The sequence below is a fragment of the Dreissena polymorpha genome, chromosome 7, assembly GCF_020536995.1.
Source record: "Dreissena polymorpha isolate Duluth1 chromosome 7, UMN_Dpol_1.0, whole genome shotgun sequence".
NCBI lineage: Eukaryota > Metazoa > Mollusca > Bivalvia > Myida > Dreissenidae > Dreissena > Dreissena polymorpha.
The window spans coordinates 81,099,685-81,171,773 of NC_068361.1; the positions used below are offsets into that span (position 1 = coordinate 81,099,685).

Consider the following 72,089-nt stretch of genomic DNA (forward strand, 5'->3'; position numbering starts at 1 on the left):
AAGTTCCCAAAACCACACGCCATACAAACCAAACCGCATGCGTACAATAAAGAAGAAGGTATTCACAGTTTGCCGAATATCAGGGAAGCTTTGGAAGGAAGAGGAATACCTCAGCATGCACAAACAAAAACATTAAATATATGGCGGTTATCAACTAAACCAATATAGCAGTTGCATTAAACGGTGACTGCTATTTTGAGAGACTGACAGAGATCCCGTACTGCAAACTGTTAATATTTTTTTAATATTTTGAAACAATGATTAAACAAAAAACAGCAATATACAAGCAGCATAACCTGCTGTTAGTAATATTGTGCAGTTATAAAATGGGATAGACTTAAGTTTAAAAACTCCTGTTGATACAATTAAGGGAATGCGTATAATAAAATGATACTTAGCCAACTAAAATATTGACATGTTAGTTAAAAGCGCCAATGACATGAATACATGATGTTTTTTATTGAACGTCTCTACAATACAAATGTTAACATTATCTTTATGCACACAGCATTATGCATATCTGTATTGTTTCATGAATCATTTCATCGTGTAAAATGCATTTTCGAGTACATGGAAGAGAACTTTGTCCATACATTTATAGGTCACTTTAAAGAATGCAGCAAGTTCTAAGCCCCACACTATATTCAGTGTAAAATCCCTTTGATATACGATATATGAAACGTCTTAAATAACTAACAGTTTTTCGTTAATTAACCAAAACACTATTGTTCTATGTGGAAAACGGTACATTGCTAGTTGTTAATGTAACACCACTAGTAATGAGAAGACTATATGCAAATTTCGAATATTTACGCTTTATGTATTCCTTTAGTTGCGTATTCATAGTGAAAGTGAGTGAGTTACAACAAGTGCAGTTTAACCAAAAAAAATGAATATTGGAAATTTGAATAAAAGACCATATTTGTATTTGTTAAACAATTTTAAACCCATTTATTTGCTTCACTTTGCAAAACAGTAATCGTAAATATAATGACACAATTCGTGACTTTGCTAGCCTCGTTAGTGTCGAGTGGAGGCCCGAAATATCTGTCAACACCATAATAAAGCAACAGAACAATAGACAAATCAAATCTAAAAAGGCGCCGATTACATTCTTCATCTAGAAATGCATGGTGTCTAAGATTGCCTTATGATTCTCTTCACACTCGTGTGATATTTTCTACTTTGAAGTAGCCAAATCGGGGGCATTTGAAAACAAATCGATACATTTATCTTTACTATAAATCAACAATCACTAAAAAAGATTCGGGTACAAACGTTATCAAACAGCCGCGTCTATTAAAAACGTATTCAGAGCTTTTCTTCCTATTAACAAAGATTTAACATTTTAATTTCAATGATTTTTAAAATTATCGAAGGTTCAAAACAAAATTGACAAGAAAACTTCTAAAAAATATATTGTGTCGATAAAGTGTATTTTTATTTTACTGCGTATATAATGTAAGCATGAGTACTCATTGTGTGCTGTAATTTTGAAACACTGAGCGTTTTTCCACTTATTATAATGCAAGTGACGTCAATCCTGATCGGCAGACAAAGCTGCACTTATCTCCCGGAAATGTACTATTTAACAATGTTAATTAGAAAACATTTGTACAAGATACGACAAAAAAAGAAGTCAGTTAACATGTATTAAAGGGGCCTTGTCACAGATTTTGGCATGTTTTGAAGTGTGTCATAAAATGCTTTATATTGATAAATGTAAACATTTGATATAAAAAGCTCCATTAAAAATCAAAAATAAAATGAAAAAAAAGTAACCCTCAGCAGGACTCGAACCACTGACCCCTTAAGTCCCAAAAAGTCTACCACTTAGACCACTCAACCATCCTTCCAGACACAATACCAAACGTATTTTATACTTTATATAAGCAATCCTCGTTGTTTCCCAAAAAAATAACGGCAACAACAGAACTCTCCAAATTATTAATTCGTTTCGCGTTGCAACGCTATATAATTTTTTGGTTTTTAAATCGTCAAAAGATGCATATAATGGCTATTTTAGAGCATGGTAAATGTTCAGTATTACTGTTTCCTCACAAATATCATAACTAAAACGAAAATTTGCGAATCTGAAACAACTTTTTTCAATTTTGTCAATTTACCCAAACGTGAAAAGGCCCCTTTAAAATCCAGGGTGGTTCCAGTCTGCTCAAAAATGGCTGAAACATTCGAGATATTCAAATCTTCTAAATTTAAAGTTATAACAATTAACATTAAGTACAAATAAACATGCAACCGTATAGTCATGTTTCTACCTTCGTAATAGTGGATTTTCTGCAAAAGCATAATTATTTACTTAAGAATTATTTCACATGTTGTTAAATAATCTTAAATAAGAGCTTAGGTATTAGCACTCTAATGAACTTCGTGCAATATCGTCTTATTTCGTACATATCCGTCACTTCGAACATTATCCGGCTATGTGCGGAAAACTACGAATATTCGATAAAAACGCTATGAAATACTAAATGTAGGAGCCGCAGCCTAAATAAAATGAGAACAAATATGGCCGACATTGTACGTGACAGCTTTGGTCGTTTAAAGAAAAGGCAATTTGCTATCTTGAAAAAGAAAGATTTATAATTGTGTAAATGTTGTTCATATTAATGTGACTTGAGTTAATGATAAACGTCAACTATTGGATGGCAGTGATGATACTTGAAAAAAAAAACGATTCGTGGAAATACAGTCGAGTTACCATTACCGGATCACTAGCGTAGTAAAGTTGTACTGGTGAAAAACAATAAATGTTTTGATACTTCTTTTATACAAGCTTAAAGCATAAATTCTGATTTAAAATGTAAACAATATCTTTTGTGGAACCTTTTTTTCACATCGGAATTCATACATTAACGGATCACTTGTAGCCATAACGGATCACGTGATCAAAACCACTTAGGGGGCATCTCAAACACTATTTGAACTGTCAAAACATGAATCTAGTAATTGAATAATGTGATTAAAACATTGCATTCAGTCGATTTGCTAATAAACAGTGATTATGCTGTGTTTTATATAGTAGTGTACATATTGCAAGCCGTGGAAATAGACATAGCAAAGTATGCACTAAACCGGAAAAACACTAACCATTTCAACCTGGCCCATTTTATCCACACATGGTAGATAGGTGGTGTACGTGATATCAGCATTTTGTTTACGCGTTCATTGATTTAGAACTAGGACTGCAGAGAGATGCTGTGATGTTTAAGATTGGTAGTTTGCTTGTATGTGGTGCGCGTTAGATGTGTATAAGTTTAGTGTACGAGATATATAAACTGAAGTTAGTTCGTTGTTGCTAGCTGTAATATAACAGTACCTATTTAGTCTTTAAAGTAGAATGATGATAAATAATTACGGAATAATTAATATGTATACTGAAGAGTATTATATTAAACGTGAACAATACTTTATATTTCCAAATACTTCGCATTATAAAAAGGACTTAAACGGGGCTGCAAGTAAGTTTTGATTTTGTACCACTTTAGTGGCTGCCTGAAACAGACAAAAACATATACTTTTAATAATCAATATTAATAGCTTTGTTTTATTGTTTGAACAACAGTATATGTTTATCATAATAATGTCTCTATGTATCATACACAGTAATCCCTTATTTTTAAATTCATTAGACTGAACAATTCCGTTACAGCCATAACACAGGTGGAAGTAACGTACCCTGGATAGTGTATGGGCCTATGCGCCCAATATTATATTCAAATAAATATATATACTCGTGTTTTATGAGAGTAAAATTGACATTGAGTAAAAACGGGCTCGAAATGTTGCTTGGTTATCAGCCGAATGTTAGTAAATGCCTGGACAGATTTCTTTGAAGTAAATTGTTTTGAAAGGTTTCCAATTGACCATAAGAGGACCAAGGGATGCTTTTGATTAAAGCTATTTTGACATTTGTGCGGCCCGCAGAGACAGGTCTATGATAAATTCTAGTTAACGACCTTGTTATGATTCCAATATCAGAGGGTGGGATTGTTTTCATTGCTCTTTGTCAATTTTTCTCTCATAAAACCCGATTATATATATTTATTTGAAATATTGGGCTCCTGTGCCAATATACTATCCAGGGTACGTTACTTCCACCTGTGAGCCATAACACGTAATTTTAATGTCAGTAACAAAATTGGATTGCTTTTTGAGTCATTCCCTCTTACCCATGTAAACAGGATACGCTTGATCCGATATTGCCCTAATTCTTCATCCTCTTTACGGTGATGCAAAATCTTTAAAACGAAACAAAACTGAAATGGTGTTTTGCAGGCAGAAAGACTGCCTTTAATGGCCTTTAAATATATGCATATACTTCTTACTTACCAACATAGTTATAAAATGTTGCCGCGCAAAATGTCAAACCTCGTTCTCAAAACGAGACGGAAGTAAATAAAGTCGTATGTACATGTCGGCAAAACAAACTAAAGTTATTAACACAAAAATGCCCGATTTTGATAAAAAATATTGCGTTTTAATGAAAATTCCTTGAATATGCTGACTGCAAAGTATCATCTAAAAATATTAACTATTTATCGTGATACGCATTCTTGAACATCAAAGTGATTCGCTATTGATAATGATCCGTTAATGGTAACTCGCTTACCGGGTTCGGATTCAAAACGCTTGAAAATACTGCCCGCTGTCAGTGTCAAGAATGACGTTAAGAACCAGTGTCACTTCCAAAATTTAATATTGTTGATGAGCAGTAAAAGGGGATAAAGTGGACTTATGCTTCCCCGATGCCAGTATTTTGACTGTAGCCAAGTGAACCGGGTATCGTATCGCAAAACACATCACGTATAGAAAAGTCTTCAACTTTTCAAGAAAGGAATGCCTTGTTTTGCTATCAACACAAAGCTCGAAACAGGAAGGTACAAGGATTATGCAATATTTTTTTAAGTATAACAGTTTCATTATTCATAATGGGGGAAAAGTAGATCTTGAAGGAAAAGTGCACATTGTCAGTGAGTGATTTTTTCGCACATAATCAGGCTAATATTTGCTTTCATTTTGTAAATCAAAATATGCCATGTAAGGAAAAAGTTGTGTTGTAAATGCATGGTAATTAAGGACAGCATATTTGAATTTTATGACCAAGTAATGGTGTTTTCCTCAAACAACAAAAGTATATTATGTCACAAATACTAAAATTACTAGTCTGAAAATGAAATGCCAATGACTGCTACTTGTGTGATCTCATACATTATGTATTGGGGTTATCCAAATTAAAATGTTGCATATTTATCATCTTTTCAGCAATGACCAACAACATTGATGGTCCAGGAAGGGTTAATTACTTTTTGTCAACAAGGAATGTTCCAATGATCAGTACCTTGAACTTAAAGAAAATGGAAATAAGCACGGGTAGGACCATTTAACAAGTGTCAACTAACAAAATTACTGTCAACTATCTCCTAAGCCGGCGCTGCTAGACATGCTTATTAGATGAAAATAAAGAAGGTATTTCACTGACTTATGTGATTGTAAATGTAGAACCAATGTTTTAAGTAATAAATAAAATGTAACATTAATAGTCGGTTTAATATCCAGTAGGGATGATACATGTATTTGGTATTAACATTTGGATGAGGAATGTATCATGCATGTGGTGTTTACACTTACTTATTAATCCAGTTTGAAAGTGCGCATCATATAAAATACTAGTAATGACATGCTATATCATGAATGTCTGAATAAATAAAAAGGATGATACATATCATAATGGATTATGTCACACTTCCCACGAACCATGAAATCAGTTCTTACTCTTATACAAGTGCTTGTGTATTTGACGTCAGTGTTTATTTGTTTTGTTAAATAACATGACGAAAATGTTGTTAATTTATAGAAACAACTTTGAGAAGCCAAATAAATAAGAAAAGACCTAATATTGTTATGTTAATAAATAAAAAAGTTTAAAATTATTGATACACAATTTGTTATTATGCATAATTTTCTTTGACTGAAACTTATTAAGTTCTTATGAACCTACCTGAATATAACTACTAGGCAAACATCAACTTCAAAGGAACAATGGTGTTATATTTTCAATGAAATGCCTGTACAAGAGGAAAATGAAACCAAACAGAATTTGGACTCAAATTCAACCCAGAAAAAGCAAGACACTTGCAGTCACTGAGTATTCTTGTGTTCAATGCCGCAACAACATAAAATATAGCTGGCTCTGGACTAAAACTTATGCATCTTAGAATGATCTTTGAAAGTGATTGCTAGGATGGTCTCAAGAACATTTTCATAATGAATAACTCAGACAGTCAGCCCAGGGTCACAAATGCTAAGCGGTTTGGAGACACTTATTCCAACCTGCCGGAGTTCTTAAAAAAAAACAACCATGACAATCATGTATTTGTTTTGTATGTCAGAATTATAATAAGTTGAATGTTATCACAACTCATAGATAAATCAATTTTACTTTCAACTTGTATGATTGAATGATTTAATGTGCCTCTTTACTTAATTAAAAATGTTCTTATTTCACTGTAACATTTTCAAGTCTAATTTATAAAACAACGCATTTAACAAGCAATTTAGAACTTGGTTAGCAAATCTTACTGCATTGAGAAGGTTCCATGTCACACGTGATATGAGATGTATGTATGTAAATATGTTTATGAGTTTATTATAGGCTTTTCCTCTTTTTTTTTCTATTTATAAACTAAATGTTCCCCAGTTTTTTCTTTTTTTTTCATTCAAGCATACATTGTAGATGATTTCTATGTTCGAAGATTGTAATTTCCTTTTGCCATTTTTTTTGGACAATTTATCTAAAAAAAGACTTGTGACTAGAGATTGCAATTTTTCTCGTTTTCCGAAGGATGATGACATCACTTGATTGTTTATATTTTCTTTATTCCTTTTCTCACATGTTATAAACTATCATATTTGTATATATTATGCATTTATCTATTAATACATACTAAAAAAGTGTTCTTTGTCTAATATTTGGATTAATGAGAGTGAATTTTGTAAATACATAGTTCAGAAAAAAAGGAGAAATTTTTTTCGGGGTTCAAAAGCAAAAATGTAAAAAAAAAATTGTTCGGTGAATTGTATTTAAACTTGAATGATCAATGCAGAATACCACAACACTAAGAAATATGCGAAGAAAGAAGAGAAAATCCACATGTCCCACTAGAGTGCTAATATCTTTAACAAAAACATGAACAAAATAAACCAGGTGATTAGTACTTTAACGGGATTTTAAAATGTGTTAACTAACAGTGTTTTGTTTTAAAAAAGGTAAATACATAGCCGGTTAAAATGTTTTAGGAATCTAAAGCATAGTTCAATTAAACATTTGGACGTTAACCTGATTATAGTGGGTCATAGTGTTTATGTGAACTGACAAGCATGCTGGCTTTAGGTCAATTGTTAAAATTCTACATATCTGAAAACCTCCATTGAATCTCATTTTGAAATTCTTTAAACCTCGAATGAAATCAACCATTCTTTTTGATGTTGCTTACTAAAATACGGAATAAAAACTTAACAAAAGAACAATTCTTCGTGTTTTTCACTACACATGGCCCCTCATAAAAATATAACAATAAGTTCACTCAATGTAGATGTTAAAATAACTTATTGAACTGCTTTATTCTGAAATCGATTCTTATATTATTATATGTCAATATTTTCAGATTTGTTAAAAAACATACATTGTTTACTTTACCTATAATTATTGAATGTTAGAAAATTAATGCAAACATAACATTTTGTCCTTTATACCGGTACATGATTTTATTGATATACACATTTTCGTTCATTACAATCCAGAAAGTTATGTGCGGAAAAATAAATAATCGTAAACAACTCTACATGTACTACTTACATTGTCCAAAGACTGATATATGAACACAATAAGATACATACAAGGATACGTTTTACCGCATCTTCCCAGCACAACTAAAACCAAATGTCAAACCTTCGGACAGCGCAGGCTTATCTAGAAAAACACTTTAAGCACATGCATTAAGCCCAGTTTTTCCAGAGTGCTGCTCATATTATATCTGAAACAGACATTTCACAAATATCATGAAACGTTTATGAATGTTGTGAAATTCTTAGTATATAATATATACGACATCATTCATGAGCATGTGTTCGGTCCCAGAGCGTATTTTCAGCGCATAAGTAAAGAACTTTATGTTCATTGTAGCAGCCAGTAATTCATTTTCACCGAATCTGTTTAAACCTACAGTACAGCTCACACACAACCAACAAATTCTGCGATTCGCAGAGTTTGAAGACATCAATGGTTCGCGGAGTCGACTCGGCATCGACCATCTGGTCGCCGAGTCGCCGCGTCTGTTCGCCGAGACACGCCGCGGCACGCCTCGGCATGATGCCGAGGAAATTGGTGGTGATATGACGCCGAGTCACTCGGCGAACAATCTTACAAACTATAATTTACCTGGGATAGAAACTGATTACAAGTTCCGAATCATAATGTTTATAAAATGTAGATTAACTACGTTCGGACAGAAACAAGCAAAGCACACCCTACTTTCGAAAAATAAAATTAATTTATTTGTAGAACAATATGGGGTTGTTAGCATTTAAGCAGATATAAAGGAGTCTCCTTTTCAAATTTCAAAAAAGTTTTTCACACCCATGACAGTGTTTTCTGTCGTTTTAAACGCCACGTATAAAAGCAAACCGTGTTCGCACCTAGCTGTAATATACCTCACCTGGAGGAGTGATAATTGCGTGTTCGATTATGCAATTAACAGTTTGAAGCCATGGAGAACTCATAAGTGATTATAGTAATTGTATTTTTCCGAGTCTCTGGATTACCCGATACATACGTGTCAACTGTCTCAATCGCATATATGCAACTTCTCCCATCTTTAGCCATTACTCGATAATCCCATACATGCCCGATTTCCATTTGTAAAAGCAAATTATGGGTGGGTAATATATGATTCTATTTAAAGATTTAATGAAATAAGCGCCCAATCAGGACAGTTGTATTCCAACATGCGTAAATCACCTGACACGGTTTGCACGCGTCGTGTACATCTATTTTCGGTTACAACTTATAGATAACATAAAGGAATTTCTTTGTCCTGATAAAAAGCGCGCGACAATTGGCGTGGGTGTATTTATTTGTAAATAAAAATTTCGTAGCGGGTAAAACATTGAGATCATTTAATTTCCATTTAAAGTTTCGTTGTGAATTTCAACTAAAGCACCGGGGTATCTCGCGAAATATTTGGCATTGACATTTCCTCTAAATAAAATATAATTTAAACACACTGTATCGTTACCATTACGCTGTTTTAGTTCCTTCATTATTGAAACAGTTAGTGTATTGTATACTGACTGCACACAAGTGTCGTGTACAGTTCATATTCTTGTGCAACGACAAATAAAAATTTAATTTATATTTAGATTTCGTGCAACATGTACAATTCATTTTATGAAAATCTAGAAATGAGAAAGTTAATTTTGTGAAAATAAACCAATATATGTTTGTATTTAAAATGTCATACATATTTATATTTGGTGTCGTATGTGTACGGTATGTTGGTTTTGTTCCTCATGATGTTTAGCAATTCTTATGAAAATAAAAATCGTTATTTTAAATGTTTTTAGCAAGTCACGTTTCCGAAATCATATAAGAGATCATATATGGGAATTACCTATGTGAGCTACTTCAATATGTTTACTGAGCTATTCAATCATTGTTTTGACACACGACACGTGCTTATCTAAAGTTTGTGTCTGGTAATAAACAGGATATTGGATGGTCGGGGCTTGATTGGATAATAAAACAGAGACACAGTCAGCGGTTTTCAGTAGAACTTTTGTACTGACCAACATAATAATTATTAGTGCACGTGCTTATCTAACATTAAGGGATCATAAACACGGGTCGTAGCCACTTGTATGGGCCATAGTACACAGTCCCGATGGTTATTTTCAGTAGCACACGTGGTCAGAAACTAACAAGTTCGAGTAATAAAGCACAGAGATTATGATCTGAAAAATTGCATGGGGTCCGAAATGAAACAGAATGCCACCAAATCAAAAGATTCACCGCCTAATAATTAGTGTAAACAACTATGTTTGATAGATTTAAAATAACGATAATTCCGAATGATCACGGCTTCCATTTTCAAAAGCATATTCCGTTCAACATTGGTTAAAAAAGTGTAAAGACAAACGTTTGCCATTTTTCTATCAGACGAATTTTACACGCTACTATTTTATAAAATAGCAGCCCAATCGGGACGGCGGTATTTCCACTGAACAACTCGTGTATCATCAGAAGCAATATGTTAATGTTAATTTAGATGCAACATGTACACGTCATTTTCTGAAAATCCGGACGAAGTAAACGTAATCATTTAAAAATTAACCAACATTTGATTTTATTCAAATGGTCAACATTTTTATATTTGTATCGTCTGTGTATTTTAGCAAATTTAATGCAAATATATAGCGTTTCTTTTTTCGATGTTTAAAGCAAGTCACGTTTCCGAGATTAAACTGTGTTAAGTTTTTTCGATATGGTTACTGACCTACAAAATCATTGTTTTTACAGATGACATCCAATGGTAATTGTATGAAGTAAGCAGAGAAGCTGACGAAATGTAAAAACAATCGCGTAGAAATTACCATAACACTGAAGGCACTGAAATTGTTCGCTATTGCATAATCTTAGACGCAACTCCGTTTTCAAAGTTATGTTATAGCTTTTTATATCGCAAGTTTGAAATGAACACAACCCATTCAAATTTATAAACAGTGTGTCTCAAAGCACAGGTTGAGATGTGGGTGCACTGTTTATCCTCATATTTATGTTATAAAGATAACTTAGACAAAATAACAACAAAATGTCTCTTTTTATTCGCAATTGGTTGCTGCACTGGCAACCATCTTTAGAATTTTGGTTGCCTTGCTAAAGAATAACAAGCCTAAAATCATGTACATGTTGTGTTTTGTGTATCTAATACTTTATTTATTTTCTTTAAATAATCGAGCAACAATTTTGCCGACATTACAGACTTTTAATGCATTATGTCTTGTTGTGAGCCGGAATAGAATCATTTCCTATGCCTAATTGATCCACAGTCGCCAATTTGTATTCTATGTTTAATTGGATTGAGTTGTTTCAAGCTTTGAAAAAGCTAGTTGCCCTGCTTTTTAGCCCAACTGTAACCAACTTTTGAAATTGAATTTGCTAGGCTTAATCTACTGGCGCCAGGCTATTAGGCAACCAATCAACCTGTAAGTTATTCATGATGTAAGATCTGACAGGGTATTGAACTCATTCAATTTGCAAGTCTGAAGACATTAAAGGGACCTTTTCACGTTTTGGTAAATTGACAAAATTAAGTTATTTAATAATTTGGAGAGTTCTGTTGCTGTCGTTATATTTTTTCATACTACGAGGATTGCTCATTTAAAGTATCAAATGCATCTCTCATTGTATGAGCACGGATGGTCGAGTGGTCTGAACGATAGACTTTTATTTCTGGGGTCAGTGGTTCGAGCCCAATTGAAGGTAACTTTTTTTTGTTTCTTTAATTTTATTCTTGTATTTTTAATGGTTATTTTTAGATCCAATGTTTATATTAATTAATATTAAGCATTTAATGACAAACTGTGAAAAGGTCTCTTTTAGATGTTTACTAAAAAAGCCACAAATTAAACATATAGACTCATTTTCTGTTTGATTTAAAGTGAATTTGTTTCAATTTGCCTTGTCAGCGAAGTTACTTTGAAGTTATTATCACTTTTATCCTTTTTTTCAAATCATTAATAGAACATATAATTTAAGCTTCATTTTGGGAAAACAGTGCTTAATGCATATGCATAAATTGTCAACCCAGTACCAGAGACTGTCTTTAAACGAAAAACACCACAACATCAGAAAGTGTCGTCCTTGATTACCTTGTGCGTACTGCACAGGCAAATCAGTGTGCACAGGACACCACTTATTGGACATGCATAAAGCCCCGTTTTCCCTGAACGCAGTCAATATGTGCAGATTGCAATGACAAACTGGCCATGTCGTCTCACAAGCTGTTAAACACTATTGTTTACATACACACACTCACTGTCTGCATTGTACCAGTGGTGAAGCATAAACAGGCTAATCAGTGTGCACAAGCAGATGCGGTGGTCATCGTTCTTAGCGTAGTTAAGAGCAGACCGACTTGCAAAACTTGCTCTTAGCCTTAGCTGTTCGTAAGCGAACAACTAACAAGAGATGTGTTTGTCAGTAACACAATGCTCCCTTCTGTGCCGCTTTGAAGCCATATTTTTGACCTTGAAGGATGACCTTGACCTTTGACCACTCCAAATGTGCAGCTTCATGAGATACACATGCATGCCAAATATCAAGTTTCTATCTTCAATATTGCAAAAGTTATGACCAATGTTAAAGTGTTCGGACGGACGGACAGACTGACTGACGGACAGACAGACAGACATACAGACAGACGGACGGCTTGACGGACAGTTAAAAAAGTACATGCCACCCTTGGGGGGCATCAAAAAAGAGGTACGTATGCCAAATACTGCTATTCACAGAACATTTTTGTATTTCAGCTAATGGAACCACATATATCTCAGACACGTGAAGTATCATATGAAAATGATGATTATGATGATGATAATGATGAAAATGACGACGACGACGACCACGACGACGCCGCCGCCCCCGCCACCGCCGCCGATGACGATGCTGTTGCTGCTGATGCTGATGCTGCTGCTGCTGCTGCTAATGATGATGATGATGCTGATTATGTTCAATATCACGAAAGCATTTGAACATAGATGGAGAAGTGGACCGCTAAACATTAGAACTGACGTGTATACATGTACATCGAACAAGCATAATAGACCTCAATTTAAACGAGTGTTCTGGTTAAAAATAAGTAGCTTTTCTTCACATGGACTGGGTATTAAAGATAAAGACCGCAGGAGCACATCGGCACTTGAAATAGGGCTAATTCTGTACCCCGCAAATACATGTTTTGAACATTACGTTAAGAAAATAAGAACACAGTCATTACGTTATTCTTACAAAATTTCTTGCGTGTTATGAATTACCAAAAGGTTGAAATCGTAATACCATTATACGTTGGCCTTACATATACGTATCGAAGGCAATGATACGTGAAGTTTTCAGTGGTAAACCTTTATCAGGATTTTGGGCAAAATACGAATTGAAAAAATTGGCATTTATACCTGCTCTAACTGCCACACTTAAAATGATCGCATTACCAAAAAGCTTTAAAATGACGACGAAAATGATCACCTAAACACTATTATAGACTTAAATAATCAATTGACATAATCGCGCATGTAACTTAAGAAGCCTCTCCAAGCAAACATTCAGCAATCAATACAACCATGACCTACTTGAATACAATGGTTGTTTATACAAGTTAACATGTATATAATGTGATTCACGTAGCTACTGAAAAACACACTATGACGCATAGGCGTTTGCAAGTTACAGGATACAAGATCTTAACTACAATGTAAAGCCTGTTGTTCATGAATGTTCCTTATTCTTGATCATACAAACAGTTGTCCGAAAAGGCTTGATGTATAATACAATGCATATTGCAAAACATTTACAATGGACGGAAAATAATATGATCGGAAGAAACACGTATTAAATATCCTTGCATAATGACACATCAGACCACCATGGCATGCAACTGTTTGTCTTTAACTGTTAATACTCTCTTAGTTAGTCGTTGGAAATTCTACACATTCGATAATTATCTTCCTGTTGTCATGGACAATTAAGAAACTATATTCAGCCTGCTGGTATGCAAAATATATTAATGTAGAGCAGGCTTGGCTGGGATATTGACTTTATCAGACCGCCATTCCCGGGCGTTGTATCAGATTGCAAAGATACAGTACGTATTCAACTGTTTGTTTGAAAACTAAGGGCGCACTGTCATGTTTTCAGCGCTTACATGCACGTAGGCCATGCTTAAGTACGGTATACTTTTCAACAATAAAAATGAGGCATTGTCATAAACTATTGCATTTTTAAGAGGGTTTTAACATGCGATTTAGTTGCAGTTTCATAACATGTAACCGCTGCGTGCTGTAAACAATAAGCTTGTAATATGATCCGCGGGAAAAAAACTAGGCCTGTTAAAGGGAGCTTACACATTCGAATGAAATAACAAAACGAATGAGGTTTATTGCCAATATATGAAGGTGTGTTCCACCATTTACATGTGGTACTATATTTTTGTGCTTTATTATTCACATATCCATAATACTTATAATGATTATATGGAAAGGACGATCATATAAAGTACAACATGTAGATAAAATGACGAGACTTTTAAAATGTCATTTGCAGTACATAGGATAGACACGTTTTTATATAAAAAAACAAACATAACAAGAGATTGCCAAGCAATATGGTCCCCTACCGGTGAAACTCCACCATTTTCTTTTTACATTTGTTGCAATAGCAACCACAATTTTTGACGTAGGAACAAAATGAATTGACGTGCATAATCTCAATATTGCCATCTGTCCATGTTTGAAGTTTCATGAAAAAATATGAAGAACTTTTTAAGTTATCGCAGGATCCAGAAGAGTGATGGACAGACAGACAGACAGACAGACAGACAGACAGACAGACAGACAGACAGACAGACAGACAGACAGACAGACAGACAGACAGACAGACAGACAGACATACAGACAGACAGACAGACAGACAGGCTGACTGACTGACTGACTGACTGACTGACTGACTGACTGACATACTGACAGACTGACAGACTAACACACAGAGCGAAAACCATAAGTCCCCTCCGGTTTCACCGGTAGGGGACAATAAAATGCAACATGAATTCAAAACCATCAATAATTATAATAAAAATACATGTATGTTATGTGTTTCTATTATACAATTATTTGATTTAATTATGATTGTTTCAAACAGAAAATGATAACTGATCGCACTTAATAAAAGAACTCATCCTATTACGCGTATATACCAGTAAACCATGTAGGAAAAAAATATAAATACACATCTAAAAAACTTTAAGTATATTATCAGTAACGTAAATAATGACCAGCTTGTAGGGGAATTTATTTTATATTCTTTATTTTAGAGTGTGCAAATCTAGTATCAGTTTAACGATCGGTATGTCCAGTTCGGAAAATTGAAATAACAAATATATACCAAGCATTTGTGTTACACACGGAAGTTTTATACATAAAAGTAGTTAATAAGATATCAGCTAAGTCTGCCCGACATAAGTTATTCATTGAAAATAATTGGCATTGCAAATATGTTCTTCCAATTGCACAAAATCTAAAAACAGCAAGCCCAAAAATCAAAGGACGTATTTGCAAACCTATTGTATCATATACAAAAACAAGCTTTGCAGGGGTATCGATTGCAACGGGATTTTCCAAAGCCGTATCAGATTTCACAAGTACAATTCAAACTTATGAGGTGTTCGCCATGGTTCTTATAAATATTGGGTGTATTAACATAAACGAAATATCAAGCGCACAAGCCCTCCCGTTCATCATGTTTAATGTACACGATCTTCAACAATATACAAATACATACTAGTAATACATGCCATTGCCAAAGCGTCCCAACAATATATACCAGAGTGCAAGCTTCATTTTTATATTATAACGGGTATTTGAACATTATATACATACTTTGGAATTTTTACAAGTTTAAGATTTATAAATATATGTTATGTTAAAGGTTTAATAATCGCACGGCCAAATAAAACATTATAACAAATCACTGAAGGCACTGAAGTTGTTCGCTATTGCATAATCTTAGGGGCAACTCAGTTTCAAAATTATCTTATAGCTTTTTATACCGTAAGTTTGAAATGAACACAACCCATTCAAATTTATAAAGATAGTGTCGTAAAGCACAGGTCGAGATGTATGTGCACTGTTTAACCTCATATTTATGTTATAGAGATAATTTAGACAAAACAACGACAATATGTCTCTCTTTTTTCGCAGATGGTTGCTGTACTGGCAACCATCTTTAGAATTTTGGTTGCCTTGCTAAAGAATAACAAGCCTAGAATCATGTTTATGTTGTGAAATGTGTATCTAATATTTCATTTATTTTCTTTAAATTATTGAGCAACAATTTTGCCGACATGAAAGGCTTTTAATGCATCATGTCTTGTTGTGAGCCGGAATTGAATCATTTCCTATGCCTAATTGATCCACAGTCGCCAATTTGTATTATATGTTTAATTGGACTAAGTTGTTTCAAGCTTTGAAAAAGCTAGTTGCCCTGCTTTTTAGCCCAACTGTGACCAACTTTTGAAATTGAATTTGCTGGGCTGAAATCTACTGGCCGCAGGCTAACAGGCAACCACAAAACACGTAAGTTATTCATGATATAAGATCTGACAGTGTACTGAACTCATTCAATTTGCAAGTCTGAAGACATTAAAGGGACCTTTTCACATTTTGGTAAATTGACAAAATTAAACGATTTTATAATTTGGAGAGTTCTGATGCTGTCGTTATATGTTTTCATACTACGATGATTGCTTATATAGAGTATAAAATACATTTCTCATTGTATGAGCACGGATGGTCGACTGGTCTAAAAGATAGACTTTTATTCCAGGGGTCAGTGGTTCGAGACCAGTTGAGGGTTACTTGTTTGGTTCTTTATTTGTGTTCTTGTTTTTTAATGGAGCTTTTAAGATCCAATGTTTACATTAATCATTATTAAGCATTTAATTACAAACTGCAAAAAAGTCCCTTTTAGATGTTTGCTAAAAATGCCGCAAGGTAAACAATTAGAACTAATTGGTTGTGTATTTGATTTAAAAGTGATTTTGTTTATTTGCCTTGTCAGCAAAGTTTCTTTGAAGTTATTATCACTTTTATCCTTTTTTTCAAATCATTAATAGAAAAGATAATAAAAGCTTCATTTTGAGAAAACAGGGCTTAATGCATATGCATAAATTGTCATCCCAGTACTAGAGACTTTCTTTAAACGAAAAACACCATACAATCAGAAAGTGTCGTCCATGATTATTTTGTGCGCTTTGCACAGGCTAATCAGTGTGCAAAGGACTCCACTTATTTGACATGCATTAAGCCCCGTTTTCCCTGAACGCAGCAAATATGCACAGATTTCAATGACAAACTGGCCAATGTCGTCGCTCAAGCTGTTGAACACTTTCGATAACATACACACACTAATTCTTAATGTCTGCAGTGTACCAGTGGTGAAGTATAAACTGGCTAATCAGTGTGCACAGACAGATACGGTGGTCATCGTTCTTAGCGTAGTTAAGAGCAGACCGACTTGAACAACTTGCTCTTAACCTTAGTTCTTTGCAAGCGAACAACTTAATATATCAGGGTATTATTTGTATCTGTTTTTAATATTCGTTAATTTGAACATTATATAGCATTTGTTATAATATTCAATCACTATTTGTAAATATTTCGTTTCGACGAATCGCCGCGTTTTAAACGCGGCGTGATAAGGCGGATCGATACCGAGGCAGAAACAGACGCGGTGTCACTCCGCGAATTATCGCCGAGTGCTCCGGTGGCATGCCGAGTGAATGCTCGTTGTGGATGCGGAGAAACTTCGAAAACAAAATCATCTGTCCGCAGCATAGCCGCGGACTTTGTTGGTTTTGCGTGAGCTGTACTGTACCTTAGACGTATTAAACTGTTACTTTTCACGTGTTTTTCTGGTGTCTGTTTTACACGGAAAATTATAAGCAATTTGTGTCTAAGTATTGACAGTTCTCTCACTCTAACCGATTTTGTCATTAAAGTAATTGTTTTGTCTGATACATTCATTGTAGGACATACCATTTATAAGTCCTTTAACAAAAGTATTGTAATTTAAGAAAAGCATCAAAACAAGAGCTTACGGAGGACAGCACAGTCGGCCTCATCGACCTTCAATGTTGACCTGACCTAATGTGCCCTTTATGAAAAAAAAAAGTTGTCGTACAATTTATAGAAAAATGAAGTGGAATCCGTTTGGCTTGTTTTAGTTACAGCGACCTTGTCCTCACCCATGACATACGTACATCAAAGGTGGAAAAGGGTTAGGGTAACTAAATATGAACACTAGGGTAACTAAATATGAACACTAATGAATAAATATATTAGTTTGATAAGCTGTAACCTCTCATAAAATCCTAATACGTAGAATTTCAAAGTGTAAAAAGGTCATACATTACGAACCAATTAAAAGACATGTGATCAAACTTTGCTAATTGGACCATATAAATATTAGGAAACATATTGTGTTCGATGATACCTTGGTGTGTATTTCGACGTAAATGAGGTTCTTCTTAGCGGGAGGATGCGATATATGTCTAATAGCCCTGATACCTAATTCAATTATGAGACTCACGGAATTTAAGACAATTTTGTTTTAATTAAAGCTGCAATTTCCAGCTAGTTAGTTGTTACTGAACGATTTTCAAGTTTGGAGTGGTCTTGTGTTGTGGGGGATCGTGGAACCGCAGTATACCCCACCTGTCCGGTATGGTAACCACAAACCAAAATCACATGCTTCCGCAAACGGGAATCGAACCTGGTTCGCATAGACGAGAGGCGCGTGTATTAATCACACTGCTTACCAGAGAGCCTGAATGATACCCTCAAGACATTCCTAACAAATTAGCTCATCGAAGAACTTTTACCTGCGAGTATATATATATATATATATACAGTTCGAATAAAATCTCTCAAACCATTCCTGAGAAACTAGCCTACGGAAAAACTTTCACCCGCCTATCCATCGTTTATATAATGTTCTAAGATTAAAATGTCATCTTTTTTAGACACATACCAAACTTAACCTATGAGTTAATTTTAAGACTGAAAATATATGTTCTACGTTCGAATGGAATTTTAAGCCATACTTGAGAAACTAGCTTAACAAAAATCTGTATCCTGTCTATAAATTGAAAATGAAAAAAGTATGTCTCTTATTTAAAGAAAACACTTAAAACAGAGTAACCAAACTAGGCATATTGGGTCATTTGTATATGAGGACTATAAAGTATAAGTTTGAATGAAATCTCTCAAGTCATTCGTGAGAAACTAGCTTAGCAAAACATTTAAACTCAGACTTTTTACATGTCTGACCTGCATTTGACCTTAAACCGAAAGTAAAAGGCTTAAAAGTAGTCAGCTCTGTACATGAGGTAGCAGTGTAAAGGCTGGTAGGCATGTAAATCACAAGTTTACACGACGCTCAAAGTTTCTTTCTATAAAATCATTAGCTGTAAGATTTACCGACTTGTATTGATTGATCATCGTTTGTTAAGCATCTAACATGTGTTTGAGCATGAATATATTGCAATTTGACACCGCTGTAGACAACATAGACAATTGCAAACATCACTTTTTAATAGAAGAAGCCTGAGGGAAAACTAGGCTTGATGCAGTCGAGCTAAGAGGACCTAATAGATGATGGGTATGTTAAAAATTATATGCAATTACTATATGCAAGTGATATTATTCAGCCTTATGCCGTTTTAAAAGATTAGGACCCCGCGCGTTTTTTATCCAATATAAACCAAGGCGTATTAAATTTGGTTTTGAATTAGGAAATAAGAACACTAAATTAACAAAACGACGTTTTGAAACATACCGATTGAATTTTTCGTGAAAGTGTGCCATTGTTTTTTGTATTCGTAAATGATTACGCGCTGTCGACAAAAATAGGAATCTGCTGAAAACTATTGAATCACGCATTCGGCACGAACACCTCGGATTATGACGCTAATTGTCGCCATCGTACTATCGCATTGTCGCCATCGTACTATCGCATTGTCGCCCTCTGGATTGTATTGTGTAACCACGATTGCTCTAACGGTATTCCGTAGTAAACTTAAGAATTTTATTAGATCACATTGGTACCCATTACAGCAAGGGCAGACAAACAAGAAAGTCAGACAACATTAATTAAACAGTTGCAACATCACAGAAATGAGTTAAAATCGTTTAAGGGTGGTTTCGATTTGTTCAAGATAATTTTAACGTTTTAGGTTTTATTATAACTTTTATATATACACATAACTTAAAAATTAAGTCACGAACATATTAATATCGCTGTATTAAATAAAACGATGAAGTCTTAGAAAATTCTGTTCCAGCTGCAAGAGGTACACTTCACGTATTCTAAACGTGGATATGAGATGTGTTGCTTATTTTGTCCTAATTACCTTGCTGAGTATCATCGGTTTGTGCTATATGGAGCATGCGTTTTGATGTTCAGTGTATTCAGTGCATTAAACGCGCTAAAAGACTCAAAACACCTACGCCATTAAGTGGGTTCACTTGAGATGTATGGGGTGAAACTATAATAACAAAATTTGACATTGAGTGTCTGTCCCCATTACATAACTCGAGAATCATATGCAATAAATGTTCATAAAGTACTTAAAATTCAAGGGCGTGATTAAAAAAAATATATATCTTTCACTACCACACCAGCACATTGGAATTTGACAACCAACTTGTTGTGATCCTAGCAGCTAAACTATTTACTATTAGCAAGAAACTTAATATTTTAACAATAATCAGTTCTTCTTAAATAATTACAAAAATGTACAATTACAATATAGCGAACTATTGTTATCTCTTTTTATAAATTGCGTATGTACATATCGATATGATTGTATTTTCTAATTAGTAAGATTAGTATGTTTTTTGTTTTGGGGGGTGTATTATAACTATAATAAGAGAGGGAGGTAGGGAGGGAGGGAGGGAGGGAGATAGAGAAATAGGGAGATATGGAGGTAGAGAAGACTAATAACATCGTAAAAGACTTGTTGTCGATGTGGTAAAATCGAAGATATCCTCTACTATTTGTTAAAATGTCAAATTTATAAAAGTAAAAAAATATGTCTGCGTCTTCTGACATGTAAAACTGCAACTAAAGTTCTTTGGTCTAAAAGACGGATCATATCAAAATGATTACCGGTAAACAATTTCTAAACGCGTTTACAAACTCACTCTCGACATCCATAGATTTGAGATCATTATGCTTAAAAAACATGTCATACGTCTCTATCTTGTTCTGTCCACAAACTATGACCGTCTTCGCCTTTGTCCAGTGCTTTATTTACGATCTTCTCCCAACCATATAATTAAAAACATCAACTATAACTCTACAATTATGCTTGATTATTATAATGGTCTTCGTTATTTAATTATGCACATTTTGACACAACATTATATTCATGCGTAATTGCATGCATTTATCTAATTAATTTATAAAAATAAGTTAAGTCAAATACTGGCATTATATTCTATTTGACGGATTACTTCTAGAGCCTGTATTATAATAACTTATTAAATTGGCGTCTCATTTATTATTTACAGACGACTGACATAGTTCGTTTCTCACTTCTGCTTAAGTATACAATTCTATAGTATATTGGTTTATTTCAAATGTACTCCCTCAAAATCAACTTTCTATATATAATCATGTTTGTTAAAACGTTCGAATTTCTTCGGTATATCAGACTCTTTTGAATCCGGATATAAAAAAAGCTGAAGCGGTACAGTTCTTTATTCCAGTGTCCAAATTTAAATGTTAACTGAACAGTATTAATGCATATGCCAAATAACAGTTATCAACATTCTTCAGCTCGCAATTTAGACTTCGTGTACACTTATTTGATAAATGGGGCCAGAGTCCGACAACATATTACGACACAATATAAAAGATTTCAGTGTAGTGTATTTAACTCGGCAATTCATACTCAGTAATTGTAAATAACAACCCAAGTGATAAGTAAATTGTTTATTTGCTGGAAGTACGATTTATAACTTTATGCTGCATTAACATCGTAATTTTGATAAATTTTCTCTTTCCATGCTTATGTTAATCGGAGCTCATTGAACAACTATATCGACGTTATAAGTGACTGACATTTCAAAAGAAATACAAATTTTAACACAGGTCGCTATTGACAAATCTTTACAAACCAATGATCGATTTTAATGTGAGATCAAATCCATACGCGTTATTTGCAAGCTTGATATTTATACCCGAGGACAATATTGATCTCTTAACCGCGACTGCATGTCTACGTGAAATAGAAGAGTTTAAATCCAGGCTATAACTTGCGTGTCAGGTTTGTTGTAACAACCTTAAGACAAGCTTTATTTTCTAAAATTAAGATTAGACGGTGTAACGTTTTCACTTGGTAAAACGAACTATGTCATGGTAAAATCTCCGAACAGAACATAAAGGTTGTTTGAAAAAAGAGGACAATATTCTGAAAAATGTTTTGGAAGTTATTTGAAAGTATGTCATTCGTGATATTCAATGGTCATTATACAACGTTGTCGTGGACGAAAAAAGTGGGAGCGTCACTGGAAATTGTACGTGTAAACACGTAGTGTTGTCAAGTGTCATTAACATGGCATTAACAAGAGTATCTTGTTTTTCACTTCAATGGAGTAATTGGGCTGTTTTGACGTTGTTATTCTTTTCTTAAATTCAAAATATGACAACTATGACTGTTAACTAAGTTTGATAGATTGTAGGAGGTACCATTTGAAATATCCATCAACAATAAAATTCAAACTTGTTAACTACATACACCCAACAAATGGCTACAAACAAGGATATGGGATTTCATAACTGGGTAAAGGCCTGTTTGGCTATCAAATGTGTAAGGAATGTGATAATTCTATTAGTTGAAAAACACTGCAAGGAACATTATTCAAATAACACTGATCAGGTTCTGAAAGTATGCGGGCTACCCATATATTCATGTAACCAGTGTGACGTAACAGAGCTGGAGCCTTACCACAAACGTTCACGCACACAATGTGGATACAAAAAATGTGCTTGCAAGGGGAAGAACATGAAGCCTTGTACGGAAAACCTTGCATGTGGAGTGATATATGACCAAATCAAGGCTGCCCATACGAACAGTGATCCAAGTTGGTCAAACACAAATTGTGACAAGTGGTCAAGCAGTGCATGGGAACAGATGAAATGCTACATCTCTACCCCCGGCTATAAAGAGAAAGCGGATATATCTTGTTCTGATTTGACAGCTCTAATTCAAATTTGTCTAAACTACATACCTTTAAGGACATTGTTCAACCAGAATATATTCGACCTTGATGAGGTAAGTGTTAATTTTTCAATTTATCAAATGTATGTTGTAGTAATTTTTCTTCCTAGATTGCTTTCAATCATTCTACAGTTTGGTAAAAAAAATTCTAATCCATTTCAGGTGCGGAGGTACAGAAATGACATCTACCATTCAAGCACAATGGAACTGGCAAACGATCAGCTGAAATATTTCCTGTCAACCATGAACAATTTTTTGAGGTTAAGTTTCTTTCAAGACTTCAAAGCTGAAGTCGACTGCGAGTTGGATAAACTGTCCAAGGTATTCTTGATCAATACAATATATTCGTCTACTGCAACGTGATGAAATCATTAAAATCGTTGTAATATTGCAAGTATTATTCTATTACAATAGAAGTAGACCTATTTTTGTTATATGATTGAAATATGTTTTAGACATTACTGATACTAATTTATTTTTTCTTTCAAGCGCAAAGCTAACGTGATAACTTAAAAGCTTAATATTTATACCCGATTCAATAAGCATGCAAGCATATTTTAAACCGACCCCCACAAGTGGTTTAAGGGTTTAAAGGGATCTTTTCACACTTTGGCAAATTGACAAAATTGAAAAAAATTGTTTCAGATTCGCAATTTTTTGTTGTAGTAATGATATTTGTGATGAAACAGTATAACTGAACATTTACCATGCTCCAAAATACCCATTATATGCATGTTTCGACGATTTAAAAACCCCAAAATTATAAAGCGTTGCAACGCGAAACGATTTATTTATAGCCACGTATACATGAACGGAATCCCAGCTCGCATACAACAACAACCAAAACAACAACAACACATAAATAAATACTGAGCGAATTGTAAGTGAAGCTTGGCAAGTTTTTTCAAATTTAAACAGAAATTGTAAAGCTCCGATAGTTATTTATTTTCAGGTAGTTTCGACAAACTAATACTTTACTGTTATATAATTTGATTCACGTTATTGGTAAATTTCAATGTTCGTCTACATTATTGCAAGCAATAGAGATTTAAGTTTATCTTATGTACATGTAATATGAATATGTTTAACCAACAAGCAAGATACGCAAACTTTTATTTGAAACAACTATGTATTACAATTTTCTTAAATGCCCGAGGAAACGGGTACGCTTGGTGATTAATTCTGCGCAAGGTAATGTAAACCTAGTATTTTAAAAGTACTGTACCCTTATGAAGTGTAATATCAGGAAAGAGTCAAACGCATCATTTTTTTCAGCAGTTTTATAATTTCTTAATTACTACCCACGTGACAATTGCGATGTAAATTAGCAAAAAGTAAGTATAGTAGGTATTGACTACTGGGTGGTAGTGACACAAGAATACATGCACAAGAGGTGTTGACGAAATCCAGTAAAAGGTATTTTCTACGGACGGACAATAAAGGGAATGAACGTCTTTTTAAAACGCATGACCAATAACAATATCAAATAGCCTAGGAATAATGAGTCAATATTATTTCATTCAGACAACTTAAACAACGTTTGCTCCCCATCGCAATGATCTTGTTCTTTTGCCAAAGTTCCAATATCAAAGCTGCCACAGATTTGAAGAATAACAACAAATGAAAGTAAAATTTTATCCATGATGACAAGATATTACTTTATGAAGCAGTCTGCGATAACAATGTATGAACACTTTTTAAGGTGCACATCCTGTTTAAACCACATCTACGCATTCGTATAAGTCAATGCCAAAAGCCCTAATAAGTTGTGCAGCTTCTTTTAAGTCTTTGCATGTTTTTCTGGAATTGCCACACAGGCGAACACACATTTTACATATAAATAAACCCCTAAGTTAAGCAAGGCATTGGCAGTATTGCGCTTATACAGCCCCCTCCTCAAGTTCAGGTCACAAAACCCCTGTTCAATCAACAATTGTCCTTTATCTGTACATCTGTAATCTTCCATAACAAATCTATATCCATAAGGCACAGCTTTATTACGATTCGCCTTTATTTGGTGTTTAAAGGAGTATGAAAGGAGGGCATTAGTGATTGTCAAACTGATCATTTTACTTTAGCTAAAGAGATCATATTGTCCTTCCTCGTTGCGAAGATGTTTTTCATATTTATGACGTTAAGTGAATAAATGAAGTTGTTCTCCGGCATAAACGTGGAACTAACTGAAGTTACTCAAATATATATACATTGACAGATGTATGGTTTGACAACCTCGGACTGCTTTCAGGGATTTAAAGACAGAAGCATATTCTTCGCTGCTTTTCAATTTACCAGATTTACGGAAACAACGTGAAATATCTTAAACTGTCGCATGTGTTCATTCAAGTGTTTACGTTTGAGTATGTACAATGACTCTAAATTATTTTAAAGCAACACACTAGCTCCACCAAGGACGACCAAAAAACGGATGTATAAGGAGGAGGGTTGGGCGTAGGGCTTGCAAACGTATAATGTAAAAAAGCCGCTAGCTACAGGGATAAGAAATTGCATATCAACAGCAATTGTGGACTTGGTAGAAGATGGACCTCCAGCTGGAAGGTGTATCACGCCGGGCAGTTACAGCCATAATCAACTGGAAGCCGTCATAGCGAAGGCCATCATCTTCACCATGACCACCAACACCAGTAAATTTACAAGACCGGGAAGACAGCGAAAGTGGTCGTAGAGATGAGACAATTTAGCCTGACCATCCTAGGTATCTATTAATAATGATGGACTGTGTGAACAAGAGCAACAAAGACAAAGGTACTAGAAGAGTAAAGAGAAGTAAATATGAACGCCAAGCGAAGCATAATATCAAATAAGCAGGGCTACGTAGATACGCTTGTAACAGAAGCAGCAGAAGCAGCCTACCAGAACAGCACCATTAAGATAAAAGCAGGAAAGTACTAAGCCAGAGATGATATTAAGGACCAGAATGGAGAAATGATTGAAACTGACGACGGGCTGAAATATATGTGGATTGAGCAGTTCCAGGAGCTGCTAAACATGCCAGTTCCTACAGACAACCGACCGAAGATACCACAGGCTACAAGCGATCTGAAAATCATGTGCTACGCGCCCAGGATGGTCCACAGTGCCATCATGAAGAACGGCAAGTTTGCATGGCCAGACAGAATACCATCAGAAGCGCTGAAGACTGACGTCGATTCCAGTGTGGAGTTACTCTACCCTCATCATGAAATAATAGAAAGAAATACAAACATAGTGTAAGAAGGGTTAACTTATCAAGTTCCTAAAGAAAAGAGACCTTCATTTCTGTTCTTACTACCGAGTGATAACTGTGTTCTCCACCTTAGGAAAGGTGTTAAAACGCATCCTGCTGAACCGAATGAAAGACACTGTAGACCCGCTTCTCCCTGAAAAACAAGCCGGTTTCCGAAAGGCGAAATCGTGTACAAATCAGATAGCAACCCATGGGGAAGCTTTCTCAGACGGGATACCAGTCAAAAATGAAATAATATTATGAAGCAATTCACTTCTTTTACCAGCTATCTGGAAAACACAACTTTGAATGAGATCTTTAATGCCATTAATACCAGTGTCGATTATGAATCTAACCATATGTTTCTGGCTTTCAATTATTTCTGAGTCATATAGAAACACGGTTAAAAGAAGAGTTCCATTTTTATGTGTGAAAAATATGATTTTGTCGGCTGAAAGGTTCATAAATTTAGATTAGTACATCAGTACAAAAACATGTTATGCAAACTTCTTAATAAAATAAATTAGTTACGGCGGATAACATGACGATATTACATTTCAACATGACGATATTACATTTCAAGAAACCTTTAGGAATTTGTTACAGAAACAAATAGTGGTATTTTGCTTCAAGTAGTGATGTGTAGAAAAAACTGATTTGCTGGAGTTATGGGCCTATTTTATCATTTAAATTATACCTGGTTACTTCATTTTTCGACATTGTTATGAATATCGAATGTACACATTTGTTGATAATGCGTTTCGTATGAAAACTCTTCAGTTGCTTGATTTCCGTTTCATAATATGTTATCGCTTTTTACTATTTCCGCTCTGTGGAAAAGCACCGATGAACCAGATAATTATCATTTACTATTTAAGTCTGTAACAACAAAGGAATACAATTATTTGTTAATTCCGTGCCTATAACACATGAAATGGCCGAATTTACTGCCTGTTCATACAATTAAAAAGAGAATATCAGACTATAATTGATTACAAATCCGGCGCTTTTTATGCTATTATTTTTGCGTGTAACGTCCTTTGTCAGCTCTAGTTTGATTGCAATTAACACCTTTTCGTGGAATTAATAAGTGTGCCACAACCTGTTTGTATTTTAAGAAGAATAGTAAAACGACAGTATGCTTATTTCAGTTGGAAAACGACGAGTTTGATGTATCCATAGAAAATGAAATAGCTGCAAGAAAAGATGCTTTGGACGGAATTCAGGAATCGATGGCGGATATGCTAGGAAGTTTTTCACAAATGAAGGACCAACTGGAAGAAATAAATAAACGCACAGCAGACCAGTGTTCGGAAAATCGAGAAATAAAATGCCATTTGTCTGCGCAGACAAAAAATATAGAATCGATACAAGAGGTACGAGTTGTTGTGATTCATCCGTTCGTCATTAGAGTAGAAGTAGTATTACTTCTGATGTAATTAATATTTGTTTCTGTCGATGCATTTGGCGAATTTGCTAATGTCACTTACAATAATGATAATGAACATGATGATGATGAATAAGTTTAAGTCAAAATTACTTAATAACATTAATTATCGATTCAGACGCAAGAATCGATGAGTGAGTCGATGTCTCATTTGCAAACCAATCTTAGGGAATCCATCGAAAAGACGGATTCACGGTATGGTGAACTACTAGCAAGTAATGGATTAATACTAGCAAGTAAGTAAGGTGCATTTTACGCAATTTATGTTAAAAAATTAGTTTCAACGTATAATGTTAACATAATTCACTGCTTCAGATGTGTAGTCATGTTGTCAGTGTGTAGTTTTTAGAATGTGTCGAACGTACCCTGTCATGCCCTAAAAGCGATATGAATTCTCGGAAATGCATTTAATTCAGCGAATTCATTTAAAAAGTGTTGAATACTCGTTTAAGATTGTATTGCAACTGAGTAAATTTTTGTTACAGGAATAGATCAGTTATATGAATTATTTCAAAAGCAAAATCCTGACGTAAAAGAATCTCTGCAAACAGGTAATATAAAAGCTATCCAGAGATGTACACACAATTTCATGACAATACACAGAGAACATTTTCAAGGATTGGCACAACAGTACAATATGTAATTCATTTTTCAATTCGTTTATAACGTTACCTGATCTCTTAGCGTTAAGCGCAATCTACTTACAACAAAACATTCGCAATAATTCAGCAGCAGCATATAGTTTAGACGGAACATTAATAACACATATCGTTATTCACGGGTAGTATAACGTTGAAAGAACATTTTATTCGATATAATTAAAAAGTGCATTGAAAAAGTGGTAAATACGATTTCATTGAATAAAATAAGTTTTTAACCGCATGCTGTATTTATATTCATTTAGAGTGATCTATAGGTCATGCTTAGTTAACAAGTATCCAAAATAAACCTTCATTAATCACTTAATATGCAATGTATACTTAAATTTTATGTTAATGTATTCCAGATATCGTCACAAAGATAATTGTTAAGCCAACAAATGCAGAAGCAGGGAACACTGTTTCAGAAGAAATGTGCACAGCTGGTAATGAGATAATAAACAGTTTCGACGGAGATTCAACCGATGATCCCATGAAACAACGTTTAAAAGATGTCGTCGAACAGATTCAGGAAGGTAGTGATTGTTTATTTAAAATAGTACTGATACAATATGAACTTCATCGTTAGCGATTACATGTACATTTAATCCGGGATGTTAAAATATTTATGTGTTAAGCAAATGAGTACGCAACAGAAACATACGCGGTCAAGACAGCAACGATATTCGTTCGCGTACATTGAAATTGTGCAGTCCGTCATATTTGAAATTGAACTAAAATATAGCAAACATCAATGCAAAATTATGCGACAATAAACAACACCCTTTGAGATAAACATACGCTCAACTTGTTGGTGCCAGGATTCCACAATTATTTCACAAATCCATTTCGGTCAATGGCAAGATCAAAATAAGTTTGATTCATATTGCTCGATATTAAAATTCCATATTTAACAAAATATGACATACTATAGGTTTTGTAAATAGCAATTTTATGTTTTAAGAAAAAATGTTTAAATACAGTCACCTCGTAAATAAGAAATCACACATGGATGGAATCACGGACTTAATACCAGACGGACAAACTGGGCAATCTATGAGTTTATCTCGCGTCTAGATGTAGGGAAACTATTGCATTTTTGTCCATTCGTCAGGGTGCATAAGCATACAGATTGTAATTTTGTGGTGTATGGGCGCATGGTAGGCAGAACTAGATGTTTATTTCATTTATTCATACGATGACCAATATGGTAAATGGCGGAGAAAAAGTAACCTGTACCATTACAACGATTTTACAAACTTAATAAAACTTTTTAATATATGCACTACAAATCATGTTATTTCATAATATAAGCAAAAATAAAACTCTAGCAGATAAAACTGAATTGATGCAAGAGAACATAATTTGCACAAATATTAATAACAATATAAACACGGTGCCTATACCACGTGACTTTTTAAGATCTGTGTGGGGAGTTAAATGTCAACAAAAGCACGACAAAGGTAAGATTTTTAAGGATAACTTTTTTAATATGTCATCATTTTCAATGGGATGAAGTGGAGAGCCCGCTCATTCATGAGAGTTTTCTATAGGTATCATGATTTTGTAAAACAAATGAATATTTTTTCAGTAAAGTGCAACCGCGCGTTTGAACGGTTAGAAAAAGGAAGGATCAGTGTGGGGACATTATTTTATTATGACACAGAAACATCACCTCTCGTGAAATAAAGCAATAAACTTTATGGGCGGAGCTTACACTATATCATTTTGCATTCTTTTTTCAGGTTTCTTTCATATATTTATGAAAACAAAATCAAGAAAAATATTCTAACAGTAATATGATCTGTGTGGTATACGTGTTTAGAAGGATCTGTGTGGTATCCGTGTTTCTACAATTTACGGATAAATTGAGATAATAACGACAATATACATATTTTTTTATTAATTTCAATTATTTCAATACAACAATTACTACTACTACTACTACTATTACTACTAATTCTGCTGCTACTACTTCTACTACTACTTCTACTACTACTACTACTACTACTACTACTACTACTACTACTACTACTACTACTACTACTACTACTACTACAACTATTACTACTACTACTAGTAGTAGTAATAGTAGTAGTAGTAGATCTATTATTTAAAAATTCATTCATTTCAGTAATCACCTATTTGGCACTAGTGAGCGGACAAGGGTTAAGGGAAGAAAAAACAGAGGAAACAGTTTCACGAGACAGGAATTCTATACAGAAGGGGACACTAGGAGTAAGGTGGGAGCGGGCGAGACGAAACGATAGCAAACTGTTGCCAACAATAAGAATGCGGATAGACGAACACAATGGACATTTTAATTCTGACACAAATTCTGCAATAGAAATTGTGTCAAATATTACACAGGTTGACAAAAAGCAAAGGCATGTTCTTTCCGGAGTAATACGTATGTTTTAAAATCAAATTTGGAATACAAACTGATTAAACAGAATCCACCAGACGTATTGGCTTGTCATTTTGTTGTTATTTAAAGTTTAAGGTAAACGGTATGTTTATTAAAAACAATAACTGGTCAAAGTAGAAACATATATATATGTGTGTGTTTGTGTGTTTTATTTCACATATGGAATTCATATTGTTGCAAACACACAAACGAACTAAACGAAACCTAAAAATTAATCAAATTCGGATAACTTTAGAATCATTTTGAAAAGTAAAGTAAAAGTAAAACAACGAATAAAATAACGTAAAACGATAATGAAGTTACACAGACAAACTGTAAACTATAATGATTTTTAATCAGTATTCACGGATTTTTGTGAAGTCCTCACGTATCGAGAAAGGTTTGTTTTGCGTTTGTACGTTTTGAAACACTCCTCACTACTGAAACACTTGTCATGCATGTGGGTATTGACGTGCTCTCTGAGGTCATTCTCACTCCTAACTGCCAACCCACACTGGTAACATTTCACCAATCCCTCTTTTTTGCACTTTTCTCTCTAGCCACGAGTAGGTACTTGTCCGCAAAGCTCCTGCCGCACTGTACACACACGTGACATTGGGGTCCTTTGTTCGTTGAAGCCTTCTAAGATTGTAGGCATCCTGAGAAAAAAACAACATATTTTATTCACGTGACATTTCAATGCGTAACAGTACTAAACACGCTATTTTAAAAATGTTAGTATCTGAGGACACGCGTTCGTTAGTTTTAAATTACAAACGATTTGACGATTATTGAGTTATTTCAAAATATATGATAACATGAGAGATGAGATATATTGTATATTTGTGCTGTTTCAAGAAAATCCGTTCATCTGTTTGTTAGCATAACTGTATAAAAATGTAACTATTTTTAAGGTATTTAATCTTACCTGAAATGCTTTCCCACAGCAGTTATTGTTTCCAGAGTTAGCGTGTCCCCTAATGTGGCGCAATAATCCAGCTCTGGTCTTCGACATTTTTCCGCATTCGGAGCATTGAGCCATACCTTAAAGCAAATATAATATCAAAAATAATATACGATACATTACTTCACCTGACAGTAGTGTTTGGCGCCAAAATGAAAATGGAATTTGATACAATAACATAAAGTATACACTTATTTAAGGTAAGCATGGACTTGTCATCGATTTAAGATGCTCCAGCGTAAGATTTTAATATTATAATGGGGATTGTACAGCATGCCTGTAAATCATAATTATGTATTAGTTTAACAAGCGGTGCAAGCGTAGTGTATAGCCATTATGTGTTTTACATGCTAGCGCATTTAAAAATCCCGTTTCAAATACATTGTTGACAAGCATTTTCTTAAACAACTAAATAGAACTGAAAAACTGAAAAACAGTATACCACACAGATCCGTTGAAAAACGTATACCACACAGATCATATTACTGTACGAATAGTTTTCTTGAATTTTGTTTCGTAAATAAATAAAAGAAACCTGAAAATGGATGCAAAACGATATAGTGTAAGCTCTGCCCATAAAATTTATTTCTTAATTTCACCAGAGGTGATGTTTTTGTGTAAAAAAAAAATGTCCCCACACTGATCCTACCCTTTTCTAAACGTTCAAACGCGCGGTTGCACTTTACTGAAAAAATACCTATTTGTTTTATAAAATCATGATACCTATAGAAAACTACCATGAATTAGCGGGCTCTCAACTTTACCCCATTAAAAATGGTGACATATTAAAAAAGTTATCCTTAAAAATCTTACCTTCGTCGCGCTTTTGTTGATATTTTACTCCCCACACAGATCTTAAAAAGTCACGTGGTATAGGCACCGTGATAAATACACGGAAAAATAAACAATGATCTGTTCTACATGAAAGTGATCTGATTTTCAAATAGACGATAAGTATATGCATATATATTATTTAATTGATTAAAATCGTTCTTACTTACCATTCTTTGTGTGCATTGTTTCTTGTAGGAGAAGCATTTGTATTGTATTTTCAGCCTAATAATATACGTTTTGTTATTTTGTAGACAGCAACAAAGTGACTGCCTTTAAACAAAAATGCTTGGAAATTTACGTTTCGTCTCCAACAGTACACAGTTGGGTGACATTGAACAGGGCATGTTTTGATGGTACCATAGAAAAAGCTTTCCTACCGTTGCAAACATATCTGAGAACACGTCATGGGTGTGGTAATCTTACCTTAACTATTCAATTAGATCAAGAATGCTTCAACAAATGTGCAAACACTATCAGTAAGTGGTAATTCATTTTATAATTAATAACATATAAACATGTTATCTAACAGTTACCGTCGTTTCCATAATTAATTTTTCATATTTGTCATATGTTTTTTTTCTAGTTCGAAATACGGATAAGTTGACATACCTTTAATATTAAAAGACGGTTACGCAATACCAATATGTGGGTTACATGGTGAAATTTAACACAAAACTTGGAGTTATGTGTACGATTTATTTTTATTTATTTTTCAAATATATATATCCCTTCATAAAACTTAGAATTAAGCTTGAATTGAACAGTATGATTCAACGACATGTCTTACACGTCTTACACGTTAAACTTATGTTGAATTCATGTTTTATGTTTCAGTAAGCAACCTCAATCAAATGTTAAACAATCAACAAACTGAGGTTCACCCATACAAAGTCATGGGTAAGTTGAATACGGTTTATACACTATATATATATATATATATATATATATATATATATATATATATATATATATATATATATATATATAAACAAAAGCGCTGTATTTATTTTATGCAAAAGCTATATATATTTATATAATGAAACATCTTGAAATTAAGAACGGCCTCTGATGAAAGCTTTGGCATAAAATAAATACAGCGTTTTTGTTTAAATAATACAAATCTTAAAGGGACTGTCAACCACTACGACGAAGAAAAGAAAAGTTGTAAAATACCGTATTCTTTTACAATTATTAGTTTATATTGATTAAAATATCACGACTGGTGTATTACATTACTTGAAAAAAGTTCATATTTTCAGTATAATCGGTAATAAAATTTCGCGATGTGAAATCGAAAGTACGTCGCGAAAATAGGTGACATAACGATATACACACTATAAATAACGCAAGTAGATTGATCATTATATATATATAATATATACAATTCACTACGCATGCACAATTTGCATTCTTGGGTTTACCGCGTGACGATGATGATCAATCTACTTGCGTTATGTATAGTTAACTGGTAGTTACCTGGTAGACATACCCAGTAAAATTTATTACCGAATATACTGAAAATATGAAAACTTAACAACTTTTTTTCAAGTAATGTAATATACCAGTCGCAATATTTTAATCAATATAAAGTAATAAATGTAACAAAATACGGTATTTTACAACTTTTCTTCGTCGTCGTGGTTGACAGTCCCTCTAAAGAGACTTTGTTATGTGTGCGCAACATACATTATAATGTTATTTCCAGAGAATGAACGAAAAGAGGAGACACATAAAACAGCACAAACAGGCAACTGCAGCGAACTTATTAATGATACAGTCACAAAAACACCTGTAGTGAACATGGAAGTAACTACTCTGTGCGCCGGTAGGTATAAATAGTTAATGTTATCAATAACTTTGAAATGTTGACGATTAATAACGTTTTAATTTACTTAAAATATAACATGTTTAATATAATTTCCGTTATCTTGTTAGTGTTTCAAAAGGGAGTTATAACAAGTATGAATTGATATTTTTTTACAAAAATATGTTCTTTGTTAATTAATGTACTTAACACTTCACACATTTGTATTGTCTTCTAAATACATGTATCTGTGTTGTAAGTTTTTGATGCGTTTATGTATGTTGTCCACATGAAAGCAAGCGAGTTCCAATTTCATCAATTCTACGTAAATGTTGTTTATATAACAAAACATCCACATATTGGAAAGGCGACATTGTTTTCAGTTTCTACATACATGGCGAAACTAAAGTCCAATGAAATAGTTGCATAATTTATAAATCAGTTTTTAATTTTACAATCAAAACAATAATTGGTTTTTATATTTTCGAAAGACTTATCATGTATTTAAATTGGGTTGTTTCCTGATTTATTGTTACTTAAGTGCATTTTATATTCTGTAGATTTTGCCTGAAATATGAATGTGTTTACCCTGTGTTTTATTTTCCAGAAATACAACCATATGTGATCAAGCCCCTTTTTGCAAGTTGCGAAGAGACAAAAGGTAAATAGCAAATGAGCACTCGCGGAAAAAATGGAGAATATTAGGTTAGTGTCCTTTTATACATGAATTTATCCGCTGATTTTAAAATAGGTTATATGGCGAGGCCTGTCGATACGTGTAAGCCTTTCACCGATGAGTCGGATTAGTTCAAGTACACAATGACCCTAACCTTACATTCTACTTAAACTACTTGTTTTATTCATGTGTTGCGGATACAATAACAATACATAGAGAATATTTGTTGGGTTCGGTGGAATACCGATTTTAATTCACGAGTGATTATAGAAAATAATATGTTCAGGAGTGAAAACATATATTTTCTATGATCACGAGTGGATCAAAATCGATATTCCACCAAAACAAACAAATTTTCTTTTTATTTTATGCTTTTTTTTCACCGATTATTTATATTGTAAAAGAGTTTAACTGGAGAATTTCGCTAGAATAGTGACGTCATTTCGTCGAAAAATGACGTCATTTTGCAGTTAAACAATAATGAATGTGTATAGATTATTATATGGAGAAAGTGTGCCTTTAGTGGTTATTGGCACACTTGGTGAGTTATTTGCACGAGGGCTAATAATACATAATTATAAATTTCAACGTCGATTTCAATGTAGATGGTTATTTTAAAAGTAATTTCTTAAAATATATTATTAGAAAATTATTGTAAACATTTTGCTCAACAACTCAATATTTCTTTATCTGCTACGAATATTTTAACAATACTTCACACATGTATTTTGGTTGTTTATAATCAATTCCTTGCTATGCTCAATTTTGTAATTGAAAGCTTAAACTTGTAGCGTGTGTGCACAATAACTTTATAGATAAGCTATCGTATCATCAGTATAGGATTTCAACATATGTCTTAGTGGTCAATTGTATTGTTTCTTCAAAGGGTCATATGTTTGACATCCAATTTATCAGACTAATATCACTATTTTACCTTAACATTTAGGGTAAGTTTTGCGTTCACCTATTCATAACTTAAGTTCATATTGGCAAACTTTGTTAAACTTAGGATACAGAAAGCTTGCATATTGGCCCCTTATTTCAGGCCGGTAGGCTCAGGGTAACTTTAATAGTTGCTTCAAATTTAGAGTAGGATTTCATTTGGAACTGGTCGGGCTGAGGTTCGAGTTTCCTTATATGAAGAGAAAATGTATAAATCAAATATAAATAAGGATTCATTTCAATTAATTAAATCTGGATATATGTATTTGGCGTTAATTTGGTGTACATTTTATTCATAGGCGCGTTCTTCGAACAAACCTGTTTTAGTGGTTTGTCTGGCATTGCTATCTGATTCGACTATTAACAGTATCGAGAATCATCGCGCTCATGCTTAATACATTAGTCAATATGGTGGAATGATTATTGTTAAATTAATCAAAAATAATATTTATCATTGTATTGGTGAAAACACATTAAGAATCTATTATTGACATACCATAATTATATTGCTGAATATCTAAATTTACACATTTCTGGTCTAAAGAAAATTCCAGGTCACCTAGTTCACGGATAGCGTCTTTATTATATAACGATTATTTTACTGGCCGCGAACTCCGGTGATGACCTGTATATAAACTCTGACATTCACACACTGGCCGCGAATTGACCCGATACCTCGCGGGTTGAAATGCAATGCATTAAAGTGAGGCCTCGCTTCCACTTTTACATGTTAACATGTTGACAGGAATATAGAAGTAAGTACTAAATATGAGAACATAGCCTTTAAGTATAAACGTTTAAATTTACGAAACTACGAAGATTGCTTATATAAGGTATAAAATACTTAAACAGTGTATACCCGGCGGAATAGCCGAGAGGGCTAATGCGTTTTTACTTCAGACTAACTCCAGGGGTCACTGGTTCGAGCCCTGGTACCGGCTACATTTTTTTCCTTTTGTTAATTTTATTCTTGATTTTTTACTGGAGCTTTTAAGATCCAATGTTTACATTTATCAATATAAAGCATTTAATGACAAACTTCAAAATATGCCAAAATCTGTGAAAAGGCCCCTTTAATAAGCTTTTTCATTAGAGATAAAATTGTTTCATGCAGTAAAACAGTGTTACAAAAACGCGGATGTTTCCAATGTTCTGGAGGTATACTCAAATCAGCCAATGAAATAAATGAAGTGTATTCATTCGTACCTAGCCACGGGAAATTTTATTTGAATGTTATTGGACACTTACAAAGGTCTGGTAAGGGGAAAAGCTGGCTTAATACAGCTACGCCGAAAAAATAAGAGCAGAATTTTACCAAATTACATGGTGCTAGACACTTTGGCAACTTTGAATATTTACAATGCAAGTAATGTTTTTCACTTTAAATAGGTGTCAGGCATTCATTTCAGCAAGTGTCAGTCTGTTAAGTTTATGCAAATGTAGATAACAAACTGACTTTCAATGGACAGACAGAAGTTGACATTATCAGACTAACATTTGCATACAACAACCAAATCAATTTAAACTTGTGACAAGAGGATTTTAAAGCAACAGGTAACTGAAGTAGCAAGAAAACATGTCACAATCCTCAAGAAAAAACATCCGTCTCATGTCTGCCAACAAACCATTGAGGACTCTAGAAGAAAAATACCCTGTGTAGGACTGACAATGAAAGTCCAACATAGAAATAATAAATCAACCAGGCACCAACTCTCATTCAGAATATATATAGAGAGAGATATATTATATTTTAAATACAGAAAATAATGACACAATGCATCACTGAAATTAACGTTCGTTCTATACTGTGTAGTTATGTGTTTCTGCTCAATTTCCACTTGTTTCCTATAAAAAACTGACAGGTTTATTTAGAAAATGGCATGCAATATCAAAAATATAATGTCCAAGATGTTCCGTGAAACTTCTAACATTCTATTGTTTTGTTACGTTAAACTATCGGAATTTCCCTGTTGTTAATTAACAACTGAGGGTTACAGGTATGGTAACGGAGTGGTAATGTATGTTGGGTTATAAATCAAAGTACTGGCAGTACTGGTGTGACGATGCTTTTGAAGAGGATGGATATAAAACATCAATTTAAGTTTATCTATATCACCACAATTGTGTATGTTGATACGAACATTTGGGTACGATAAAAAATTTGGGTACGAGCATTTTGGGTACGAAAAAAAATTTGGTACAAAAAAAAATTGCGTACGAAACATTTTTGGTACGAAAAAAAGTTTAGGGGTTCAGGGAAGTAGTACCCGTGGGTAACTTGACCTATTGAGCGAAACTGGGAGGCGGGTCACATTCTTGTTCATTAAGTATGGCAATACCTTCATGATGATTCTCGAAAGTAGGTATGAGCACATAGCCGGACAATGTGAGCTCAATCGTATGAGCACTTGACTATCCGAGTTCGCCCACGAACATATGGATTAACTAATAGCGAAATGACCTTATACATGTATATGCTGAAATCTAACAATCGAACGAAATATCAAACATGGTATGTACACTAAGGTAGTTGTGTAATTTCTGTTAGAATATCGTATTCAATATGTACACTTTAAATGATTGTGCCCGCACTTGAGTTTGTTGCCTTGTTTGAGTCTATACCCGCCTAGGCTGCACCCAGTGTGTGTATTTGTGTTTTCCAAGGTAATGAGTTACCTCCGCGCTGAGGCTGCATAATGTTGGGACCCGGAGTGTGTCCAGCACTCCTACCTAATAAGATTAGATTGACTACAGTTGGGACGAATTAGGAATGATAGCTGCAATTTCCAGCTATTTGTTTTGTACTGAAATACTTTGTAATTTTTTATATGGTCAAATGCTGTGGGGGGGGATGAGATTATCCGGAAAAAAACACCTGTCCGGAATGGTGACCACAAAACAGACAAAATATAACATTGCGCCGGGAGCGGGAATCGAACCGGTGTCGTAAAGGTGAAAAAGCGAACGTCCTTACAGCTGCGCTAGCGGGACGGACAATTACGCAAACACATGTTGTTTTATCTATATATATCATAGCAGTGCAGCGTTTACAATTTGCAGGTTCGAAATTGTTCGCATTCTTTAGTTTTGTGATCACGTAAAAAGTTAATTTTACATGTTTTTATTCGCAATTTATTTACTAAATCGAGAACAAATATCAAATAAAATAGAGAAAATATATAGTTGTTTCATTGGTCCATAAAAATAAAATGGATGAAAAATTACTAATTTGAAATTAACGTTCTGATACACTTATTGAATCTGTTTCCCCAGGATATGCTGTTCTATTAATATTTACCTTTATCAACACGAACGACAACTCTGCTAGGAGAATGTTATCAATGAAAATCAACGAGCAATCTCCTACGCAGTGGCGAATGCCAAGGGAAGTAACTGAAAAATCGAGTTATCTCAATCGGACTGGCTCGGTCTTTTACATAGGTTGCCATTGTGAAGATTTTTTTTACTGGTTATCAAACCTTAGACGCTGCTGTTCCAGCATCGTCAAAAACGGAGAGGATACATAACCGCTTTAACACAATGATCATAAGCACTTCAAATTTTATGACTTAAGATAAGCACTGAACTTGAGTTAATATTGCGATGTCTGGTGATAAGAATACAGGTTAGCGGAAGTTAAGTTGTGTAAGATTAATTTGTTAGACAATTTAAACAACTTATTTTGGTGTATTTATATTTGAATGAACATATCACTCTTTGTACTATGTATTAATGCATGTTGGGTTATATTGTTATAGCTGACACTTTATTTCTTGTTGTTGTTGTAGTTCCTGCTTTACACTCTCTTTAAATGTCTATAAGGCAAGTATGTTACTTATTTAAGTTTATTGTTTATGTTTTATTTAGCTTTTTCTAAGGCTCTATTTATATCATCTATCAACATTATTTGTATGTTATAATTTACTTTCTTTACTTGTGAAATAACAGTTATCAAACACTAAATCTCTCTATCGCCAACGTTCATCTCATTGTGAATATGCATTTATTTTGCCAAAAGCATGTATTGCTGATTATGCAAATAAATAAATCACTGATATTAGCCATGTTACATCAATAGCATATTGACTAAAATGTTTCGATGTTTTAACATTATAACATATTTTGAAATGCACCAATGAATATGGGGCAAACAAAACAAGTCCATACATGTATACGATCTGGTGTTAATGATTACATTCCTCGCGGGCTAACGGTCTTATTAATTTTTTTATAAACATCTTCATTTTTGAGATGTCTGCATAAATACAACTCAGCTTAGGAATGTTCATTTAGATTTTTTAAATTTCTAACCGGGTGGTCAAGATGAATGTTCATCGTAAAATACTACGACTGCATGAATGTGACTTCCTCTGTTAGTTGTCATCAACGGAATCTCAATATGTCTTCAAAGACCGTTTCACAAACATTAATATATTCTTTTTAAATTTAGATTTTTCAATCGGAAGTGACGAACTAGCAAACGCTCGTGCACGTGCAGACTCCTACAATATCGGAAATAATCAAGCTGGTAATCTTGTTCATATAACTTAAAGTGCTAAATAGTTTGACGTCAACCACTACCATGTTGATTTTTTTATGGGTAGTTTACAATATGGCGGACAGTGGGTTATGACTTTTTTAAACAAACTTTTTTCTATAAATCGTTGTATCGTAACGGCAATAATATGCTTTATGTACATTTTAATAAAAAAAGCAAAAAAGGCTGTCAATATGTTCTTTAGCCCAAATTACGATCAAGTGTATGGTAGAACATCAGTCTTCACGCTAAATATTTTAGACCAATAGCCCTTCGGGCTAATCAGATAAAATTTTTAATAGCCCAAAGACAGTTTCAATAGCCGTAAAAAGGTTAACATACATTTTATGACTTTTTTGGCTCGGAGCAACAAAAAAATTCATTTCCAATCAGAAATAACTTCTAATGAGTAAAAACATTTGCCTGTCCCATTTTCAACAGACTGTATTATTTATTTTTGATAACAACAGCAAAGGCATTCTCTCCGGACTTCTCCATATCTCAGTGTTTCAGATTGGCCCCAATTTCCTCAGGACAGGTTTCCTCAAATGGCTAAATGGTCATTTTTTTTTCAGGACATTTGTCCTAAATCATGAAACAATTTTCATACAGATTTGTTAGTGCCCTGAGCCCTAACCTATTGTACTTTTTTAGTCTTTCTAGTTGCAATCTCTGATGAAAACAATGCGAAATATTATAAATCATACCATCCGTATCACCGCATGTGTATTCATCATTCTATAGACATTTTCATAAAGAATGTCGAAAATAAATTTAAATCAACAAAAACAAAACTGTATCTGAAAATAACAGTCCGAGAATATGAAAGTGTTTTGCACATGAAATCAATTTGTACATATCGTATGATTCAAGAAAAATGAAAACCAGTTACCTAGCAAATACGTAATAAATATATAATTTTGTTAACATATTGCTTAAATATAAGCTATTGCAGTGCTTTATTTTGCTCATCCATCACTCAAACTTTTTCATTTGCAACGTTTGCTGACTTGTACGATTTTCGGAAAGTAGCGAAGATTTTTCGTCAGTTGTTTTTCTATCCGCTAACCATTCAAAAATCAATAATAAAATAGTCCATCTCCGGAGTCTCCGTAAGAGTGAAACTCAGACGTGCTGATTGGCTAACGACTTGTTACTACTACTTCCATTGATTATGTCTTTAACCCAAAGTGGCTGACCGGTGTTCATGTATTTTTTTCACTTTGTTTATTATTTTACGCTAAAATATTCAATCGACCAGTCGGGCTATTTAATATGCATTTATGATCGACCGACCGTCCCAAGAATCGACTCGGGCTACAGGCTTATAGGCTAATTCGAAGACTGGAATATACATGTATTTGTCTTTTTTAATAAGATGATAGCGGACATGAATTTCTCTCCTGATATCGTTTTGTTTTAAAGTGTATCTATGTCCCAGTAATAAAAACATATAGAAGCTTTGCAAAGAGATTAACTTTACCATCAATGTTTTCTCAATGAGTTTCACGTTACTGCTCATCTATTGTGATTTATATATGTATATACATGTATATCAACATTTACAACAAGCAACACGCAGTCATATTGTTAACTATACTATATGTTATTGAATATGTTCTTGCAACCCACCTCTACGACGTAACTACATGGATATTACAAGTTAAAAAGGCATTTATTTGATTCGCCTGATGACAATCGATCGGATTTAAAGTTTTAAGTTGCAATGAACTGGCTCTGGTTAAAATAACGGTTAAAATGCCTTAAATAGGCTAACGTTACATCTTTTTATCATTTTTTCTACAAGATACATCGATTAAAAACACTATAATCATGAACCACTTCCGAATGGAAAAGCCTTTCCGATGATGTCGAAAGTTTGATATTGATTAAAAAAATCCATTATTTAAATTTAGAAGAGCACATCCAAATATTACTTAAATACAACAGAACAAAGTGGGTTTTTTTTGTTCGGACAAGTGCAGACATTACCGAAATATTTGCCAAGAAATTATGAATGCGATATATAATAAACCACCCCTTATATTAAAACTATTAAAAAAGGAGATGATTCTTTTAAACCATTGAAGAAAACCGCTGACACTGTTCATACATTTATAATCAAAAGTAAACAATTTGATAGATAGCTTTAGTTCTAAACTTCATTCTACATTACCTTCAATGTCATATCTCTGCAATTATTAATGTTTACTGTTATACTCAATAATGGCGAATGTCAAAAGTCGTGAGACTTACCCTCACATCAATTGTTTTCCTGTCGTGTGCATATATTCATCTATATAATCATCTATATTAGTCAAAGATTTTAAAGGGATCTTTTCACGCTTTGGTAAATTGACAAAATTGAAAAAATTTGTTTCAGATTCGCAAATTTTCGTTTTAGTTATGATATTTGTGAGGAAACAGTAATACTGAACATTTACCATGGTCTAATATAGCCATTATATGCATCTTTTGACGATTTTAAAACCTAAAAATTATAAAGCGTTGCAACGCGAAACGATTGAATAATTTGGAGAGTTCTGTTTTTGTCGTTAAATTTTGTGAAACTACGAAGATTGCTTATATAAGGTATAAAATACTTATACTGTGTATACTCGGCGGAATAGCTCAGTAGGCTAAAGCGTTTTTACTTCAGGACTCTGGCAGGACTCCAGGGGTCACTGGTTCGAAACCTGGTCCGGGCAATCTTCTTTTCCTTTTTTTAATTTTATTCTTGATTTTTTACTGGTGCTTTTACGATCCAATGTTTACATTTATCGATATAAAGCATTTAATGAATAAGTTAAAAAATGCCAAAATCTGTGAAAAGGCCCCTTTAAGAATATTTACGATCGTATTGTTTATGAAGCATTGCTATTAAGATATCGAAAGTAGAAAACACCCAGTAGAGAATATACTTATATCAATAACTTATTGGCTAGAATGTTTGTGTGCATTTTTATTATACAAGTAAATTGTTACATATTTTTAAATACACATATGAATAGGAGGCAAACAAAACAATCGCATACACGACCTTTTATTGATGATACAATATATTTAATGTAAAAAAACGAAATAGCTAATATCATTAGAGTAAAAAATCATTTCTTACACACCAAATTAAGGAATACTTTATTGAAAATGTTCATTTGATTTGTTGTTGAATATGTTATCTCATTAATCATAGAAAATCATCAAGAATAATTGAAGGCAAATAACGCATGTACATGTGTTAATGTAAACGTGATTCTTAAATCAATAGTTTTTTTAATCCGACTTTATGCTTATCCGAGTAGGATGTAGTGTTTTTAGGCTACTTAAATACATACGAATTTTACAGAACAAAATGATCTTCATGCGTTACATGCATGCATACTTGATCGTCAAAGAAATATACTATCAAATCTATGACAAAATTAGTAACAACAATTCATTCCGGTTTTCCGGTTTTTTTCAGAGCGCGGCCCATATTTAAATAATAAAAAAATTATCTTTTAAATATTTTAAATATGCTTATGTTTAAATTATCAGATGCAACTGAAATGACAGACGAACAAAAGATGACAAATGAAGCACTTCTTAGGGAAATTGCAGATTTGTGCAAACGGTAAAATAACATTTGATTGTTTTCACATGTAACGTTATATCGATTCGCTTGTCTGACCTGCCCAACTGATCACATGACTTTTCTAATTAAGAAGGTTTAAGAATGTTTATCACGTCCTTCAGAGATATACAATTTTCTTCCTATAGACGAAAAATTAAAGTTAAATAAAACTTTGTTTGCAATACGTTTCTATCCGTGTGTTGTGTGTTCCCTTAATTATAGAGAAGACAGAAAGACACCTGAGGTTATTTTACTTCTTGGAAGCACTGGTGTAGGAAAAAGTTCGATGGTTAACACAATCATCAAGGCCTTGACCGGAAAATATTTCTACAAAGCTAAGTCTGGCAGAGGACGTGTAGGCTCAGTTACGCTTACGTTTGATTGGTATGTAAGAAGGATGATTAACCAGGTTTATATATATATACATAATTAAGATGTAAATCTACAAATGTCTGTTAAAAAAAGTGATATTCAAACCTTTCATTCCGATTGCTATTTTTATTTGGATTGATTCGAATACTCAATTTAATATCCAGTAGGGATAAAGATATATATTTTCATGTTAAATAGTTTACCTTAAACACATACACTAAAATAAATTTGTCTCAAGAAAGAACGTTTTAAAAAGGGAACTGTATGGTTTAGTTTTTAGTCAATAATTTTGGTGTAAGACCGGTAAATAAATGTTTTTGTTTTAGGTTTGACCACTGTGGTATTGCAAAGTGTGATTTACAGAGTTTGCAACAAGAGGTCCTTGGAGATTGCTGGCAACAGTTACCAAACATTATTGACGCGGGTGGAATGGGAGTCCAGGATTCACCAGATATTCAAGAAATATTGGAGGTGGTTTTGGGAGGTGTGTGCTTATTTCGATTAACATCTTCAGATACCCATGATAGACACTTACAACTCATTGCAATGCGATACATAAGTGTCACTGAAAGTAAAATCGGTATCAAGCTATATTTAAAAACTATCTCTATAAAGGTGCGAGTAAAATTATCGACTTTAATGTATACATTTTATCTTTCAGGATTGATTCCACCTGAAACATCTATAACGCATTTACAAAAGCTTCAGAGGGATAATTATGTTGGGTATTTGAGAGATATATACATTAATTGTCGCAAGGAATGGAAGGTTTCGAAAGTCGTGTTTGTCGCAACTTGCAGTGAAATGCTTCCAACTGGTTTGATAGATGTTCTTCAAAGAATCTTGAAAATTGTTGATCCAAAGACTGGATTTCTGCAATGTAAGCCCTATATTTGCTATACTGTATTTCAATGAAGAGCGATTAAAGTAATATGTTTGATAAAACATGTCTATTCATTCTTCACTCTCAGTGTGCATGCATTGACAAGAATTTATTTTATATCTATGTTCTATCGGAATGTCCGCTTTGTTAAAGATAAGATATTGAACGATGCAATATATTGTTTTACATTTCTCCTAAATACACCGTTTTACCAGAAGTGGTTTGTAGCATTGTCTGAGTTCGAATCCTACAGGACAAAGTTAACGAACAATATCGTTTTGCTTTGTACACTATTCATACTTTTAACTCAACACTTTTTTAAATAAAGATATCTCTTCAAAATCTGGAATAGAAACACATAAATCACTTGTGAATGTGTCATCGATTTTTTGTTCTAATTATCCACGTGACGATTGAAGCAAATCAAACACGCAATAGCACTTTAATAGAAAGTCTCCAAATAGCGTCATTTAAAATATTTGACTAAGTATAAGATCCTTAATACATTTTAACCTTTACAAAATAAGTATCATGTCCTCGTTTTACTTTCTTTGCATGATTAAATTTGCACACGCTAATAGATGAAATCAAACACTTGGCTCTTAAGTGACCCAGCTTCATTGATAAAAATATGAAAATACAGACATTAAATAATTTCAAACGACAAAGCACGTATTCTCAATTGATACCATGAATATGTTTAGACTCATTATAAATATGTAGCGTTTTAAGTGTGATTGAGTATTTATATTATCTTAACAATCCATGGGAATGTACGTCATTCTGCTCATCTTGATATACTGCTTTTTTACATTAGACGATGCTGACGTATTCATAGTCATCACCAAATGTGATTTGGTTCAGGGAATGAAGACGGTCCCGAGGACAGTATCTAAAGAAAAGGGGACAGAAACAATAACAGCGGCTCAGTTCAAGAAAATAGAAGAAGAGGTTGCCAATGCGTTCAATATCGAAGGAGTTCAAAAGCACACCAGTATTCGCTGGATGAGCTATGTCGGTGATAACGAGGATGATCCTTATATTGACAATATCGCCCTGGAGTTTATCAAGCAGATGATGCAACCAAAGCGACAGAAGATTCGAATTAAACTTGATACAATGCCATTGATAATGAGATTAAAACTAAAGCTAAAAAAGTTTAAGAGGCATTTTTACGAAATATGTGCATTGATTGTTTGCATAATTGCAGTGGTTTATGTCGTCAATGCTATATCTCGTCCATTGAAGATTTAAGCTCCAGCGTCTAACTGACTTTGAAAAGGACTTCATTCACGTTCAGAGACATTTTTGTTGTTGATTCAAAGTGCGTGAATGTTTACAAAATATCCAAATAGTTAACATAAGATAACATATACATTCTATTACTTAGTATGTACACAATACTTTCACACATGTCGGAATAGCACTTCCAAGCTGTTTGTAAGAAGGTTTAGCATCCATGTCATTCATACAAACATCAATATTGTGTTTCCTTAAAATGTCTTTGTATAACCATCTACGGCGAGCAAAAATTACTTATAAGTACCGGGTTAAGTTCATTAACCTAAGCTGTCAACAATGTCAACTATGCAATTTGAGCTCTTAGTTATACCCGTAACAAACTCGGCCCATGTGTTTGAATACCAGAAATGGCATATGATTATGTACCTGTTTAAATAATCCAAAAAATAATTCTGAAATTCCCTCAAAAATGTTTGTTTCCACTAATCAAACGGACCATAATTTGTTAGTACTGATCCTAAATTCGTGTTTGCTTTACCAGATCATAATTATTTTGCCTTGTGGAAATAGCCCATCTTTGGCCAACTCAAACAGGCCATAAAGTGCATGTTCTTTATCATGACCCTAACATCCAGTTTAAAGGCGTCTTTATTAATCAAATCAATGCTTTTACACTTGCAATCTACTGAAACATGACTTTTAACACTCAGTTGCGGAAATAGTATGCGTTCATGCTTTGATAAATAAATGAATTGTTTTTGTATGACTTTAGAGATTTCTAGGACGTAAATTGCATCATATATTTGGTCCGAAAGATGTATGGTAATCTTATTGTATATTTTAAAATAACCAAACTGAGAAGCTGATATTGCAAATAAAAAAGTTCTAAATCAAATATAACTTCTTATCAATTAGTCACAAATATAATAACCTCCTTTAAAAAATATTCTTCATTTATTGAAATAAACGGTTTTATGATTCTGTGTCTTTTTAATAAAGACTGTAATTTCTGACAACTACATGTTGAATAGAACTCAAGCTGCATGTGCAGCAATAATGAAGTATAAGTTTGTGGCATGCTCAACATGTAATATAAAGCTGCATGCTCACTGTTTCGCAATGTCAGATGTTCGCTAAACTAAATTTTCGCTCATGGGCTGTTTCACCCACTTCTTTTTCCCCGATCGTTATTAAAGTAAAGTTCTGGCATTATGGCCATATCGTCCATCGTAACACCAGATTATTATCTATGACAAAGGCCTTTAAACAACAAAATTATGAAATCCAAGTTTTATCAAATGTTATGTTGCTGTTTGTTCTTAACTCGTATTGGTGCGTTTTTTCCCGGTTTTATTCATAGTTTTGTTTAAAAGTACACTTAAACTTATTAATTTGTATTTTGAATAATCGGATCAAAGGTTAGAATTTTAGATTTATGCGGCTAGAGCTACATTTATCGTTTGTGTTTCGATGAAATGACAATTAAACAATCGTAAAAGCATAACAAAAGTTGTACACCCAATATAGGCCTGTAATTCCAACAACTACGAGATAAACATTTTAACAAAACTTAAGGATATGTCATATGAGGGAAGACTTAAATTTATTAAACTACCCACTTTGACATTTCTTCGACTACGGGGAGTTATGATAGAAACATACAAGATGTTTAATACTACATATGGCAAACAAACAACAGGTGGAATTTTTAGTCTGAACAATAAAAACAAATAGAGTTGACACTTTAAAACTCATAAAACACTGATGTACACGTGACGTTCGAAAGAACATTTTCTCAAACCGTATTGTAAGCGTGTTGAATAATTTACCAAGAGAGATCGTTACAGCCAAGAACACACTGATATACTTAAAAGAGACCAGGACCAATATCGGAGTAATCATCCTATGATGTATGACTATAAACGTAAATATAACATAATAATAACCGGAAGTAACACATTGAGATTAGTTACCAGTGAGGACAAAGAAGAGGCCACTACAGAGGTTCCAAAGACTTTCAGATGTAAACCAGCTAAAGCACCTAAGGAAACCTAAATATGCATTCATTCTTGTAGCCTTAAGAATAAAAATTAATCTGATCGCAAATATTCATGAAATATTTTCTCAGTTTTATCAATACCTCTTATGCTCATGACGCTAATTATCGGTGCGAAATTTTTTGAACTTTTGTGATTTTTTTAAACGTTTATAAACCAATAAGTGCAAACAAACGCCATATGTTTGTGTAATGGCAGTTCCAGTATAGGACAATGAAGATTAGTGCAATCAATATCATTGTAACGAGCATGTTATTTCAGCTTAGCAAGAAACCCATAAGTATTGATGTAAATAGAGATATGAGAGAGCATTATTGGAGCGTCGTTATGAGATGTATAACCCTGCGTACATGTAATCCCTTTTTTGCCTTAACGTTTCAATTTTGTATGTTAGTATCCTTTAATGCATTTGGAATAAATGACTCTTCCCACTCTACACATGTTATGCATATCGGTAAAGACACGCGATTTTCATCTCCTATTGGGTTTGGGTAATTAGACAATCGATTACAAAAACTGCTTAAGAACTTAAGATATAGTTTTTATTTTATAAAGTACAGTGCAAACAATAGGGAGACCTAACTTAATGTACAGAAGTCAATGATTATAAATAGTAAATAAGTATACAGACTTTGATATTTATACATAAACCAAAGTCAAAGGTCAAATTTCATTAATATTGAATTTTGAAAATCTGTGAAACGTATACGTTGAACAATAAAACAATAATATAAATCTAGAACATATTTGATATGTTATACGGTAAGGTTGTTTGTGTATGCCGTATACCGTTTTCTACGTTTAATTTGTATTCAGTCTCGTATGAAGAGGGCAAATCTGTGTTTGGATATTTTTTCATCACTTCGGTTCAATTCGAATTTTAAAATACATAGGTTTTAGCTGTAATTGATTCACTTAGTTAGGAAGTCCATCTTTGTATTATCAAATCTGTAACTATTGTTTGAAAAATAGTCAGAAATATTTCAGCACCTTTTGGTTGAATCAAACATCAATACATTTTTAATCTTGTATACTTTTAACCATTATAAAAAGATTTTGATTTATGCATGATATACTTAATTGTTCTAAACATTTAACATCTTGCATGTCGACTATCCTTAGCAAAAATTCAATTACACTAATAGCGTGTCGAACGAATTAAGACATTTAATTCAGCTCACAGTATATAAACGTATACTTTATACATCAACTAATATACCCCTGCGAAATGTTGTTCTGCAGTTCACGAATAATTCGTGAACAGTTCATGAACTGTTCGTGAACTGAGTTCATGAACTGTTCACGAATAGTTCGTGAACAGAAAATGAGCCACGTCTGTGAAAAGTTCTTGAAATTTTAGTTCATGAACTGTTCATGAACACTAATGGCATGAAGTGTTCATGAAATATTCTTGAAACCTAATTGCATGAAGTGTTCATGAACTATTCTTGAACCCTTATGGCATGAAGTGTTCATGAACTATTCTTGAACCCGTGTGGCATGAAGTGTTCATGAACTATTCTTGAACCATTATGGCATGAAATGTTCATGAACTATTCATGAACATCAATGGCATGAAGTGTTCTTGAACAGTTCATGAACAACACAATTCTTGAAAAATTCTTCAGGGTTTTGCTGTTCACGAACAGTTCATGAACATTTTCCTTCTATTTTTCAATGGCTCATTTTCTGTTCACGGACTGTAAGTGAATAGTTCATGAACCATAGTTCTTCAAGAGTTCATGAACTGAGGTGGCATGAAGTGTTCATGAACTATTCATGAACAAGAATTTGTCAATTTTGCAAAGGTTATCATAAGTGTTACTAAAGCTCAACAAACTGGTCAGGGTAAGAAGAAACAAGTCTTGTATTAGCACTTAACATATTGATAGCAACATATAACAATAATTTAAATATAACACTAATAACTGAGATACAAGTGGTTTGATAATACTCTTTAAATTTCATAATACAACTTTGCACTATATGTTCATGAAAAATTCATGTATTGATTATGAATAGTCTCATTTTCAGTTCAAGAATCATTTACTAATCAATGGTTTCCCTGAAATGGTTACACTTACAGTGCCAAAGAACTTGAAATGGAACCAATGGCTGATCAGTTCAGCCGGTAATTTATTAAAGACTTACATTTTCAAATATAACATAAACCATGTGCCTTCCGTTTCAACTTCCTGTGCACACAATATTCTTTCTTTGTAAAAACAGCAATGCAATGTACATTGAGTTCTTGATATCATCTTAAACTGTTCTTGAAATAAGATGTCCTTAAAACGTTCTTAAACTTGTCTTTTAAGTCTTCCAAGAACAATGACAGATCCTTTTAAGAACATATTGGATTCTTAAAAAGTTCATCATACGTTCAAAAACATTGTGTAGACCTATTTAAGAACATCAGAAGGAAACATGTTGTTCAAAAAAGTTCTTAAAGTGTTCAAGAATAGTTTAAAAATAATTCAAGAACAGGAAAGGTCCTTAAAAAGTTATTGAAGTGTTCCTGAAGGTAGTTCTTGAACAGTTCTTGTACAAATGTTCTTAAAATTCTCTAGAACAGGTCAAGAACTCTAACTTACAGTGGTGAAAGTACTATGCATTTTCATACTAACTTCACAGGTTTCACAAATCTACAAGATTTGTATGCTAGACATTTCAATATTACTTTCAAAAATATGTATGAAACATCTAGCACAAAGGAATTCATGAATTATTCATGATGGATCCTTAAAGTCTGTCTCAGAAAAGTCATTAGAAATACTTGTGCATGAAATGTTCATCACTAAGTATTTATGGTTAGATGAAGAACTGTTCATGAACTTTGAAATGTTCAACAATAATTCATAAACAGTTCATGAACATGTCTTAAGAACAGTTCATGTCCAAAAGTTCATGAACCAAGCTCAGGAACTTTTTCAGAACCGTTCATGAACAGTTCTTGATTGGCTTGAAATGTTCATGAAATCATGAACAACATTTCGCCGGGGTATTATTCTACATTTCATAACTATGACCGATAGCTTAAAACAGGATATGTTAGTCGATATATTATATTTTGAACTTTTTTTCTTACATGCTGTATGTTGTGACATTATAACATTTTGACATAACACTGTCTGAATTTAAAAACATATTTTATAGATTGTCCATGAAAATCTTAGAAAATTAACGTGGTTTTATGAAAAAAACATCAAACAAAGGTAAATCTATTGATAACCCCCAAATGGTTACGCTTATAAAGAAACTTATTATTTCTTCGCAATCTTCCATCTTTAAAAATAAATTATTGTTTTTATATGTTGTTTATTAGCATTGAGTTCAATCTGTTGTAACACTATAATTCTAGGCAGTTCAAGACAGTTCTAGTTTTTGAGATAATGCAATATCAACGGCGTACAAAAGATATACACTGTAACTCCAATATAACGCGGATGACGGGGTCCAAGCCACGCAACCGCGTTATAAACGGACAGCGTTATAAGTTTTGAGCTAATTTATTGCAGGGGGATATAAAAACAGGTAAAGTATAGCCTATAATATAGGTCCTGTGTATTGCCATGCTCTGTTGTCATCCGAAAATACTTGCATATAAACCGAATCGAACGATAACGTAATACATACCGCTTTTCTAATGTGCACATGCATCCGATAATCCAATATAATTACAACATCAATTACGAAAAAAATAATCTTTAACATTTATGACGAGAAATATGAGATTCATAAGCACATCCATATGCCGACGCCAATTTTCAGAAAAAGAGTACAGTGCATTATGGGACAGAGCTTTAATTGGGCGAGCGACTTTAAATTTAGATTGAATGCAATACGACACATGTACAAAGAAATGTTTTATTGCGTCATACGCGTCATGTAAAAATCGTGCTTTCCGTGGACTTTCTGATAAATGGCAAAAATTAAAGTGAATCTCTGTTAGGTATACTGCGTTAGCACGTAAATAAATCGTTAGGATTATTTAATTTATTATTCGTACACGTACAGAAACATTAAACATAAACAAAGATCTTTTTATTTATCAAGCATGTATAGCATATACTAAACGATAACACTGTCAATGTTTATACAATACACGATACATACAAAACATTAACAGGTAATTCATCTATTCGCTATGAAATGTGAAATATTCCGTCATCTTTCTCTGCTTGCACGAGTCTCTGGCTGCGCAGTATACTAGTTGTGCGCAGTATATTTCACAGCCGCTCCTTTCATATGGACAAACTGCAATCAAATCAAAGTAAAAATGTTTTAATCGTTTTGAATAACTTTAATTTGATAATTATTCCACTTGCACTTACCTTATTGAAAATAGCGCACTGAGCCGCTCTGATAGAGAATACATGTAATAAACACTGACTCGCAAGTTTTCACACCTTTATTGACCTTTATTGACATTACACAAGAGATTAACACCAGTTAGCTTTCTCGTGTCGTTTAACTTCTAATCGATTCAAATCGATTAAAATCGGTTAAACGGACGGATAAAGCAAGCAGGCTGTGATCGCCGCCATCTTTGAATTTTCTGAAAATACATGAAGATGCATAACATTGGTTTGAATCAGAAATGGAAGGTTGGAGAAAAAACGGGATCCAAGGACCCCCCCGCGTTATATTGGACACAGCGTTATAACGGACCGCACTATATTGGAGTTACAGTGTAGATAGATTTAAAACGTCTTAAATTATTTGTGCAAGAAATATTATTATTGCACAAATATACAAATACAACATATCATCACAAGTGAACACGTTTAATCAAATGATCAAAAAGTGTACAATTGCTTAATTAAAGAAGAAACTCTTAAACTTAACATTTGTGTTTATGTCCTTCGGAGCAAAAGCATGACACCAAACACGTGCACCCAAGTATATACAATATCTGCCAACTTGCTCATGTGCGATATTTAATTTGACTGTTTATCTATAAACAAAATCCACCATGTGATATTTCTGTAGTACTAAGGAAATGTCGTCTTCTTGATACAATTATGCTGGATACAATAGTTACCATTTTTATTGACTGCAAAGTATGAAATACTTTGAATAATTATATTGGTTATGAGCCACGAAATACAAATAAATCAAATCAAAACAAAGTATTTTAAAAATAAATATTGTTGGACATATCTATGGTCCTTACAATGTGTCTTAATAATCGTTATACGAGAGACGGACATTTGATAACTATTTCAAAATAAAAATTTTGCTATAGAAATATTTATTTTATATCGTATGTTTAACACTAAAAATATATCAATACACCTTAACAACACATAATATAAACTAAACTAAAATAAATCACCGATATGATGCTTAACTATTGATAAAAATTTGAAACATATTATATGATAAAAATAACGGTAGATAACAAAAGATAAACAAACACTCGCATACATAATTACAGACAGAACCCTTAAAACAGATATGAATTACCACATTCAAAGAACGTTAAGAAGTGCAAAGGAAATAGCATAAAAATGTGGCACTACACATGCATAAATATGTCCTGCTCCCCAGCTAAAAACCTGAGATCATCTTCTACAAAAAAAACAACTAATCTTTAAGATTTATTACGAGTTTAAATCACACCCATTCTAATAATTATGGTAACCAACAATTTTTCATAAAATTTCTCAAATTTCCATCACCAACCTACCAATCCCTGCCCATGATGCTTTTTACTAAATAACCCAGCTCCTGATTGGTCAAATGACCCCACACTATGTCATGTGACACCCATGATCACAGTTTGAAACCCGTTACCCATAATGCATCATGCTGAGCCATTCTGATGCAATGTCCCCTTTTAAGTAGGTTTAAATATCATACACAGCTGAAATATGATGAGAAAGGCGGAATTGTGAAAATATTTTTTACATCACCATTTGTCCTAATGAAAGGCAATTTGCAACATTTGCTGCAGATAATGGCAAATTCAGCGATTGTTGTCACTAAACTAACTCATGTTATCAAACTGTTGACATGGATGCAGCAAGCTGAAATGGATATCTTGCAGAATGTTTCAAAACAGGAAACTGAAAAGTTTCAAATTGCATCACTGGGCAGGAATCTTTTTTCACAAGTTTTTTTTAATGACAAGTGACAATTTATAAATGGACCCAAGCTGAAACTAAACAAAGAGTCATCATGTAATGGTATAGTATTGCTACAAAAAGTGTTTTCAAGTAATTTCAAGTGTGAAATTTAAAGACAAAAAAAAATCTGAAATTGGTCACATTGCCCTTGCTTACCCAAACACACAGAAAATCATGTAGTTGACTTTTATTAGGGTACATTTATCAAATTAAGTAGAAACCCCAGAGAAGTGTCATCATTTTGTGAGTAAATTGTCTTCTTAACAGGCTTATTATTGCCAAGTTGGTATTCAGCACCTATTAATCATGCCCAGGGAGCTGTTTCACAATGAAGGCCACATAATTCCCTGTAAAGTCATTCATTTCAATCGCTATTAAGTTTGACTGACAATTTTACCCACTGCTATTTCAGTAGATACTCAAATCAATGTCAGGTATTTTAGGAACTTAAAAAAAAACTTAATTAATTATCTGGAAATAAGTTGCATGTCACTATGCAATCCATTAATCAAAATTATGACATGACGTTTTGCATTTTTAAGTTTTGATAGTGGTGTTTTATATCATGCCCATTTTAAAATTAGCTTATTCCTATTTTTTGACCGACAGCAGAAATACACAAAATTAGCTCTATCAGGGACCAAACAACAGACACAGCAGACAATGTTGGGTTAATTCATAAACAAACAGTGTGCAAAACATTCAAAAGACAGGAATCTCTCATATCTTGTCAGTTAAAAGCATTTCAAATGGCAGGAAAAACATGGGTATCTCCAAATCAGGGATCATATTTTCCCGCAACATCAATCGGTCCGGATATAAATGGGGAAAAGTATCCGAAAATGTATATCCGAAATCATGACAAATCACGTTAATATATATACCATTTATTTTGCCATTCATGAAGGTGGTATAATACATGTACAAGTAAAATTCTCTTAGACATTTATTTAAACGGAACGAGTTTTCTCAACTGGTTTTACCATTTGGTATTTCATTGTTGTTTCGTGTGCTGTTTTATCAGACTTTTTTCATCGTTGTCAATATTATTATTCTGTGCAAGTCTATACCGATGTTTTAAATTGTTGTCGACTCGATAATAGCTTACAAACATGCACTGAACCAAACAAATGTCTGTGCGTAGGTTGGCTACTGACAACAACAAACCAAATAATTAAGAAATAATTTGTTGTCAAATAACCCACGGCCGATAGTTTAGATGCGTAGGGATTTAATCACGAGAGCGAAGCATTTGAAACCACGCATCTAATTTTCCGGTCGTGAGTTATTCATCAACAAAGTATATAGTACACGAATTATTTCGATTCTAACACGGTTTTACTAAAGATTTATTCAATGTATATTATTTTTCTTGTGTACTATTTTATGTGAAGTTCCGCCCATAAAAATAACTTTCGGCTGTTCTGTCGATCAGATCCGCGACTTTCATTCATAATTATATTACCGGATTATTACGCTGGTGGAAAATGTATCGGCATGTTTTGTTTAGTTACAGCGCGTGCATTCAGACGCGTCTTTTCGGATGCGTTTTTAATCCGCTGTTCACAAGTTTTTGATTCATGGTCTGACGTGCAATAAACCGGTCCTGACCGGTTTAGAGACTGCAGCGAATGGTTTTTCAAACCTAATCGAGATAAGAATGTCATTAGGGTGTGTAAGCATGTACACTGTGTAATCGATTTCATGACATGGGAATTTTCATAGCAAACAGAATCGGACCGACTGTTTGGGATTTTCAATCGGTCTTTCATGACCCCAATCGGTCTAGGACCGACAAAACCGAAAAAAATATGATCCCTGCTCCAAATGTAAGAATACAAACACCTGGAATAGAGCTATCGGTAATCTGTTTGTATATAACTACTAGTTTTAAGGACATAAAAGTATGAGGTGTGTTTGTGTATGCAATTTACTCTGGCAGCTGTTATTTGACGTCTATTCTTATTTAACATAATCGTCTAAAAACCTATTTTTTAAAATGAAGTAAAAACATTATTAAGGTCACAAACAAATAAGAGATATTTCCATAAATTGTGGCAATATATTGACATACTTTAGTGTAGCCATGAACTATCTCTATTGCAAGGCACTTAACTTACATTTTCCATACTGTGATGTCATCAAGGTTGCAAAAATATATTTATCAATTAAACATAATATTATGTCATTACATTTAAGAGTGCTCTCCCTTAATTTATTAATTTTCATTACCATGACTAGTGCTCCCCCTTACTTACTAATATTGCATCAAAGTGAAGAGACATCCCCTTTTCTTGCTTATCAGTTATTGTGTCATCTGACATAATTTAATATGCATTAGGCTGAATCAAGGCCCAATCAGTATTTCACTCAAGACAATAATAACAATGATACACAAATTTTTTCTAAGCATGTAACAACACTTAAATAAGTCGTAAGTAAAATGTCTGGAATTTTTATTTGCTTTTTTGTGAAAATGGAGGCACAATTGACTTAAAGACAGTTTTAAGAAGACAGTCTTAAGTGTGGTGTACTATTGCTGGTAAATATGAATAAATTATTAGTTTTTAAAATATTGGAAATCCAGGTAATTCCACCATATTAGTGCCATAGCATTTGCAATGTCTGTATCATGCTGGCCCATAAAACAATAATGTGAATTAAAGAACAGTTCAACCCAGTGTGAGCTGATTATAGTAATTCAAAGTATTACCTGAAAATGCACAAGCTAATTACTAACACTTGTGTTTATGCAGACTGCATATTGTTACCAGCAGAAGTTTCATAAGCAGAAAATCCCTTTTTGCAAACAAATAAAATGATGCTAGATTTACAATTTATTTAAATCAAATTTATTGTATGCTGTTGATTTCTCCCATAATCTTGCTGCCACAAAGAACAGTATCCATACAAAAATGTGCCAATCACAAAGTGATTGTAATATGATTTTAGTAAAACAAAATTAGGATTCAACACAAAATTAGTATCTGTATTTCATGATGTAACTATAATGAATATGCTCAATACAAATTACTAAGAATTTGTTTGACAAGAGAAATGTCACTACACAGCATCTTAAATAATGAATTTTAGTTTAAATTGTAATTTAATACTAGAAGTTTCTATCACTTCTAGAGGAAGTCATTATTGTATGAAAATAACATTCTCCAAGGAACTGCAGAAATGAAAATATTTAATTGTGGCTGCAGGCAAAACTATGGAGAAGGGGCGTATAATGTTGCAGCAGCAAGAACAACCATGTCAGTCTGCAGTATAACAATATGCATGACCATTAAGCACTGAATGTCAGGAAACACATTGAAGCTAAAATACAAGTTTTACATTTGGTCCAAGCATGTGATTGATATCATTTATATTGGTAACAATATTGTTTGTAACATTATACATAGCATGATATCATTAACCAGCATTGTGAAGAACAAGGAATTGTACAATAGTAAATTGGTTATATTACAACCAGAATCATATTCTTTAAAGGAATAGCCTGTAGTTATAAAAACCATTACCAGTTTTTTGTCTTTTTCTGTATTCAGAAACCTTCCCCAACAAAAAATAAATTTCCCTGACAGTTCAAATAATGCAAACATAAGAAGTGAGAAACAAAGTCAAACTGGAAAGCAATTTGAGAAACATGAACATGTGCTAGCACAAGATAATGGATGAGATGTCAACAGCAGACGCCTTACCAAACATGACCTAACAATTACATGATGATCAGGGCATATCCAGACATGTCAATCTTAAAACTGCCACACTGTTCACAGTTTCTGGAGCATCTGTCTAGTTGTTGTCTATCAAGAAACTGTCTCATTGCCCCTTTTTTCTTATACTGTTATGCATTCAAAGATTTTATAGCATGTCAGTCAAGTGTTTAGCGCCCAAAAATGTTTGTCTGCAGTCAAGGTAATTTAACCTTCACAAATCTATTCTCACAAGCACTGGCATTATAGACGTTAAACAAGATTTCTTATGTGTTGCTCAATTTTATTTTTTCATTTTTTTTTATTATTGAACAATCAATATTATTAATTCTGTTCAGAACAACCAATATTATTTAAATTCTGTACAGGACCAAGACTAATTTATAAAGTCTTCTTTTGCTACTGAAATGGCCATTTAGTATTATCGCGTGTTAAAATTATCCGCAATGTCTTTTTTATATATTTTTCTGTCCACAAACAATCAATGACATGTAAGCAAATAGATAGAATGCCAGCAAATTTAACATAATTAAATACTTTTTTGGAAATATATTTCCTATTAGAATCAGAGTAATTGGCTGATTTCTTAAAGTGGTGACCTTGACTACCTCATGCCTTCTGCCAATGACCTTGACACTTGTTCAAAGTTTGATGAAAATCCTCCAATGGGTAAAGGGGTATGGACCTGACACATAAAAAGGCTCAAACATTTGACCTTGCAGTATGACCTTGACCTCGAGCCAGGGCGATATACTCAATCCTTCTGCAAATCGTCTCAATGACTTAACATTGTGGTAAAGTCGAATAATGAGAATCCTTTAATTGATATAGGAGATACGAACCACACAAACAAATAGACACTCAAACTTCTACCCTAACAAATTAATAAGGAGTATTTGGCAACAAAATATCACAATGTAGTATCAAATACAATCAACAAAGATATATTTGCTCGTCTTCAACCACCAACAAAACCAGTAATATGAAAAGGTGTGGGATAATTGTCTGTGCTGGCTGAATTGTCTACGATGACATAACTATCTTCCCGTCATATATCATCACATACATGATGCAGGAGACATGGTAATTGCTTCATTCCAAGAGTCACATGGAAACATTATTAATATCTCCGAGTATGATGCGACATTCCTTTCTGATGTTTTCTTATTTCATTTTAATTCTTATTAATAAATGTTCTCACTTGTCTTTCTTTCCCATTATTTTTATCTTCTCGCCCCTGCGGCATGAAATTCATGAATTCATGAATGATTCATGAACTTTACAAACAGTTCATCATATGAACAGCTCATGATAAATTCATGAAATTGATGATAGCAAGTTCATGATTAATGAACACACATTCATGCACCAGTGAAGAATGGTTCATGAACAAGACGGTTTAATAATGTATTCAAGAAAGATTCATGATTTGGTTCATGAACTAATGATGAACGATTCATGCACCTTAACAGATTAGGTGGTTCATGAATTGTTCATAAGACATTCTTGACTTTGTTTAAAGAACTAATGAGGTTTTTTTCATGAATCTGAAAAATGTAAATGATTAAAAATAAAATTGTGAAATATTCCCCTGGCGGCCATGTTTTTCAACCAACCGGCATCATTTTCGAACTCGTCCAAGATATTATTGGGATGAATCTTCTGACCAAGTTTTATGAAGATCAGACAATAAATGTGGCCTCTAGAGTGTTAACAAGATTTTACTATAGCCATATATAGCCATATAAGGAAAAATACCCCGCCCCTTGGCAGCCATGTTTTTCAAGCAAACGTAACCATTTTTGAACTCATCCAAGATATCATTGAAACCAATGTTCTGACCAAATTTCATGAAGACTGGACAATAAATGTGGCCTCTAGAGAGTTAACAAGGCAAATGTTGACGCCGCACAACGGGCGACGGACAAAAAGCTATCACAAAAGCTCACCATGAGCACGTTGTGCTCAGGTGAGCTAAAAACAACAACTGATTAACTTTTCTTCACATTTTATTTGGCACAGAAATTATTTAAATATCATTGCATTATACAGAAAATAGAATTGGGAATTTTTGTCAAGATAATGTCTAAAAGTCAAGACATCAAAATCAAGTAATTTACACCTAGCATTCTGCCAACTGCATTCCATACTAGATTTCTGGAAACATGTGTGAAAAGCATTGAGCATATTTAAACCAGAAGCACATGAGTTCAATGAATTATGACTTTATTTAAATGTCTATAAACTGGCATATCAAAGACAATTAACTAGAATGTAATAGTCTCTTATCCTTTTTAACTGTATCTGCAAAGGTCACATTAGCCTTAATTGATTTAATTATCATCACAGACATGTTAATTCTAATAGCACATTAAACACAGAACCAAGTGTTTCAAACAGAACAGATAAAGAAAGTGTACACTACAAGATTTTTTTTGTCAAATGATTGTGCTAGATAAAAAACTCAAAAATAATTGGTGTTGTTTAAAGACAAATCATCAATGCACAATTTACATAAAGTGGATTTTATTATTACATGTATTCTTTTTCGACATAAATCCTTTTGGAAACTAACAAAATTACTGTCACATGATTACCGTAAGCTTATAAATGACCGTGATTTTTCTCATAAATTAACTTGTATTTTGTTATCTTTTATTATACCATAACAGCTTGCCTAACAACACATTAGTCATTCAGAACATTTGCTTAATCAAAGATAAGTAATTACCAGCAAAAAATATTTTACACTGGCATTGCAATAATCCTTATTTCACCCAGAAAACAATTTCTCATCGGGGAGTATTATCCACATATTATCCATTCCTGATAGCGCAAATGGGAATGGTTACAATTAGATTTGATAAAGTCGCTTTATAAATTACTACAGTACAGCGTATATTAAGCCAATTAGACGCATTTATTATCAAAGTGTTCAGAAATATGTCTTTGGCAGTGCTGGGGATTTCTTGGATGCTTTAATAATTGTAAAACACAGAATTGTTTCAAAGATTGATCTTTTGTTCTAATACCAATTTGATCCCATAATTATATGACTGAAAACGCATCAATCCCACATGCTATCAGGATCGGTTTAAACACATCATCCACAATTTATCATTGTCAACTTGTGAAATATGGTTTGTACAATAATTTTCCTGTAGGAAAGAGACCCTTAGTCGGATTAAAATTCTCATGGACAGTTTATTACATTAAAATATTCTCGGCTCTGTAAAGTAATGTTGTATGTTACTATCAGAGTGAAATAAGGCACATAATAACAAATGATTTAAACAATCATTTTGTATGCATCAATATGATTTTTAAGGTACCTACTAAAAAATGATGAAAAAAACACAATTTTACGATGAGTGGTATACATCAATATGATTTTAATTAACTGTACAGTTGATTTAGTATCTTGTTCATTATTACTAATAATGATATCTTACTCTTCTATTATTGTTTTCCCATTTTAAATTAGTCTTCAATTGCACTACTTTTTTGAAGAAAGAACAAACTTTGATAAAAAAGTTTCCCAATCAGTATCTTATAGTGTCAAAGTTGATAATCATTATCTCGTGATAAAAAGAAAAGTCAAAATTTGCTGGATGACTAATACTGTGGATCAATCATTCCTAATACCATTCACGCAATAGAACAACGAAATGTATCTTTTACATGTGGGGCCATGAAATTGTTTGTTTTATACAACGACTGAGAACATTAATTTATGGAAAACTATTAAAAATAACAGATGGAATTGATGCACAGAAATCCTTAGGTAAATCATCAATATCACAATTTCGCACATGTCATGCACGTGTCTGTTATATTAATAAATTAAAAATTAATTGAAATGGTCCTTACACAGAAGTGTCTAAAATAGCTATAAATCAGGCCATAACTAGAATCTGTAAATCACTATTCAACAGGACTATTGGAACTTGTGACTCAATGTGAATCAATCCATTATTTATTAATTATTAGCACTGCAATTCCCATAGCAATTTGTAGCCACATTACGTCATAATATCATACAAAAATGTTTCTGAAGAACCAAGTCTTCTTTGACAAATCACGAGTTTGCAGCGAAGCGGACTTACAAAGAAAACAAGCCTTTTGCCAAGAAAATGAAACTTTGACTGGAATTTTACAAGGCTGCACATATACAGGAGCATTGCAGCCATCAAAATTTCAGAAGTGTAGCACTTACCATTCTACAAATATTATAAAATTAATGTGCTTATTGTATAATATTATTTTTTTATTTCAAATGATAAGTTAATTATCTTTTACTTCATTGTTTTGTTTATATTGACATATTTTCATGTAACATTTCATTGTTTACTACTTTAGACATTTACAAATCATTCTTCTAGACAGTTTTACAATATTTTCTTGCGGAAACATGCATTCCACATAAATATCCCAGTGAAAACACAATTACCTGTAGTTTTTTTTGCTGCAACATATTTCCCAACTGACAAGTCAATTCCCCTCGCAGGAGCACATTTTCTGCTTCACTATTACAGAAAATTATTCATGTTAAAACATACAAATATGTTTCTGCCTGACTTGAGTTACAACACTTTTTGCAAGGATTGTGTTAAATGAGGTGTTAAATCTGCTTGATCAATCTTATCCTCTGATGAAAGTGTACTACAGAACATTTTCAGGAGAGATAGATTTCCTTGGAGTCCTAGATGAATAGATCATTATGTTGATTTAATTTTTTTTTTCTAATTATACTCAATCCCATAAATTTCTTTATATCCTTTTTACAAAATTCTGATTGACAAGGAGATACATAAAGCCAGGAAATGTTTTTGGATGATTACGTTTGGTACAGAATTCTGTTACAGTAGGAGATGGTGCATAAGCAAAATAAAACAAATACTTTCACATGAGGGGAGTACTTTTTGTTTACATAAAATAATCACCAGAGCATGGCTATGAAAATCACAATCATTAAAATGCCATTCTTATGCATTCAAAATTAAATATAGCTTTTAAAGTTGTGATTCAATCTTTTATGCACTTCTTCTTACTCATTATATTTTTCTCAATTAAATTGGCTATCTGAAGCTAATGACCAGTATTAATTGGCATTTTACTTTCAAAGCTAGCACAGAGGAAATCATATAAATAAATAAATCAATCATGATTAACACAAGATACCCCGATGACAAGGGGTTGATCTAGCTCCATCTCAAGGGGTTGATCTAATTGGTCCAGTGTCCAAACTTTCTCTGACTATTTCTGGTGACCAGAGAGGCCGGTTCTGGTCGGATGATTTTTCACAGAGTTATGGCCCTTTGAAATTTTCCATTAACTGTACATATATATGGAATATTACGCTAGTCAATTGTTCCAAGAGTTTGTATCCCTCGAGTTGCTTGTGTGATGACGTGCCTCTCGTGTGATGCGAAATAGCACAAGCCACGAGAGTGATACAAACTCTTGGAACAATTGACTAGCGTAATATTCCTTTTATTATATACAACAACTAACGAAAACAGTTAACAATTGTATTTTTTACTTTAACAAACCTGACAAAACAATGACTAAAAGTTCGGTACGCCTTAGTTTATTTAAGACGCATATGAATACAGTTTATGTTAATTAACGTGTAAACATTTGAACCAGGAAAACACAGGTTTCCGAACGGTTACCTAAATTCCATCATTAATCCAATGTTTATAACAATTAAGTTGACAACTTTAAATTTTAATCCGATGTTTATAACAAAAACGTTGAAACGATATGCACTTCCACTTCTTTCTTCCATGTCTTTATCGAAACTTAGTTTAAACCATTGTGTTTTGTCACAGAAATGACGTCACACGATGTACTACATAATATATTTCGTAATATATTTCTATTTTCGGTGCGCGTAATGTGACGTCATTAAATTGGTCGAAGTAGTCCGGCTAGTATGGTAATATGGAATTGGAAACAGCTAGTAGCGTAATACGGGATTTTTTATTACAACGATTGATACAACCTGTTTTTTGTAAAAAGCATTTAACAGGTATATAATAAAGTGCAATTCTTGTCCCCCCAACTACTAGACGTTTCCTTTTATCTGAATATATAGTGCAATATTGTGACAAAAAAAACCTTTGGGGAGCATCTACCGTCTCCGACGGTTTCTTGTTTTTAATGCTTCTCGGTTTAATATAAAGTGAGCTGTATATTAAGGAACAAAAAATAAGTTTTTAGAAACATAAAACTTTTACCACGCGATAATATTTTATGATAATTATAATTAAATTTCAAAGCAAGCCTGTAAAACAGGAAAAGTACGCCAGGTGCAACGCTCAAACCAACCACCATGGGAACAGTCGCATACATAGTGTTGTACACTTTAAGAAAAGTCAATTACTATAATAATGATACACTGCAACGCCGATATATCGCGGTTGGTGGGGTCCAAAGATGGCGAGCGCGATATATCCGGCACGCGATATAACTCGGGAAAAGTCTAACTTAATTGTATTGCGGTTAATTTGAAAAATTTCCCCAATGTTTACATTTTATATATGGCTACAGTCTAACCTGTCAATAAAGACCACTTAAAAGATTTGGTCGTTGTGGTCTTTGTTCACAGGTGGTCTTTATTCGCAGGGTCAATTGAAACTTTGCAAAATATGCTAGTAGGATTTTAACAGGTACCTTATCTATGTATATGCTCTATTGCTTAAATGACTGAATACTTATGCATGTATTATGTCATAAAGGATTGAAAACACAGTTTTGATTTTATATTCATTATTTCAATTTCCTTATGTTTTTATTATTTATTTCATTAATCATATCATGTATAAATAACTATTGACGAACATGAATATGTGCTTGAACTGACAAATTCCGTATCGATAATGCACGTCTTATCACGGAGAAAATTAAGAAAGGAATGAATATTAAAATGTATGTTTGTAATTGGCATTGTAATTGTAACGAAACCGAAAATTTCCTTAATGAGTTGATGAAAGCCCCAAACTTTTGTTTGATATTTTCGGCAATTAGTACATTAATCACGAGTCACTCAAATACAAAGGCAACTTCTTACACTTTCGACAAACTGATAAATGCATAAAGGAAGCAGGCGACTACCAATTGGCAATGTGTGTTAAGTAAACAAACAACTGCTATCGAGTGCAGTAAACTTTCACTTGCCAATATCTCCATAGCGACCGACGAGTCTACTGGTTAGATGTTTATCATGTGACCATCACAGCGTCATGGTGGCCATTTTTATTATTGAAAGCTGCAAATTCGTTGATTGTTATGCTTGAATTGGTCTTTGTTAGGTATCAAAATGGACATTAGGGAATGTAAAATGGCGGTCCTTGGTCTTTGTTCGCAGGTGGGCTTTATTCGCAGGTACAATATATAGTGAAATCGTTCAGGAGGAAATCGTTGTGGTCTTTATGGACAGGTGGTCTCTATTAAAAGGTGGTCGCTGGGACAGGTTGGACTGAATTTATTTTTATCATAAAATACAAAATGTATATTATATTTTTATTTTCATTTACGATCGCTCGCGAATCAGCTTAAAAGAAGAATTCTTGCTGTTAAAAAAAACATATAAAATATAATTGTGCATAGATTCGATTTTACCCTTATAAAAAGTCCCAATAAAGGAATTGAAACAGCGTAACGGTAACGATATACAGTATGTTTGAATTATAATTTATTAAGAGGAATGTCAATGCCACATAATTCGCGAGATACCGAGGTACTTTAGTTGACATTTACAACGAAACCTTTAATGGAAATTAAATTATCTCAATGTTGTACCCGCTACGAAATTTTTATTTACAAATAAATACACCCCCGCCAATTTTCGCGCGCTTTTTATCAGGACAAAGAAATTCATGACCAGAACCGAAATTTAACGATTTATATACCTGTAAACTGCCATTATTACCTTTGCAATAACACTGATTGGTTATTTCTTAAGTGTTCAAAACAACCTCAGCGGTGTGTAAACAACACCGTCACTAATCGACTGTTTTTCATGCTTCACTGTGTTCAATAGTAAGCCGCGAAATATAGGGTGTTAATACTAGCTAGAACCGGTTTTTTGCTGTTAGCAAATTCTCAGATTAAAACATGTCATTTAGTGATCATGCTCATCGGATTTTCGGGAGCCATAGCCAAACGCGATATATTGGACAGCGCGATATACCGGTCCGTGATATATCGGCGTTGCAGTGTATTAGTGTAATAACATTGAGTTTAACCAAAACTTAAGTTGGCAGCACTTAAGCAACTCTTAATCCTCTGGGGTTTCCCAAAGTGAACTTCATAATCTTATAAAGGCAAGACAGCACTAACACTGTCAGTGTCACAACTTTTGGGATCATCTCTAATCTTTCATTAGAATAATGGCTCAATAACAGAGTAATACAAGGTATCATTTCAACAAACAAGATAGTTAAGTGGAAGCCATGATAGCAGAAATGACCACTAAGATAATGAAATTACCCCAAAGATAAAAATGTCCCACTTGTAGAGCAAGAATTAGTTTACAAACTACACAAACTACAAGCAATTATTATTGTGTACAAACATTGAATCCGTGGAGAAGGATGCAGCGTTTTGTACTTCCCAGGTGGTTTTGATAAGGAGCCCCTTGTGGTTCAGTTCAAGTTGTAAGTTAAGGGTCAGGTCATCCTGTTGGTCATTTGAGTCTATGTATCAAAAATAATTGTCATCTTAGATGGTAACATTTATGTCATGTCAATTGGACAATTAAAGGACATATAATAATCAGGAATGATCACTAGCAACTTGCTATCAAGTGCACACTTGAAGGGCCAGTCAAATGATGTATGGTCACTTCTATGATGTCAAGAGGTAATTTAAAGGCCAAGTGATAGTCATGTATAGTAGAGACCGTATTGTGGGCAGTGGTCAAGAGTATCTTAGTTTAATCCATTTATGCCTAGCGTCTAGAAAAAAGGCCTTGGCAAACAGCGTAGACCCAGATGAGACGCCACATGGTGCGGTGTCTCATCAGGGTCTGCGCTGTTTGCTTATAGCAATTTCTGTAAGAAATCTTCTAAATATAGAAATAAAAATACTAGACTTCCCTAATTTTGGAACTAAAATGATCCAATTAAGAAGCATGGGAGAGTCCACTAGGCAAAAATGGGTTAACTGCTGGTTGATTTCAGTTAAAGGCAAGTAAATTGTTAGTGGTTGGTTTTCACTGAAATCTATGTTTATCTTTTTTTTAGGTCAACATCATGTTTATTTTTTCAGTTGGTTAGTTTTGTCAATTGGTCAGTGTGTGATGTCACTTTTGTCTAAGCAGTTTATTTTCTCAGTCTCTTATGCATGAATTGAATCATATAACAAGCATAAATAGAGATAGATAATTATATTTATGTCCCCCACTATAGTAGTGGGGGACATATTGTTTTTGCCCTGTCTGTTGGTCTGTTGGTTGGTTGGTTTGCGCCAACTTTAACATTTGCAATAACTTTTGCAATATTAAAGATAGAAACTTGATATTTGGCATGCATATGTATCTCATGGAGCTGCACATTTTGAGTGGTGAAAGGTCAAGGTCAAGGTCATCCTTCAAGGTCAAAGGTCAAATATATGGGTCAAAATCGCTCATTTAATGTACACTTGCAGTATTTCAATATTCAAGATAGCAACTTGATATTTGGTATGCATGTGTATCTCATGGAGCTGCACAATTTGAGTGGTGAAAGGTCAAGGTCATCCTTCAAGGTCAGATGTCAAATATATGTGGCCAAAATCGCTCATTTTATGAGTACTTTTGCAATATTGAAGATAGCAACTTGATATTTGGCATGCATGTGTATCTCATGGAGCTGCACATTTTGAGTGGTGAAAGGTCAAGGTCATCCTTCAAGGTCAGAGGTCAAATATATGTGGCCCAAGTCGCAAATTTTATGAATACTTTTGCAATATTGAAGATAGCAACTTAATATTTGGCATGCATGTGTATCTCATGGAGCTGCACATTTTTAGTGGTGAAAGGTCAAGGTCATCCTTCAAGGTCAAATATATGGGTCAAAATTGCTCATGTAATGTCACTTCTGCAATATTGAAGCTAGCAATTTTATATTTGAAATGCATGTGTATCTCATGGAGCTGCACATTTTGAGTGGTGAAGAGTCAAGGTCAAGGCCATCCTACAAGGTCAAACATCATATAGGGGGACATTGTGTTTCACAAACACATCTTGTATTCATTTTTAACAATCTGACATATCATTCTAGCAAAATATGCTGCTACTACAAAAACAGCTGGATGGTAAATCTTTTTTATAATAACTTATAAAAATAAAGAAGTTGTAATAACATATCAAAACCAGGGCCCTCTCTTGCTGCCAGGGGACACCACCCACATCCCTCATGAGGGGGAATTTTGCGTTGTTTTGGGCAAAAGGGGAATTTTCACCAACCATTCAACACCTAAAATTGCTATATTTAAATGTGATTTACATAAATATACATTTAATCAAAGGTTAGTAGCATTATACCAGCTGGCAACATAGGTATAAAATTTAAATTTTTAGCTGAAAAAGGGGAAAAAAGTATACATTTTTCATGGGGGAAGCCGCCGATATTCGGTAAAAAGTGCAAAATAACATACAACCATCATAGAGTCATAGGATCAGTTTAACCATTCTACACCTCTATTAACACCATTACATACAACCATAAAGACATACAGTCAGTTTATCCATTCAACACCTCTACATACAACCATAGAGTCATAGGGTAACTTTATCCATTCAACACCTCTACATACAACCATAGTCATAGGGTCAGTTAAACCTCTACATACAACCATATAGCCATAGGGTCAGTTTAACCATTCAACACCTCTATTAACACTATTACATAAAACCATAAAGCCATATGGTTACTTTAACCATTCAACACCTCTGTATACAACCATCATAGACCCATAGGGGAAGTTTAACCATTCAACACCCCTACTAACAATATAACATATGACCATTAACCCATAGAGTCACTTTAACCATTTTACACCTCTACATACAACCATAGAGCCATAGGGTCAGTTTAACCATTCAATACCTCTATTAACAACATTACATACAACCATATATCAATACGGTTAGTTTAACAATTCAACACCTCTACATACAACCATAGAGCCATAGGGTCACTTTAACCATTCCACACCTCTACACACAACCATAGAGTCATGGGGTCATTTTAACCATTCCACACCTCTACACACAACCATAGAGTCATAGGGTCACTTTAACCATTCCACACCTCTACACACAACCATAGAGCCATGGGGTCACTTTAACCATTCCACACCTCTACACACAACCATAGAGTCATAGGGTCACTTTAACCATTCCACACCTCTACACACAACCATAGAGTCATAGGGTCACTTTAACCATTCCACACCTCTACACACAACCATAGAGTCATGGGGTCACTTTAACCATTCCACACCTCTACACACAACCATAGAGTCATAGGGTCACTTTAACCATTCCACACCTCTACACACAACCATAGAGTCATAGGGTCACTTTAACCATTCCACACCTCTACACACAACCATAGAGTCATAGGGTCACTTTAACCATTCCACACCTCTACACACAACCATAGAGTCATGGGGTCATTTTAACCATTCAACACCTCTGCATACAACCATACAGCCATAGGGTCCGTTTAATCATTCAACACCTCTACATATAACCAAAGAGCCAAATAGTCAGTTTAACCATTAAACACCCCTGTTAACACCTCTACATACATCCATAAAGCCACAGAGTCACTTTAACCATTCAACACCTCTTAACATACAATCATAGAGCTATAGGGTCAATTTAACCATTCAACACCTCTACATACAACCATAGAGCCATAAAATCAGTTTAACCATTCAACACCTCTGCATACAACCATACAGCCATAGGGTCCGTTTAATCATTCAACACCTCTACATATAACCAAAGAGCTGAATAGTCAGTTTAACCTTTCAACACCCCTATTAACACCTCTACATACAACCATAAAGCCATAGAGTCACTTTAACCATTCAACACCTCTTAACATACAATCATTGAGCCATAGGGTCACTTTAACCATTCCACACCTCTACATACAACCATAGAGCCATCAAATCAGTTTAACCATTCAACACCCCTATTAATACTATAACATACAACCATCATAGAGCCATAAGATCAGTTTAACCATTTAACCACTCTATTAACACCATTTCATACAACCATAGCCATAGGGTCACTTTAACCATTCAACACCTCTACATACAACCATAGAGCCATAGGGTCACTTTAATCATTCAACACCTCTACATACAACCATTGAGCCATAGGACAGCTTAACCATTTAACACCTCTACATAAACCCATAGAGCACATTGGGGTCAACATTCAATACCTCTACATACAACCATAGAGCCATAGTGTCACATTAACCATTTAACAACTTGACATACAACCAACGAGCCATAGGGTCAGTTTAACCATTTAACACCTTTACATACAACCATAGAGTCATAGGGTCACTTTAACTATTTAACACCTCTACATACAACCATAAAGCCATAGGGTCAGTTTAACCATCCAACACCTCTACATACAACTATAGAGTCATTATAAGGATCCGTTTAACCATTCATTACCTCTATTATCTACATTGCATACAACCATAAAGCCATAGGGTCATTTTAACCATTAAATACCTCTACATGCAACCATAAAGCCAATTCGTCAGTTTAACCATTCAAGACCTCTATCAACACTATTACATACAACCATAAAGCCATAGGGTCAGTGTAACCATTCAACACCTCTATTGACAATTTACATAGACCATAAAGCCAAAAAGTCAGTTTAAAGATTTATTAAACGCCTCAATCATTTTACAATTCTACATACAACAAAATAAATTATAACAGCTTCAGCAGCAGACTAAGCCATTTGTCAAAAATATAAATTGCCTGCAAATCATACATCAACTGGTCAGTTCACTGGCCCACTAAATCAAATGACCATCTCTCACTGGTCACTACAACAAGGGCTTTCGTGGTGAAGGCATCAGTTCAGACACCCTTGTCACTCCCCTACCAGCCTACACACACATTGCAAGGTCAATAAATTACAGGCCTACACCAAGACTGGACAGCAGCCATTAGCTTCAAATTTCTGACTGATTGCAAGAAGTTTATTGGCCCTTGTGTACAGCTACAGGAGCATGCACCTAAATGGATGAGAAGTATTTGTGTACATCATTTTGGCACAATATGGCTCATAAAAAGAGCAATAGTAAAAATGTCATCTTGACATTACAGAACTTGAAATTTATGTACAGTTTTATCATAAATACTACTTCCACGATTTCACTGAGCTCAGATATAGCTAATACTTATAATTCATTCATCGTTTTAGAAT

At 33.7% G+C, this 72,089-nt stretch overlaps 1 protein-coding gene and 2 long non-coding RNA genes across 4 annotated transcripts; 2 read left to right on the forward strand and 1 right to left on the reverse strand.

The window, feature by feature from the left end:
• The first annotated feature begins 3,206 nt into the window (after positions 1–3,206).
• Positions 3,207–13,075, forward strand: LOC127836927 (uncharacterized). The gene is made up of 2 exons (XR_008029003.1): positions 3,207–3,482; positions 12,610–13,075. It is a non-coding gene; the product is annotated as an uncharacterized LOC127836927 (long non-coding RNA).
• Positions 13,076–22,127: 9,052 nt separating this feature from the next.
• LOC127836923 (uncharacterized) lies at positions 22,128–47,738 on the forward strand. 2 transcript variants are annotated; one of them, XM_052363569.1, is made up of 16 exons: positions 22,128–23,186; positions 23,295–23,453; positions 27,507–27,731; positions 27,921–28,038; positions 28,288–28,353; positions 28,809–28,976; positions 32,897–33,121; positions 33,480–33,542; positions 34,351–34,470; positions 35,057–35,110; positions 40,518–40,595; positions 44,142–44,217; positions 44,440–44,601; positions 44,916–45,073; positions 45,251–45,469; positions 46,290–47,738. In XM_052363569.1, exons 1-16 carry the CDS (start codon positions 22,659–22,661, stop codon positions 46,724–46,726), a joined length of 2,856 nt encoding a protein of 951 aa, XP_052219529.1. In that variant the 5' UTR covers positions 22,128–22,658; the 3' UTR covers positions 46,727–47,738. The 2 variants fall into 2 exon arrangements, with proteins under 2 accessions (XP_052219529.1, XP_052219530.1); XM_052363570.1 differs by lacking the exon at positions 40,518–40,595.
• LOC127836928 (uncharacterized) lies at positions 31,284–32,701 on the reverse strand. Its single transcript, XR_008029004.1, has 3 exons — positions 32,625–32,701; positions 31,776–31,891; positions 31,284–31,506 (listed from the first exon to the last, which is right to left on the reverse strand). It is a non-coding gene; the product is annotated as an uncharacterized LOC127836928 (long non-coding RNA).
• Positions 47,739–72,089: the final 24,351 nt, after the last annotated feature.

Coding starts and splice junctions, on each gene's coding strand:
- LOC127836923 (XM_052363569.1), top strand. CDS start 22,659: ATGGCTACAAACAAGGATATGGGATTTCATAACTGGGTAAAGGCCTGT. Junction 28,039..28,287: donor TAATGGATTAATACTAGCAA/GTAAGTAAGGTG, acceptor TTTTTGTTACAG/GAATAGATCAGTTATATGAA. Junction 40,596..44,141: donor TATCGGAAATAATCAAGCTG/GTAATCTTGTTC, acceptor TTAAATTATCAG/ATGCAACTGAAATGACAGAC.